At 39.5% G+C, this 72,089-nt stretch overlaps 2 protein-coding genes and 1 long non-coding RNA gene across 3 annotated transcripts; all 3 read right to left on the bottom strand.

Moving 5' to 3' along the window:
* Positions 1 to 17,741: 17,741 nt before the first annotated feature.
* LOC122006982 (heparanase-like protein 3) lies at positions 17,742 to 21,254 on the bottom strand. The gene is made up of 9 exons (XM_042562700.1): positions 20,761 to 21,254; positions 19,965 to 20,001; positions 19,668 to 19,851; positions 19,436 to 19,584; positions 19,031 to 19,264; positions 18,752 to 18,941; positions 18,538 to 18,663; positions 18,357 to 18,456; positions 17,742 to 18,275 (listed from the first exon to the last, which is right to left on the bottom strand). Exons 1-9 carry the CDS (start codon positions 21,010 to 21,012, stop codon positions 17,901 to 17,903), a joined length of 1,647 nt encoding a protein of 548 aa, XP_042418634.1. The 5' UTR covers positions 21,013 to 21,254; the 3' UTR covers positions 17,742 to 17,900.
* A 22,131-nt stretch (positions 21,255 to 43,385) lies between these two features.
* On the bottom strand, positions 43,386 to 47,681 carry LOC122006981 (probable beta-1,4-xylosyltransferase IRX14). Its single transcript, XM_042562699.1, has 4 exons — positions 46,687 to 47,681; positions 46,040 to 46,597; positions 43,742 to 43,991; positions 43,386 to 43,637 (listed from the first exon to the last, which is right to left on the bottom strand). Exons 1-3 carry the CDS (start codon positions 47,445 to 47,447, stop codon positions 43,757 to 43,759), a joined length of 1,554 nt encoding a protein of 517 aa, XP_042418633.1. The 5' UTR covers positions 47,448 to 47,681; the 3' UTR covers positions 43,386 to 43,637; positions 43,742 to 43,756.
* Positions 47,682 to 48,693: 1,012 nt separating this feature from the next.
* Positions 48,694 to 63,871, bottom strand: LOC122006980. The gene is made up of 2 exons (XR_006118814.1): positions 62,886 to 63,871; positions 48,694 to 55,125 (listed from the first exon to the last, which is right to left on the bottom strand). It is a non-coding gene; the product is annotated as an uncharacterized LOC122006980 (long non-coding RNA).
* Positions 63,872 to 72,089: the final 8,218 nt, after the last annotated feature.

Genomic DNA, 72,089 nt, shown 5'->3' with positions numbered 1-72,089 from the left:
CGTTTACCTCGAATCTCATGACTTATTCTTTAGTTCATTTACTCTTTTGAAGACGTCTTCCACTGTTATCCTTTGGAACTTCACCATCTTCCATGTTTCATTTTTATGGATTACAATTAACTCTTCTTTCATTCCATTCCTCCATTCCTCTTTTGTTACCGCTTCTTCAAAAGTTGTAGGATATGTAACAAAAAGAGAAAATTGACTTGACTCATATATTTCTCTCAAAGATCTAACCTATACTGGAGCTGCTTTATCAGAACATTCTTGTAAAGAAGATAAACTGCTATTTCTTGAATTTGATGGTGAGGAAGCTGGTGATCCTAAAGAAGATGATTCAACGCCTTCTGTTGTTGGAGTTTTCTCCATTGGGATATGAACTTGAGTCTCTTCACCTTGTGTATTTCAATTCTACCTTGTGTATTCATCAAAGTCTATATCTCTCCTTATAATTAATTTTCCAGTAAAAATATTATACAATCGATATGCTTTTGATTAATTGCAATATCTAACAAATATGCATTTTTAGTTTTTTTCTCAAGTTTATGATGAAATTGAGAGTTAATCAAAATACAATACATCCAAAAATTCTTAAGTGATTTACTGATGGTTTTCTACCTTGCCATGCTTCATATGATGTTTGATTCGAAACAACCCTTATTGGAGAAATATTCAGCAAGTAGATTGATGTGGCCACTGCTTCAGCCCATAAAAGATTTTGGAAGTCCTCTGATATTCAGCAAACTTCTAGCCATTTGTACAATTGTTCGATTTTTTCGTTCGGTAACACCATTTTGCTCCGGTGTATAAGGTGTTGTCAACTCCGTATGAATACCATGTTCTTCACAAAATTTATTAAATTCTTTAGATAAGAACTCACCTCCTTGATTTGTACAAAGAGTCTTTATTAAGGTACCCTTCTTATTTTCCATAAGCACCTTGAATTTTTAAAATTTTTTAAAAGTTTCTGACTTATCTGCTAGAAAATATACCCAACTCATTCGATTAAAATCATTAGTAAACATTAAAAATATTTACTTCCACTAAACGTGAATTAACTCAAGGCATTATGATGTTCTTTATGAGTTAGTTCATATGACCACATAGTTCTCATAGGACCACATAAATTCTCATATGACCACATAGTTCTCATAGGACCACATAGTTCTCATCGTGAATTAACTAAACAATATAGTTCTCATAGGACCACATAAATCAGGACCAAGTGATCCTATGAGACCCATATCGTTACCTTCTTCTCCTTGACTTCATCCCTACAACCTACGTTAGTTCTTAAAGCAACTTTACCGGATTTAGGGATTACCACCTTTACCTTTTTGAGCGAAGGACACCTACTCTTGTAGTGTCCCATCTTACCACACTCAAAACATTTGATATGGTCCTTTGTGCTTTTCTTAGTAGTTGAGGTGGAGAGTTGAGCTTCCAAGATCTCCTCTTCCTTGAATTGCTCTTCTTCCTCTTCACTTGAAGATGTGGATGGGGACGGTTTCACTTCTTCCTCCCTTGAAGATGTCGATGATACCTTCTCATCTTCCTTCTCCTCCTCAGATGTTGAGCACGTGTCAATATCCGATTGACCCTTCCCTTGGACTAATAAACCCTTCTCCTTGGTTTCTCCACTCCTTGGAGTTGTGTAGTATCTTCATGGAGCGCAATCACCTTGCTCCGAAGCTCATGAACACTCTTGTACCCACCTACATTCAATACCACATTAGGAGGTAATAAATTAATTAAAATTCTAGTTATCTCATTGTCCACCTCCGATTGCTCCCTTTGCTCCTCGGTCCAATACTGAGGCCGAAGGTATTTTCCCTTTTTGTCAGTTGGAGTCTTGAATGGCTCCTCCAATGCCATCTAATGGTTCCAATCCATTTGGAGTCACGTCTCCAAGCGCGACTTCCAATAGCTGAAGTCTTCGCGCTCATATGGAGGTGGGATCCGGATGTCCAAACCTGAGAGGTTCCTCCGACTCCATCTTCTTCTCTAGTAGTTGCTCCTTTGGTGATTAGTCCAACAAAGAGTGATTAAACTCTGATACCACTTATTGGGATCTTGACATCCGCTAGAGGGGGTGAATAACGTCTCATCCAAAATGTCGCTTCCTACAATTGTTAGTACGAAGTGGAATACAAAACAAACTAACAAATAGAAAGACAAATCCAATGACACATTGATTTAACGTGGTTCGGAGATAAAATTCCTACTCCATGGTTGTCTATAAGGTAGATGATCCTGATTCGTCGGTGGATTACTCCCCGGAAGACCTCCAGCTAGCTCACGTAGCTCCTTGTGGGTGGAGAAACCTCACCACAACTCACGCAAGCATGCTTGGGATGCTAAGACATTTGGAATACTACAAATAGGGGTTAACCACCGTTATTTTGTCAACCTTGCTTAAGCACCCTGAGCTCTATTAAATACAGTTTGGGAGGAAAATACCAAGCTATTTTTCAGCCACCAGTCAACTGGTAAAAACACCAGTCAACTAGTCCTAAGTGAAATTCAACCATTACAGGCTAACAGCTCGATACTAGTCGATTGATGAAAGTATCAGTCGACTGCTCCACATGGGTTGAGCGAATAGAGGCATTTTATTCGCTACTAGTCGATTACTACAGTGACTGCTATAGTAAAACCCTAAACCTAGGACTTTACCCTGAATACAATATCTCATGCACTCGTTCTTGCTCGCACAACCTAGACCTAGTCTTTTAGCCTCCTCCATCAATTTTGTGTCGTTCGGATGTCTCCCCATCCTTCACGCCTTGCCTTCTGGAGCTTCCATCGGCCTTGTCATTATTTTCAGGTCTTCCTTTCCTAAGAGGCCACGCCTCCGAGACTTCATCCATTGCTAAGTCATACTTGGACTTAAGTTGTCAAGACTATATGCTTGGACTTACACCGCCAATACTTTGTTGGGGATCGGATGGCCGGCTAGAAGGGGGGTTGAATGGACGGCGCCCCCAAATCGATAGCTTCCTACAATGTTAGCTTGCGCAGCGGAATACAAACAAAACAAACAAGTTAAAGACTAAAACTAAGAAAAGAAATGCAAACCGCTAACACGTTCGTTTAACGTCGTTCGGAGATTAGGGCTCCTACTCCACGATTGTCCGTAAGGTGGACGATCCCTATCCGTCGATGGATTAGCCCCCGGCAAACTCCGGCTATCTCAAGTCGCTCCTTGTGGGTGGAGAAACCTCACCACAACACCAACCAAAACTCTTGAGACTAGTAGACTACTAATTAGGGTTTACCACCACTAATTTAGTCAACCTTAACCAAGCTCCCAAGGCTTGGTTATATAGGCCACGAGTTGGAAACCCCACCTACTAGTCGACTGCCAAAACCATCAGTCGACTGCCCTCTTATGGAAATTCGACCGTTACATCCCAACGGCTCGATATCAGTCGACTGCTAAAACTAGCAGTCAACTGCTAAAACTAACAGTCGACTACTCCACACTGGTCGAGCGAACAGAAGCATTTTGTTCGCTCTCAGTCGACTGCCCCAGTCAATTGGTGAAACTAGTAGTCAACTGGTACCCGAGTACAATCTCTCAACACTCGGACTCTCACCCTTACGACTCATTTGATGCTTCATTAGTAGCCTCGACCTCTTGCCTTCAAGCCTACTTCCTTTGGCTCTTCTCCCTCGGATGCATTCAAATCTGCGGCTCGTCCCCAATACCATCTTTTGCGTATGCCTCGAAGTTGCTTCCCTCGACCCTTGTCCTTGTTGCCTTGTCCACGATCCCTCGGATGCTCCATCCTTCACCGGACCCGAAGCCATCAACCTGAGTCACATGTGTATCCTGCAAACCTGCACACTCACATACACATATCAAATACAAAGGTGAACCTAACTTAAACCTTTTGTCCAAACACCAAAACACATGGTCGTACGGACCATTGGGATTGCTCCAATAGACTTTCTTCCTTTGCCAATATCACACTTGGACTCTCCTTATTGTACCTGTATCTTGCACACTCACAATGCATATCAAATACAACAATAAACCTAACTTAAACCTTTGTCAAAACATCAAAAACTAGGATACCCAGATTGCTCCAACACCTTCGACTTGTATCTGCTTATTATCTCCAAGTGTTACTAGAATCTTATGTGATTCATCAATCTCTTTAAATAATGAATCATTATCAGTCATTTGATTCGAACATCCACTATCCAAAAACCAAATATCATTTTGAACTTCATTATAATGAGAATGTGATGGGATATGTCTAATATGGTGTGTGCTAAAAACACATTTTGTAAACATGCACAGCTAAAGACTTAACAATAAATAAACTAATTTATTACATCGCACACACCACACACATGTAAGATACAATTGCACAGATAAGATCATAAAATAAAATGAAATTGAATAACAATTATTCTAGGTATACCTTACAGATGCCATATAACGAGAAGGACACCAACCTTTTGTAACATTATCGAACCTCACCCCTATTCGTATCCACGCCAACCTCTTCAAGACAACTTCAAGAGAACAAGTCTCGCCTTCAAAAGGTACTAGCCACAAGCGAAGGAGAATGGATCAAGAAGAGGAAGAAGAAGCAAAAGGAAGATCTTCTTCCTTTTGGGTGGCTCACGGCAATAAGAGGAGACCCTCCTATTGTGGTCGGCGACAAGAGAGATGGAGAGGGAGAGAGGGATTGGATTTAGGTTTTTCAAAATCTAATTAAGCCAATAATTTATTAATTCTCTCTTAACCATATTAATATATAGTCCTCTTTAATAATTGGTTTAGAAAGCGCAAATCCAACTCATTATGCTAATAAAAAATTAGCCCATTAACTCTTGGTTTGGTTCACAACTAAATAAAATTGGTTCATTTCTAAACCAAATTAATTCATGACTAAACTAAATGGAGTTCAACTCTTCCATAAGAGATGTAGTGTAACAACCCAAGTTTTTTTTAAAACATATATATAATGCATAACCTGCAGCGTCACTTCTCATACTTCCATAATGGTTCCTTACTTCAAATAAAATTACATAGACGTTTCGAAAGAAAACATAACTACATGCGGAATTAATCTAGAAGGTCTTCGGGTTGTACTGCCCTTGTTCTGAGCTGGCTTACTAGTCAATGCCTCCTATCCCATTCATCTCATTGTCTGAAAAAAAAGAGATATAAATTGGGAGTCGGGAGACTCAGCATGTTCAAAACAATATTATGCACTAGTTAGCATCTATAATCTAGTGTACCAAGGGAAACGACATCAAAGGTAACTTAGGTCTTACTTACTGGCACATCATGGATATGAGCATAGACGTCTACTTGGGCATATAAGCATAAACATAAGCCTAAGCATGTACGTAAGCTAAGTATAAAATAGACACAACCGGGAGCATGTATACAAACATAGGCATAAGCATACTAGCTAGCATAAACGTACATACTAAGCATAAGCATAAGCATAAGCATGTAATTAAACTAAACATGAAATAGATATAATCATGAGCATGTATATAAACATAGATATAAACATACTAGTTGGCATAAATGTATATACTATAGATGAACGGAAACATAAGCATAAACATTTAAATAACTAAGCATGAGATAGACATACTCATGAGCATGTATATAAACATAGTGTTGGAGCAATCTAGGTCCCTAGGTTTTGATGTTTGGACAAAGGTTTAAGTTAGGTTTATTGTTGTATTTGATATGCATTGTGAGTGTGCAGGATACAGGTACAACAAGGAAAGTCCAAGTGTGATCTTGGCAAATGAGGAAAGTCTAAGAATGAGTCTTGGCGGTGTAAGTCCAAGCATGTAGTCTTGGCAACGTAAGTCCAAGTGTGACTTGGCAATGGATGAAGTCCCGGAGGTGAGGAGCCTCTTGGCAAAGGAAGACCCGACAATATAGACAAGGCCGAAGGAAGCTCTAGAAGGCAAGACGTGAAGGATGGGGAGACATCCGAGGGACGTGAGGCTGATGGAGGAGGCTAGAAGGCTAGGTCTAGGTTGGTCGGGCGAGGACGAGTGCTGAGTGATTGTACTCAGGGCAAAATTGTATGTGTTTTAGGATTTACTGTAGCAGTACTGTAGCGACACTGTAGCAGTACTGTAGTGACACTGTAGTAGTTGACTGGTACACTGTAGCAGTCGACTGATAGCCGAACGTTGGGCAATGGTCGGCTTCACTTAAAGGACCAGTCGACTGGTGCATACACCAATCGACTGGTAGCGGGAAAACAGCTTAGTGTTTTCCTCTCGAGCTCTATTTAATTGAGCTCGAGGTGCTTGGGCATGGTTGACGAATAGACTTGGTTAAAGCCTATTAGAGTCTCCCAAGCGTTCGTGTGATCGGTGTGTTTGTATTCAAGTGTTTGTGGCGAGGTTTTCCGTCGACAAGAAGCTTGTGCTAGCCGGAGGTTTTCCGGGGAATCATCCACCGACGGATCGGGATCGTCCACCTTACGGACAGCCATGGAGTATGAGCTTTATCTCCGAACCACGTTAAATTAATGTGTTAGGTTTGTTTTCTTTTGTTAGTATTTGCTTTTGCATTTCCGCTGTGAACTAACATTATAGGAAGCGATCGATTTGGGTGAGACGTTATTCAAATCAAATCTGAATAAACAAATATAGTGTAAATAATGATTAAGAAATTTTAATCATATAATATATGAATTATATATCTATATTATATATATGGATATCCATATAAAATTATATTAAATTGACGACTTAGTTTTTATATAAAAATCTATATAACCATGGATATATATAGGAAATATAAAGTATATAGTATAATTAATGGAAATAGGAAAATTATAAGATGTAGGAGATTTGATTTCCCATGTTTTTTTTTTGGAAAATGAGACAATTGTAATTTTTGAGAAAATCGTCTCATGTATTGTTTGTTAAAGAATAAACAGTGTTTTCGAATCTTTCTTTCTGTTCTCCTTCAATCGATTTTTATCGGCATCCTCGTCATCAAAGCCTTTCTCTGCTAAATCCCAAAGATCTTGAGATCTAAATAGAGTCTTCATTTTGATGCTCCAAAATTCATAGTACTCCCTTTTGAAAATGGGGATGAGGGGTTGAGAAATTCCGTTAATTGTCATTACAAGCAAATTAGGACAAGTCAAACTCAACGCTCTGATACCCTTGTTAGATAAAATGGGAGGAGGATAAGAGGACAAGATGGACAACTGGAACACAATAATTTTTAAGCTACATAATTCACAAAATACATAGTCTATTTATAAGCTACTTACATAACTTATGACAACTCACTAACTCCATAATTCACCCCACTAACCCAACTATTCTACCCTACTAACACAATTAATAAAGATACATTAAACATAGATATTTTTCCTAATCACTATTATCATTCATTACCACTTCTTCCACCCACTAACTCAATTATTATTTTTGAGTCCATTTTTATGGACAAGGTGTCTTGCGTGTTGAAGGAACACCGTTGACTCATTTGCCCAGAGGAATGGGAAGATTGACCAACCTTAATCACATGGAATGATTCGTCGTCGGCCATGGTGATTCGCCGAACAACGTGGACGACAGGTGTGACTTGGAAGAGCTGCAATCTCTGTCCAAGCTCAGATTTCTGAGCTCTGATAAGCTGGAAAGGGCAACAATGGCCGGACCCTCGGCTCTCGAGAACAAACCACTGCTCAGACATCTGTCTTTGTTATGGGCGAATCGAGAGCAGGAAAATGACGGCAAAAAAGAAGCGGCTGAGAAGACCTGTAGCGGACTGCTTCCTCCGTCGAGCCTGCAGGAACTTTGTCTCTACAACTTCCCGGGTCGACGATTTCCCAACTGGATGATGTGAGCATATAATCTGGACATGATAAGTAGTGGCTATGTGGTTTTTTTTTTTTTCCTTGCGTTAGTGGTGATAAGCTTTCCTAGTTTTAAGGGATAAATGAGTGGAATTAGTCTTCCTATTTTCATGGGATAAAATATAGGAATTAGTCTTAGGTTTATGGTGTATTTAAAGGGTCCTAGAGATGTGTAATGATTCAAATTCATTTTTCCATCTTCTAAGAAAGTATTCTATCAGTTATCTTCCTCCTCACTCTATTCCTCTTGCATATTAGTGTGTGCCATGGGTGTGCTATTTATCGATTTTAAGTCAACATTTGGTATCAGAGCCTTGGCAGTATAGAACACCCAAGAATCCACGATTCCACAAAAATGTCTGGCATCCCACAAGTTGTTGTAAAGGAAAATGGCGGAGTGTCATTTCCCTATCCGATGCTAAGCCCTCACAATTATACTGTGTGGGCAATAAAGACAGAGGCGATCCTTGATGCCCAGGGAGTCTGGGAGGCGGTGGAGCCAGTGGAAGGAGCCCAGGTGGATGCAAAGAAGGATAAAAAGGCACGTGCATACATCTTGCAGTGTGTCCCCGAAGACATACTTCTCCAGATCGCAAAAAAGAAGACGGCGAAGGAAGTCTGGGACAAGCTCAAGACGAGGTACCTTGGAAGTGATCGAGTGAAGAAGGCACGCGTACAAACGTTGAAGAGCGAGTTTGACGCCCTCCGGATGACGGAGACCGACACGATTGATGAGTTTGCTAGCAAACTCAGTGCTATGAGCAGCAAGTTCTCCGCTCTTAGTGCCATGCTTGAAGATTCATCTTTGGTAAAGAAGTTACTCGAATCTGTCCCTGATAAGTTCTTCCCTATTGTTGCCGGTATTGAGCAATTTCATGATCTTGAGACGATACTATTTGAGGAGACTATTGGGCGACTGAAGGCGTACGAGGAACGAACATTACGATTACGCGGCAACATCAACGACACTGAAGGAGAGCTCCTACTTACTCATGCCGAATGACAAATGCGACAGAAGGGGAACAACGTGGACACTTCGTCAAGAGGAAAGGGGCATGGATCCAGCTGCCCTAGTCGTGGAAAATGGCGCAGTCGTGGTCGTGGCACGCTGAGCCAAGACAGTGCAGGAGGCACTAGCGGCAACGACAGAGGCACTCGTGACAAAAGACATATAAAGTGTTTCAATTGTGAGAAAATGGGGCATTATGCGTCCGAATGCTACAACAAGCGGCGTGATGATGAGGCTCACCTCACTTGCGCCACCGATGAAGAACCAACACTGATGATGACCGTGTCCCACAAGGAGTCTGACACTAGATGTGAGCGGCAGGATACCATTCTGCTCAGTGAAGATAGGTTGCTACCGGAGATGTACCGCAGCGTTAATAAAGGAGATAAAGACGTTTGGTACATTGACAACGGTGCCAGCAACCACATGATTGGCCATCTCGAGAAGTTTCAAGAACTAGATGAAACCATCACCGGGAGGGTGAGGTTTGGCGATGGATCAACCATTGAGATCATGGGCAAGGGGACGATTGTGTTCGAATGCAAGAACGACGATCGGAAGGCTCTCCACGAGGTATACTACATTCCAAAACTTTGTAGTAATATCATAAGTCTCAGCCAATTGACAGAAACTAGGAACGAGGTGCACATGAAAAGAGATACCATGAAAGTGATTGATAGGAGCGGGAAGATCTTGATGCTGGTAAAGCGAACATAGAATCGCTTGTACAAGATAACCTTGAAGATATTCAAGCAAGTGTGTCTCCTAGCAAGACTAGAAGACCCAACCTGGCTAGGGAACATACAAAGCAGCGAACCGGCAGTGCGTGGGGCACTGTCCATGTGCAAGTCTGCAGGAGGCAGACTTGGCATACATCCGAGTCGGGCATGCGCGGAAGGCATGCCAAGCAGAGCGGCAGTGCAGGGCTGCCCAAGCCCAAGTCTTACAGGAGGAAGACTTCGCAAACCAGCAAGTGTGGAATGGGCGCAAGCCATACCAAGCAGAGGATTGGCAGTGCGTTGGGCACGTTCCAAGCCCAAGTTTGCAGGAGGCGAACTTGGCACCGAAGCGGGCGTGGCAGGTATGCAACATATGCCAAGCAGCAAAGGCGGACAGATGGACTTGTCCGTTGTGCGAGCAAATTGACTTGCTCGTGTTGCCAAAGGAGCAGATGACGGGACTTGTTTGTGGCAACGAATGTGCGAGCAGACGGACTTGCCCGTGGCGCCAAGAGAACTAACAGACGAGACTTGTTCGTGGTGCCGAAGAGATCGAGTTGTGGGCCGCACACTTGGTGTGCAAATAGACTTTGGCGCATGGCCAAAGAAGCGGAGCCATGGATAATGCAGACAGATGGACTTGTTCGTGGTGCAGACAGATGGACTGCTCGTGGTGCCAAAGGTGGACAGATTGTGGTTGAGTTCGTTAATACCGGAGAACAGCAAGCCGATGTATTAACTAAAAGCATTGCCGGGAGTGAAGCTAGCTGCCATGCGATAACTACTCGGAGTCCGTGACTTAGAACCATGTCAAGATTAGGAGGGGTAATGTGAGCATATAATCTGGACATGATAAGTAGTGGCTACGTGGTTTTATTTTTTTTTCTTGCGTTAGTGGTGATAAACTTTCCTAGTTTTAAGGGATAAATGAGTGGAATTAGTCTTCCTATTTTCATGGGATAAAATATAGGAATTAGTCTTAGGTTTGTGGTGTATTTAAAGGTCCTAGAGATGTGTAATGATTCAAATTCATTTTTTCATCTTCTAAGAAAGTATTCTATCAGTTATCTTCCTCCTCACTCTATTCCTCTTGCATATTAGTGTGTACCTTGGGTGTGCTATTTATCGATTCTAAGCCAACAGATGATAGATGTAGACGTCGGCGGAGGCTTCGTTTCCTCTCCTAAGCTCTGTGATTTCCCTTGCTTCATGGAGCTCCCGCCGCTGGGGCAACTCCCTTGGTTGAGATTCCTAGAGATCCAAGGAGCGTCGGCTGTTAGAAAGGTGGGCCTGAGTTTCTTGGCGCCGTTTCTCCTCATGCCGTGGCATTTCCGAGACTCGAGGTCCTGAAATTCATGGACATGCCGAATTGGGAAGAGTGGACGTTGCACGCTGCGTCCGAGGAGGTCGGAGAAAAACAATAAAGAAACCTCAAGCTGTTTCCAAGATTGGAAGAGTGCAGATTTATGGGCTGCCCAAAACTCAGCGAACTTCCGGAGAGCATCTACTGCGCCGCCAGACTGAAGGAACGTCGTGGTTTCTACAAGCGATCAGCTGGGTGAGGTTGAACTCAGAATGCGAGAGACTTTGGAAATGGACGATTGCCCTGATTTGATCCTACTATTGATTGGATCGTATCAATAGGGAAAGGGACGAGAAGAACACTGAGCTGCCTTTCCGAACGGTCATCACGGTGAATGCAGATGAAATCATCATTCAGCAAGATCGACAGGTAGACGCCGTTTGAGCTCTTTTGTTACTTTTTGCGGAATTAACATTTAAATTAAATGTGACTCTACTTGTAATTTAAATTAAACTTTTATTTAATACATGTAATGATATAGGAAACGTATATTATTTTTTTTTACTTGTAGCATATTATAAATAGTTTAAAATAAAAAAAAAATAGTATGTACTTTTTATGTACTTAATAAAAGATAAATTTATAATTCAATTTTATAATAAGTTAATTTATTTATGAATATTAAAAAAATCAAATTTGTTCATATTATTTTACTATTGAACGAAAATAAATGTGTTTTACTGAGACGAATAACAAAGTTATATCGATTAATTTTGTGGTAACTTTCCTATAGAACACTTAAATTCCTTTGTTGGTAGGGGTGTAAATGAATCAAGTCGCTCGTGAGCTATTCGAAGCTCGATTCGATAAAAGCTCGTTTGAGCTAGTTTAATGAGGCTCGTTAAGATAAACAAACCAAGCTCAAACTTCGCAATACTCGGCTCGTTAGCTCGTGAACACGTTCGTTAAGCTCATGAATCAACTTTTAAATTAAAAAAATAATAGTTTTGATATTAAATTTATAAATTTTACACTTTACTTATGAAAAATATAGTCAAATATATTAAATTTATTTATTAGAATAAAATTATAAATTTTAATAAGAATATTATAATTTTTTCGAAATATATAATTTAATTTTTAATGAATATTTAAATTTATAATTTATACTTATTAAACTCGTTTAGGCTCGATAAAAGCTCGTGAGCCATAAATATATTCATTAAATAAAGCTCAAGCTCGGCTCAATTATAAACGAGTCAAGCTCAAACATTCAAGAGCTCGGCTCGGCTCGGCTCGATTACATCCCTATTTGTTGGACCTTCTCTTTTTAAATTAGATAAATTGAGAAGGTGCACTTGGTCATTGAAAGAATGGTAATTTTTTCGACTTAAATTTATTCAAAATTCACAAACGTGATTAGGTTATTTTCTATTGAAAATGATTTTAAAATTTATTAGTCATTTTTTAAATTATTTTTTAATAAAAAGTATGTACTGTTATGATTATTTTTAGTCTCACATCTTAAGATTGGTAATACTATGAGTGAAAAAATTTCTATAAACACCTTGGGCCGACGACATTAGAAAATATATATTTCTCGATCTTTTGGCTAAGATAAGTATAGTATCTGTTCTTATGTTTAATATCATATATAAAAAATTAAATTAATTTTTTAAGAAAGAGAATCTATTCTACTAGGGTTCTTGTCTTTACATTGTATTATTGCATGAGCTTGGTTTACATATGTATGTATTATATTACACGCGATGGATAATTATTTATTAAATTTAAACTATAAAACAAAATACTAAATTTATTCAAAAATACCTTATTCATTTACATGCCTGGATATAATTTTTAATAACTTTTCTAGATAACAACTTTAACTTTAAATTTGAGCTAGGATGATAATGAGTCAGGTTTAGATGAGATTATATATTTTCTATCTTTATATCCATCGAGTATAAAATATTCGATGGGTATATATATATATATATATATATATATATATATATATATATATAGTTCCTCCATACTCTTCTTCATTTGGGTCAGATATCGAATCCTCCATTGAGTTTAGATGAAATTGTCATCTCTACTTTTCCAAAGACCTTTTCTCTACTTATATATTGATGGGGCGGAGATAGTCATCATTAAGTGGTATGGTCAAATCAAAAGTTAAGTGAAACAGGATGGTAAATCAAATCAAGCTCAAGTTAAGTCAAACTGAGCTCGGGTCAAGCTAAATCAAGCTCAGATAGAGTCAAACCAAGCTCGAGTCAAGTAAGCAACATCAGCATCTTGCCTTTGTCTTTGATCTTTATATCAACCTGCTTCATATCGCTAACAATCTGGTTGAATATATTCATTTGTTAGCTCATATCGGTTCGTTCTGTTATCTTCAACCCAAATAATTTTTGATTAAAATACAACTTGTTTATCAATGACTTTGACATGTACTGACTTTCCAGCTTTTGTCAAATTGCCACCGATGAATCCTCTTCCATGAAATGGTACGTTACATCATTCGTAAGATAAAGTTTGATTGTTTCCACTATCTTCGCCTGAAGTTCTTCCCAATCTGATCTCTCAATGCTTTGTTGGATATAAGTGATGTGAATGGAGAAGAGGTGAAAAGAAAAAAGACTCCATTGTGAATGAGACTTTAGTCTCACATTAGGAGTTTCATGGCATGTTGGTTGGTTTATATTGATTCACATGCATTGAGGATGTGAACAACTGCATGAGGAGAGACTCTCTCTCACGTGTGGGTGTGCAGGGGGAAGGTGTAAATTCAAGGCCCGAATTGCACTGAACCATGTTGACTCATGTGCGGGCACGACCTGTGCACACCAAATGCCGGACCGATTGGGGCAAAATTTGTCCAAGTGGAATAACCAACATTTTGCCACGTAAACCTTTTGTTGCTGTGTAACGGATGTATTAAATTCGAGATTAATGCATAATCAAAACGGTCGAGTGATAATGAGTGAAACGGTCGGCGTTTCACTGCTCGACGAGTAATGGTCATTAATCGACCATTAACGCTGTTGTTGATCAGCTCTCCACCAGTGTCTCCACCTCTGTTGTGCAACTCCTGCTCGGCGCAGTGCCCGTGATAGCAATCGGTGCCACTCAATTCGCCGTGCCCGCTAGTGCTTGGTGGAACTACTGTCAACCGTTGTATCCTGGGAAACAGACGACCCGAGTAAGCCTTGAAGCATAGTCGGAGGTGAGGCGAATCTGTTTCAAGGAAACTGTGTCAGTCGTAGGCCTCGGTTAGTTCTCCCGGTCGGTCTCTTCATCTGCCCAGTCGACGTCTCTTGTCACCCTGCCAATCTCTCTGTCCGTGATCGGCCTGTTGCTAGGCCTGTCTACTCGCACGGTCGGCTCTGATCTGTCTCTCTGATCGGATGACTACTTAATGCCCGGTCGACCTCTTTTTGCCTTTCGATCGTGCTGCTCGGTCGACCTTTCTGATCTGTTGCGCTCACTCGTGCTGCTCGGCCGATCAACTCGCTCGTTCAATATTGTGCAGACTGCCTTCATCACTTAGCAGAAACCAGCCCCTGCTGACAACCTGAGATTATCCGCTCAGGTCATCTCTATTGTAACTTGAATTTAAATTTTGTGTAATATTAAATTCAGCTAAGTCACCAAAAATCTCCGACAACAAATTGTTTTCCCAACATGCTTTCTAGTTTCTTTTCTCCTATCGCCTCCATCATGTCTTGTTGAACCAACAAGTCGTTGACCATTTTTTGTCACAATCCGAAATTTCTAGTTCCGTCAAACTTCACCATATCGAACTTCACAGAAAACGTCCTTGATATGTTGAAGAAATCCGCCAAAACATGCAGCTCTAATACTAATTGTTGTGTAAAGAGAGGGCAACACTTTTCAATCTCTAACGTGGAAAAAAAGGAAGAGAGAAAGAGATTGCGCGCAGCAACGACACAAAGACGCACAAAAAAAGCAAACACGAGAAGAGGAAGAGTTCTCGTGGTTCGGTGGCGTGTCTACTCCAAAAAATGACCAAATTTTTTTTAGAATTCTCTTTACACAAGAGACTCTTATTTAATTATTCTCATAATATAATAAGTTTACAATAATCCCTATAAATAATGTCTAAACTCCAGACAGATAAAATCTTAATAGAATTCTGTTATAAAAAATCATAACTGAATTATATTATAAAAAATCATAATAAAATTTTATTACTAAAAAAATCCTTAATAATTTTTTTTTCAAATATAAGTCATCCGTAATAGAGAAACTTTCTGATTAAGATGCTGTTGACTTTGTCATGTTTCAGTTGAGGAAGATGGTACCAGACGCAACAGATCCGGTTTGTTTCTTTGCTTTCATCTTATGTGCCTCTCAATAATTTAATTCTCAAAACATCAAAACTGAACTTTCGTCCATTTCTGACAGATTCAACGTTTGGTTTCGCCTTGGGCCACTGATCCAGATTCTCTTGGGGCCTATTCTTGCGATTTAATTGGAAAACCTGCCGATCAATATGAGAGACCCTGTGATCCTGTTGACAATCTGTACTTTGCCGGTGAAGCTGCAAGCGCTGATCACTCTAGTATGTCCATGGAGCCTACACCTCTGGAATAATGGTTGTTGAAGTATGCCGAAGGCGTCTAACGGTGCAGCATGGTGGATCAGATCTGTTACAGCTCGTGATGAGGGAGGATTGACAGAAGCCATGGTTCCTCTTCAAATTTCTAGGATGTAAAAACAAATTTCCCTTAAAACTCTGCCGCCTTTTCAGATATCTTAGCATGCAGTAAAATGCACTGGAAGCTTATGATTATTACTATGTTGTAACTGCTGTGATATGATGATGAACACAATGTCATCTATGCCATTTATCACAACTTGTGTGTTATTTAATCTCTCTTTTGTCCATTTCTTCTATTTGCCTTGTTTCCTCGCAGCTACTGAGGTGCATATTTCACACCTCCAGATCTTGCTATGTAATTTTGATCAACGAAAAAATTGCAACACGAAACTCAAATTTTTAGGCAAAATCAAAGATTGGAATCATTAAGTGTCCTTTTATATACGTACAATTTTTTATTAAAAGAGCATGAGCATCTCACCTCATAGGTCCATAAAATTGTTGATATAATTGGGGGATAAATTGTCTGAAATAATAATTATACCCTTTCTTAAAACTTTCTGACTTTTGATTAAAAAATATTTGTTAAAAAAATAGAAATAAATTACATAAAATGAAACGAGGCTACCGAATTTACTTGGTTGGTTTGTAACTTTGGAGGTTGCTAATCTAAGACACTGAAGCACACTATCAAAACTCTTTCTACAAGCAAATTCTCGGAGGCGGAGAAGTCCCGTACAACTATTAATAGCACAGAAAATAAAAACAGGGATTAGAGACTCGAATACAAGTGTTGCCGAGTGTTGTGGTGAATGAAGATGATTGGAGCTCTATTTATAATCCATTGGTCGAAAATAGTCATTTGCTGATGTGACATCTCTGGGCACCTGAACCCTCTCCGGGCGCTCCCAGCTGTGCACCTTATCTACTCGCAGCGACTATTCGATGGTACAATGATAAAACTTTATCATAGTCCAAGCGCTTGGATCGGTCTGGGTGCCCGGAGTACTGTTGATGTGAACCAGAAAGTGATATACAGCAATGGCTTTATGACGAGGCGCCTATTCAGTACCAAGGCGGTCTGGGCACCCAGACCCTCTCTAGGCGACCAAAGTCTGGGCGTCTGGACATGGTCCAGGCACCTGGACAAGTCAACATTGTGTTGACTTGTCTGGTCTTCCACTCTGGTCGCTTGGGTGATTCTCCGGCCATCCTGAATTGAGCTCACTTGAATCAAACTCCGGCCTTGTCCTCGAGCAATTTTCCGCCCCAACTTCTCATCCCTCGAAAATGTTGTGCGCATCCTTCTCGCTCCATCGGCGTACTGTTCCATAGCTTCTCGTACCTCGGATGCACTGAGTCTGTCGATTCGCTCCTCGTGCCATTCTTTCCATTTACTGCATCTTTCGCTTGACTTTTCGTGTTCTTAAGTTTCTGCACACTTAAACACATTGACTTTAAACTTCTATATGTCCCGGGGCTATGATACAACAGAAAGATATCAAGTTAGACTTCTGAACTGTCCATTATGAGCACTTCCTCATATAGCATGAAAATAAATAGGACCGTCCCCTCGGGGAGGTGCGATGGTTAAGGCATGGGGATACATGATAATAAATAGGACCTAACTCTTCATCTAACATTCAATATTATTTTTTGGTTACTCATTTTTCTCCCTCCTTTGTTTTTCAGTCTCTATAAGTAAAAGGGCCCTAGTAATGTGATATTGAAAAGGCTTCAGTCCAATACAAAAGAAATAGGGAGATTGAGTTGATTATCTTATCGAATCTTATTTACTTATTGATTGATTGAGTTACTCTCTTTTAACAATCCCCTCGTGCTTCCGAAATCTCCTAACACTTGCCATTGCCTTCTCTGTTCTCCATCCTCCCGGTGACAAGAATAATCAGAAACCCGTGAGGAAAGCAAATTCAACATTTGCGCACTGCCGACAAGTCCTCGACGCATCCTGTTATTATCATTATTATTATTTTTTAATAATCTATATCCAACTCTTTCAACCGACTAATAACAAATGAGATAGCTACATAACAACCATTTTGGACTCATGAAGGAAAAGTGGTTTTTGCAATTAATTTCTGGTGGTCCATTGAGATAGGAACCTAACAACCATTTTGGACAGATGAAGTAAAAATAGTTTTTGCTATAAATTTCTGCCAGATGATTGCCGACAGAGCTTCAATAATTTAAACCAACGGCTCATTCTTCCACCGTTAATTATTCAATCAAAGTTAGAGAAGAAAATAATTGCAATACTTGTCGGCATTACTGCCATAAGAATGGACTACTTAGCAATCCACTCTGAATGCATCAACGAACGCCCTACACTTCTTAAGACTAACTACCACCTACAAGCTTGAGCCTGAATGTAAGCAATGTGGACAAAGACAATGGAAAATGGTTCAACTCTAATTGGCTCTGTTGCATCAACTTTAACAGGTTCAAGCTCCGGAATATTTCCATTCGAGTCCACGGACAAGATATTGCCATTCAGCAGCATTGTCTGGCTGTGAATATCCCCGCCCTTCGATGTTAAGTGGTACTCTTCCCTGGTGAATTCCGAAGTCTTCCCTAGCCTTGGCAAGTGGTAGATTCTTGTTCTGTGCCTTTTATGACGACGAAGTTTTATAGGTGTTGAGTAAGATGTCTGGCTGGTGATGAACACTTGTGTTGTAGAGTTGCCGCTGAGATTGATGAAAACTAGTGTGATTCCTTGCTGCCAATGAAAAGATAGATAGATGTTTATTAAGTAAGAGAACCAATGAAAAAGGGTTTTTGATAAATACAGTAAGCTTACCGTATCTCTAGCACAGTGTGCATATGCCCTTATCATGTTTGTCCCAGTGAATTTTGTTGATAAAACTCGTCTACCCATCAACCGATGCCACAACAGTGCGCTGCGTCAAATGAGCAAAAGTAAAATGAGGCTCTCTTCATAGACGAGGATTAAGAAATGGATTGTCTAGTGGAAAATGAACCTGTAGTAATCGGGATTTGGGTGGTAGGTGGTGGTGTTAAGTAGGCCATAGTTTCCTCCTATCAATGATTGCCTGCAGTAAGTCTTGGTGTCGTATTTAGCTGACATGCCCAGTTGATCCAAGTACCTAGCACTCCAAAAGGCTAAAATAATTTGTCCTGAAAGAGATTTTTGTAAAGGTTATGTCTAGTAAAGAAATGATATCATTGGCTCACCAGAAGCTGAAAACAAAAGAATCAGTCACTAGATGGTGACCACTGTTGTAAGCGCCTCCAGCTTCACCGACCCAAGCAGTAGTGGAAGTCCCTCCACCACCGAGGATCCTTTGCAGATCGCTAAATGTGCTGGCTTCGCCATCCAGGTAAGAGGGGTCGAGAATTTTCTCAACCAAATGCTGGTCCACTCCTGATTCAATAACACAGCTTGTTCAAAGTTAGTGCACTGGAGAGAGGAATGCCAAGTATGCATCTAATGCTGGTAGATTAATTAGTCACCTGGACCAAGATTATAGATGTGGTGAGTGATTACATCCAGAAAGTCAGGTTTTGTCTTGCTGATGATTTCACCGAACCAATTGAAATCAAAGAAGCCCCCTGGTGCCAGTACCAATGGTTTGCTTTGGTAGCCATGGTAGATGTCATTAATGATGGATTTGAGGTTGATGACATCTTCAGCATACTGGTCCGCTCCAATTCTCGTTCCAACTCCAGATCCACTTATTTCGTTTCCTATAGTGCAAGAGATTAATGAAATGACATATTGAGAAAACCAATTAATTTTATAGTTTCAGTTCAGTATTTTTCAATGTCAAAGTCTTATATCCAAAAATAGTGAAAAAACAATGTTAGACTCTACAAATTCATTATATAAGTCTTGATTGCAGTAGATCAAATAATTACCAAGCTCCCATCCATGGATGGCATAACCCTTGTCGACAGTATAATGAATAAAAGAAGCAGCATTGCTGTAGTTCCATGGTCCAACTAGAGAACCATCACTCTGAGGTATTCTTCCGTTAAGAGCATTCAAACCAAAGATGATGACAGCCCTGAAGCCAAACGTAGAATTCTTAAACAAAAAGGGCAACCGGAACACAAGTTACTGGAATTCAACTTTACAAGAGATTACTACCCAGCCTTGTTGAAGAACTCATTGAGTTCATCCCATCTAGGCAGCGGTAAGCAACCTTGAGTAAAACCAAACATCTCAGAAGTGTTCTTGCTGAATGGAGTGCAAGGTTGTTTTGGATCTCCTGAGTCATATATGACCTTATCTTGCAAGGAGCCTCCTAGACGAAGTTTCAGTGGAGAGAATGCTGAAGAAAGAAATACACAACACAAGAAGAAAAATATTGATGGAAAGAAAAGGTATCAATTTTGACTATTAAAGATAACAAAATATGCTGTGACTTAATTACTGCTTTCCCACCTTTGACAGCATTCAGCAAGACAGGGTTGGAAAGATTCTGCATCAGAGTACAATTCCATACACAAGTGTCAATCATGGCCCTTAAATCAATGTTTTTTCTACAAACAAGTTATCATTTAAAAAGAGACTGCATGTAGAAAATGAAACACAAAGACTTTTTAATGTTTAGGGAAATGCAGTTCAGAATTTGAGAAGATTACTTGCATGGGAGATTCATCATGTTAAATTGACTACAAACTAGACTATGGATAAGCTAATGTTATGTTTGGTTAACAAAATGAAATTGGCAAAGGGCAACATAGTTTTTCTTAAGCAATAGGATGGAGAAGGAAGAAATTAGAATGCATTCCTGTATACGTCTCATGGAATAACAATTCCAATATATGGTTTGATGTAAAGGAATAGTAAGAAGGGTTAAGAGTGAATTCACAAAATTCACATTCCAACGAAATGTATGAATAACAACTCCATCAGAAATAATGAGGATAAGATAATATTCCTGAGAACCAGAATGCCTTAAATGCCTTTAGACACAATGGTCCAGCAAACAATTTCTTTTGTGCGTTTGAAATTTTAGAACAAAGAAAGCATGCATAGTTAAGCATGACGCTTTCTTTTCAGGGATCATAGTCCTCGCTAAAGCCTATCAATGAAGGAGGCAAGGTTTTTCCCAGTCCATCGTAGCAGAGCAGCAGGAGCATTTGAATGTTGAATGGCAGGTTGGAAATATAAACTTCAACACCTAAAAAAAGCCACATTTGAAGGTCGTGATGCAGAAAGGCGCAGATTAACTGACCAGGTTAAGGAGGGAAGCGAAGCCCCAACTACATGTCCCATAATCGCACTTGTCAGGCGGCCACCAATCCAGAGTAGCGCACACAAAATCCTTGTCGGTCACCGCAATGACGGCAGTGGTGTCCACCGCCACGGAGGCGTAGTCGGAACCGAGAGTTCCTGGTCCGCCGGAGAAAACGGCGACCGGTCCTGCAAGCCATAAAAATCCCCAGAAACAGAACCCGAGCAGCTGAGAGAGAAGACCGCCGCCCATACGCCCGCCGCGTGGCGTCAGAAAGAGTGCGGCAGTCTATGGAAATAGCATGGCCTCGTATCACGAGGAAGGGGAATACGAGCGGCGGTGGGTTTCCATTGCTTTAAATGCCATGGAGAAGGCAAAGAATGGAATTTTGCTCTTCTCTTTCTTTCCTTTGCTTTTGGTGGAGGGAGGCTGAGGCGTAAGGAGAAGGCCAGCTGCAGTGCTCGGTCAAGGGGACTCCTAGGAGTCAAGGTCTCTTGGTTACTTTTTGTGATATGAGATTGTCATTCGTATTTGTGATCGAATCGTGATCGTGATTTTGGAGGATACCCTCGCTCGGTATCCAATAACCTGATCACTTATCTACTATCGGAGGCCTTCGGACGGTCTCCGTCCGTCCATTCCGAATAAAAATTATAACCTGATAGAGATAGTGAATCCAAAAAAGGATCACAATAATTTACGATCGGAGCATGATCATGATCCGATTATAAATACGAATGACATATCTCCTGAATCACATAAAAAATGATCTAGAGACCTGGGCTCATTTCCTAGCCCTCTAGTCCAACTCTGGTGGACCAGGCCTTGAAAGGATATGGCTTGAATTATGAATGGCCAACTTCATTCCCTTCGATTTAAGGGAGCTGGAAGAGGGGGGACAACGGGAGGTGGGCGGCATGTGAGGAGAATCGGTGGATGGATTCTTTAGCCGCGCATCTGGATGGCAGACAGCCACAACAAACATAGCAGCTCCATGTAGATACGGCCCGCAATATCTGGCGACCGCTTCACCCTAGCCGCTGCACAGTGCTGGTACTATGCAGACACTGGAGAATAAAGGTTCGACTCATTCGAAAGAGAGAGAATCAAAAACAAATTCAGCGAAGAGTTCCGGTGAGGCAAGATTCGATGGTTTGAGCATTTTGAAAGGGTGTGCGTGTAAATCGATGTAAGAAAACGTTCAAATAGCTATTTTATTACAACCAAGCTAATCTCCACTAGAGAAGATAAACTATGGCAAAATTGGCGTCCTGTGGTGTCCAACGAGGCAAGATCCTCACTCAGAGGCGCTACAAATCACAATCAAGACTACTAGTAAACAACCCATTGAATGCCACATCTCTGTCGCCATTGCCTTGCGGTGGGTGGCCGATGCCATCATGGTGACATTGTGCTTCTAGGGAAGTGGACGTGTTTGGTCGACACTATCATACGTGACTATTAATGCAATCCAAGTAGATTGTGATGCATTCTATCTTTAGGAAGTTTGATTTATTGGGGATGATTGTTGATATAGTCATCCTTGAGTTTGATTATTTTTTTTATGTGATTGGTAAAATCATTAACGTATATATTGATTTTGTTTGAAATCTTAGTCAAACAAAGGAAGACTGAGATGTTACTAGCGTTAACGGAGAGGCGACTTGGACAACCTGTGTATGTACTTGGGAAAACGGACCCCCCCTCCCCCGTGCGTGCGGGGGATTGACGGGTAGTGGTGACTAAGCCGATGGTACTTAGACTCCGCGCACAATCAGACAAGTACACAGAATGTTAGAGACCCGAAACTAGGGAAAAAGTCCCCGCGCAGGTCTTCCGACGCTCAAGTCAAGTACTTTTTCCTCAGAAGAACAGTGTACGAAGGAAAAAAAATTGTAAAAGACAAGTACAAATGTGCGCATACCTGGCTAAGGAAGAGAGTCTCCCTTTTTATATGACGTTGCGTACCTTCAGAGCTTGCATGTTGTCAAACAATATTGGGTGTCAGGGCCTGTCGGATGAGAGAGAAGGTATGGTGACCTCCTATTGGTAGAAGGAATGTTCCATTCGCAGATGATAGCCGATCATTGGAATATTCTCTGATGAATGACAATTATTCCTTGACAGAACGTTACGATTCTCTGTTATTGTTGTTGGTTAGTGATTTCTGTCCCGTCCGGGTTTAGATACGGCCAGCTCGGGATGATCGTTCGGGTGTATCACCTGACTCGAGTCTTGATGAGGGGTACGAGCTATAGTGAGGGCCTCATCTTTCAAGTTTGGATCGATAAAGGGTCGACCGGGAGTTATCTTACTGAAAATACTCGGCTTGGTTATGCGAATCGGGCTGAGAATACCCAACCAGTCGGGGTAGGTTAGGCATTACTCCATACTACATCTTATGTGTCAGTCCTAGGATCCTGATCTGTTTGTACCTGACCGAGAAGTATGTCGCTGATAACGTCAGCCGGTTTAACTCCTTCTTTCCCCTCCTATTACTGACTGTCACGTTCCTTTGACTTCTGACCGTCATGCCCTCTTGACTTTAGATTGTCCTTGACTATCATATTCTCTTGACGTCTGACTGTATGACCTTATCAAATCTCACCCTTATGCACCATATCATATATTATTTAAGTTTGATAAAAATTGATTTGATCCATATTTTTACTTATGTCAATTGTCTAAATGTGGGATCCTGGTAGTGATAGTGCCTATAGTTGTAGTTTTGATAAGCTTGAAAGATAATGTGTAAGAGTTGAGGTCTTAGCAAATATGCAGTCTCAAAGGATGTGCTTCCTGAAAGTAAAGTCTAAGATTATGAAATATCTAATAAGAAGTTTGAAGGGTGAATATTTAATGTATCAGTTAACTAATCAAAAATTGAATAAATTATTATTTTTTAATTAACAAAACTTATCAAAATTTTCGATAAAACTAAATAAATTGAATAGATAAAATATTGATTAATTTGGTAAAAATTGAATTAATCGATTTTTTTTTACTAATGATGTATTTAATAAAAACTAAAATTATTATTATTTTTTAACTATGTTTGAATAATGAGAAATTTTTTAGTTTGATTTTATGTATTTCGATTTATTCAGTTTATCTGAATAAGAAAATTTAAAACCGAAAAAAATCGATATATTTTTTTAAAAAAAAAAGAATTATCAAAATAATCGAATCAAATTTTTAAATTCAAAAGATCAGTTCAATCAATTTATTCAATTTAATTGAATTTTTGCTCACCTTTACTTGTAGCAATTAAAATCATTGTTGGTCAAGAAAGATCAAATGTCTACTAGAAGTCATAAAGAGTAAACTCTTATATGTTAAGTTCGAATAGAATTCTTAATATGAATTCCTAGAGAGTGAGTTCCTAGCAAGTTAAAGTCTTGATATGTCAAATTTGAAGACAAGATCTTTAACCAAGAAGCCCCGAAGAGTGAGCTCCTACCAAATCCTAACACGACAAGGAAGACATAATACTTGACAAAAGTCTCAGAGGTGGATCTCAGAGCAAATGGAAATCCTAGGGATGAATTAGATACTTAATATGAATTTTTAGAGAGTAAGCTCTTAATAAATTAAAATTTTGATAGGTTAAGAAAGATTAGATGTTTGACAAATAGTCTTAAACCACCATCCATTGAATGCCACAATTCTATCGCCATTGCCTTGGTGGCAGGTGGCAAATGTCATCATGTTGACATCATGTGATAAAAAGGTGATTCGTTCGTCTCAGCGCCCCTGCCAATCCGTCCATAGGTCAACACGGAGGAGGTAAATCACGGGTTGCTATTAGCCATTAGTGTAAATGGTCAAGACATGGAGGAGGTTATGCTCGGTCACGCCGAATTTCGACCCCAAGACCTCATGTGATAACACCCTATGTCTTAACCATCGCACCGTCCCGAGAGGACCCATCACGTTGACATCATGCTTCTAGGGAAGTGGACATTTTTGCAAGATCATATGTGACTATTAATGCATTCAAGGGAGATTATGATGCAATCTATCTTTTGGAAGTTTGATTTATAGGGGAAGATTTATTAATGCAATCATCCTTGAGTTTGACTATTTTTGACGTGGTTGGAAAAACCATTAACATATTATTTAAGTTAGGTAAAAATTGATTTGATTAATATGATATTTTTACTTATGTCAATTGTGTAGATGTGGGATCTTGATAAGCTTGAAAGGTGAATGTGCGAGCCCTGGGGTCTTATCAAATATGTAGTCTCGAAGAATGTACTTCTGGCTAGTAAAATCCTTACAAGTTAAGATGGTCAAATATCTAATACGAAGTCCCAAAGAGTGGGCCTCTAGCAATTAAAGTCACACACGGTCAGGGAGGATAGAATGTTTACAATAAGTCATTAAGAGTGAACTAGATCGTGCAGGTAAAGTCCCAACATATCAAGGAGAATGAATCAAATACTTGATATGAATTCCTAGAGAGTGAGCTCCTAGCAAGTTAAAGTCCTGATAGATCAAAAAGGATAAGTTATATAGCAAGAAGTCCTAAAGAGTGAGCTCCTAGCAAGTGAAATTCTAACATGACAAGGAAGATATAACACTTGACAAAAGTCTTGAATGTGGATCTCTAAGCAAATGAAAATCGCAGAGGATGAATCAAATACTTAATATGAATTCCTAGAGAGTGAGCTCTTCTTGATAGGTCAAATAGGACAAGATATTTGACAAAAAGTCTCGAAGAGCGAGCTCCTAGTAGCTGAAATTCTGACACAACAAGGAGGACATAATACTTGATAAAAGTCTAGGAGGTGGATCTATGGACAAATAGAAATCCTAAATTTAGTGTTGGATCGAATGGTACATGAGAGGGGGTGGAGGGGGGAGGGGGATCACATGATTTTGAAAATTCATCTTTTCGGTTTTAAAATCAAAGTATACATAACAGAAATTAAGTACGAAAGAGAATACAAGAAAACACAGTCGGTTTACTTGGTTCGGGTGATTCCTACTCCAATACCCAAGTCCTGCAGATTTATCAATGGACAATCCACTAAAATATATCTTCCGGTACCTCCGGAAGAGAGAATCGAGTACAAAGAATTTAGACGAAGTGTAACAAGCTACATTTCTCTTTTTCAGTAATTAAATATAAATTTTTTTGTTACCAACACGTAGGGATCGATGTGAGAGCGCTCTTGTGTCGGTGTCAGTTTGCCAGCCGCGATTGGAAGTTCTCACCAGGATTTTTTAACTGTTTGACTTCACTCACCAAGACTTTCCGCACTAAGTATCTAGTTAATATTGATCAACTTAGATTTTCTTCTTCTGTCAACCTTCCCGTTAGTCTTACTCTACCTAACCTCTAGTTAGAACTTTCCAGTCAAGTAGTCGGTCAACCTTGACTTATTTGAGTCTTATTCACATCAAACTGGTCAAATCTTGACCAGAGGAGAATTGCACCATCAATCTCCCCAAATGGACAATTGCACCTGCAATCTCCATATATTATCAAACATTAAAATTCAAACATCAAGACTCAATCTTGAGTCAACTCAAGTTTAGTCAAACTGATCAAACTTGACCTAAGAAAACTGTACCAACATATTTTAGATCTAGGATTAGGGGAATCTCCCCGGAATCACTCCAACAACTCTCCATTAACCCTAGCCACCATCTCTGCCTCCCTTCTATTTGTGTTAAGAGAACAACATATAACCTAGAGTTTTGATATATAACTAAGATTAAAGTTAGGTTAGTTGTGATCTAATAATTTGTGTCAAGTGCGTCGGTGCAGGTTACTTGACATATGATGAAGTCCTAGTTGGGTGCCAGACAATAACTAAGTCCTAGTGGAGCTAGACAACTGAAAACCTGATTGAAAGTTAGGTATAAGCTAAGTCTTGGTTAGAACCAAGAAAGAAAGTCCTAGCCGAATGCTAGGTGAATCAAGCCCAAGTGGAGTAAGCTGAAAACTGAAGACTTTGCAGACAAAGTTCAAGTGGAGTAAGTTGGGTGCTGAAACTTGGTGGATAAGTTCAAGTGGAGTAAGTTGCGAGCTGAAGCTTAGTGGACAAGTCTAAGTGGAGTAAGCTAAGAAATGAAGTTTGGCAAACAAGTTCATGTGAAATCAGTTGGGAGCTGTAGTTTGGCAACTTAGTGTACATGAGTTAGTTGGGGCCTTAATATCTAGACCCAACATGAATGCAAGTAATTTTATGTTTTCTATCCTACTCATTACATGTAACCACTATAGAGAAGCAAGGTTCGAAGATTCTAGGCAATTGGAGGGACTTCGTGGTGACTCTTTCGATCAGGAAATTCGCAGGATCCAGGCAACCATATTAGGTCGGGGTGTTCGGAGGATATGGGAGACTAGAGCGGCTTCTAGGCGACTAGGAGATGGCGTTATAAACAACCCCAGAGAGTTTGAAAATGGATAACAGTTGCAACCATGTCAGCACCTACCTAGGTGACTGAGAAGGTTACAATCGACGAGGAGAAGGTAATATAAAGGGTTTCGAACTAGAATTTGAAAATCACTCAATCACCTATTTACACAAAATTCGCTCATGTTCTCATGCTCTAAGTGCTCTCTAGTCTTTTGTGCTATGACTTGCGCTTCATTTCAGATTGGCTACACTCGAGTAATATTTTCATTTCTTTTTTATGTTGTCATATTTATTGTATTTATGCTTAATTTTTAAATTCTTTTTATGTAAGGTTTTTTCATCTCTAGAAGCTTTCTAGAAATGGTAATTAGAAATAAGAACTATATTTTTATAATTGTTGCATGTGTCTACTTTTCTGATTTAATTAATCAACTGCTTGTATGCTTAATTGTTAGCTAAATCTCTTACATGCTTACATTGCTTTGTCTTACTTGATTGGATCAGTATAAGTAATTTTTATTTCTATTGTGCTACTCTGATTCAATTGTTTTTTAAAGTTATTATATGCTTATAAAATTTATAACGTTATTCACCTCCTCTAGTGTCGAGTTCATTGCTATACCTTCCTCCGGATTAGGAGGAAGGGAGTCCATCTCCACCTCTCCTACTCAGATTAGAGAGGAGAGTTTGCTTCGCACCCGAGGAACCTTCGGCGATCTGTATCCACTGTTTCTCGAATTAGAGGAAAAGAGTCCATTTCCACCTCTCCTGCTTGGATTAGAAGAAAAGAGTCCATCTCCACCTCTTCTGCTTGGATTAGAGAGGAAGACGATCCATCCCATCTTAGATGTTATTCCCCCAATCTAAAAAAGATTAGGGAGAGCTAAGATTTTCCACCGCGTTTTAGGATTATGAGTAGGTTTCATTCATGGCCACCACTCAGCTAGCACCATCTCTTCATCGAATTAGAAGAGAGGTGCTTCCCCCATCATCGTCGGAATCCACATTCACCATCGAAGGGAGAGATCTCCACCTATATGAGTCTTAGCTTAGCTTAGTTTTTATGCATGCTATAAGTTTGTTGTTATGCCCCTTACAGGTGACCGGAGGGAGTCTAGTCGACCGGGAAAGTTCGTAAATGTTATCTAATGGATAACAGTTGCAGCCACATTAGCACCTACCCAAGTGACTGAGAAGGTTACAGTCGACAAGGAGAAGGATATATAAAGGGATTCGAGGCAGAGTTTGAAAATCACTCAATCACTTATCTACACAGAATTCACTCTTGTTCTCGTGCTCTAAGTGTTCTCTCGTCTTTTGTGCTCAAAAGACGAGAGAGCAAGATTAGGGAGAGCTAAGATTTTCCACCGCATTTTAGGATTACAAGTGTGCTTCATTCATGGCCACCACTCAGCTAGCACCATCTCTTCATCGGATTAGAAGAGAGGTGCTTCCCCCATCATCGTCGAAATCCACATTTACCATTGGGGGGAGAGATCTCCACTTACAATTGTCTTAGCTTAGCTTAGTTTTTATGCATACTATAATGCTATGAGTTTGTTGTTACGCCCCTTACATTACTTTTATTTCTATTAATGCATTTTAATTCATTTAATTCTTGCTTTGTCTTGTTTCGTTTAATGCTTTAAGTTCTTGTCATTTATTTGGATGCAAGTAGGTTCGATTAGGTTAGATTTCCTTCCATGCTTGTGTTCCCTTTAATTCTCTTGCAATTGCAGTTTAAGTTAGATTCTATTTTAATTGCTCACATTGCTTTTGATGTTCCTTAGTCTTAGAAACTCAAAATCCAACCCCCCCCCCATTACAACATTAAAAACCCAAACAATACAATATAAAACATAAAAATATACTTCGTATCTGGCCTACCACTAGGTTTGTTTGGTATTTAATTTACTTGTGTAGTACCCAAAACCAATAATCGTGAATATTAATTGAAATTATTATATTAGTTACTTGATTAATATTTTGAAATAGAAGTACACCATATTTAATTAATATAATTAATTAGTTATAAATATTATTAGCAATAATATTTCTAATATATTTCGGTGATCACAAAAGAAAAGAAAATTGACATATGATATAATGTTGGACCCCGTGGTTGTTTTGATGTGATCAACCAAGTTAGTTAGGTCTTGTTTGTATTTGATCCCTATGTTTAAGTGTGCAGGAACTTAGGAGCGCAGGAAGTCGAGCGAAAGATACAGCTAGCGAGAAGGACGACACGGGAAGGGAGCCGACGGGCTCGGTGCGTTCGAAGGACGAGAGAGCTGCGGAAGAGTACACCGGTGGGTGAGAAGAATGCGCGCGACGTTCGAGGGACGTAAAGCCGGGACGGAAGACTGCTAGAGGAGAAGGCCGGGAATTGGGCTCGGGTGAGCCCTATTCCGGTTGGCCGCAATCACCCAAGCGAGCAGAACAAGATCAAGTCAACCGGGAAGTTGACTTGACAAGTGTTTGGTCGACCGGAAGCCATGATCGGTAGACCGAACCCTTATCATCAGAAGCCAGCCGTTGGTGACACATCAGCAGCCACATCAGCAACCAACCATTAGCTGATCGGTCGACCGAATCTTCTGATTGGTCGATCGAACCGGAGATAAACCAGAGACTTAGTCGAGCATGCTGATCGGGCCAGCTCAGGGAGAGATCGTTGGCTGATCGGTCGATCGAACAATGAGATCGGTCGACCGAACGCAAGCTCGATCCACACAGGCTGCATCTGGACGGAAGGCTGGGCAAGTACGCAGGTTCGGTCGACCGAACCTGGGGATCGGTCGACCGATCCCTCTCGAGTCAAATCCTGATCCCGAAGATCAGGTGAAATGGATAAGTCTTGGAACCCCTATATAAAGGGGTCTCGAATAGCTATTCGGCATGAACGAAAATCAACTTTGTATTTCATTTCCAAGTAATGTGTAAGTGTTTTCAAAGTGTAAAAGGCTTCTCCACCTTCAGAGAATGAGACTCAGTTAGTGCACCTGTTCAACCGCCTTGGATTAACAACCGTCTTGATTGTAACCAAGTCAATTCGCTGAACCCCTTTTTCTTTTCTGTCATTGTTACTTTACTTTATTGTTGCTTTTATTTTGAGTTGAAAGTTTTGAGGAGGGTCCTTTTATTTGCAGATAATTCACCCCCTCTCTTGCTGGCTCTGCTACACCAACAAGTGGTATCAAAGCTCGACAGCCTCAGAAGGACTAACCACCGACTGAAGCACAAAGATCAAGACAATGGCCGACACGAACATTCATCCCCCAAAGTTCGACGGAGACTTCGCTATATGGAAGCGAAAAATGGAGGTATTTTTTAAAACTGAATTTGATATACTTTTAATAATGAAATATGGATATGCAGCACCAAAAGACAAAGAAGAGTGCAACTGGACGAAGAAGGCGCAAGCCGATTTCGTGGCCAACGGAAAGGCGAAATTCTACCTGCTCACCGTCCTGCCACCCCAGGAGGTAAGTCGGATCGGAAGCTATGACTCCTCCAAAGACCTATGGGAAAAATTCCTGGAGCTCCACGAAGGCACCTCAGAAGCAAAGCTAGCAAGGTGCCACATCCTCCCGACACAACTAACAAACCTCCGGATGAACAACGGCGAGAAGGTAGCGCAACTCCAAGCGAGAATCAAGGAGCTGATAACATGACTGACAAATCTCGATGAATCGGTAACAAACCGAGATTCCATTCGATACGCGCTCAACGCCTTCCCCAGAACTCCTAAATGAGCGTCCTTAGTAGATGCATACTACATCTCTAAGGACTTTGAGGTAAGTAGTTTAGAAAGTTTATTCTCTACCTTCGAACTTCACGAGTCTCGACTTGCAGAGCCTAAACAAGTAGAGAAGTCGAACCTCAACATTGCCCTACAAGCCGAAAAGGATGATCCCGACTTCGAAGCATCGATCGACGAAACTGAAGCGACTCTTCTGGTAAGAAAATTAAATAAGTTCGTTAAAACTAATAAGTTTAAATCACAGTCGAGGAAACAACAACGCAACAGAAGGATGGTCCGATGCTACAACTGCAACGAGGAAGGACACATTTAGGATGATTGTCGCAAACTGAAGAAAAAGCACAAGGAGAAGCCTCAAAAATCGACGTTCTCAATACACAAGAGTCTGAAGGCTACATGGGATGATTTTTCATTCTCCGAGTCAGAAGTTGAAGCCTTCTCAGGAGTAGCACTGATGGCCAATCATCTCTTTGAAAATGACTCGGACTCAGAGATGAGCATAGATGAAGAGGGAGGATCATCAGAAGAAGAAGAAAGCTGTGATGAAGGGGGAGCATCACCAAGTGAGGTAAGTAAGGTACGTGATCTCACCCATACTCAGTCTTTTCAGTTCATCAAAGTGCTGACAAAAGATCTTGCAAAATTAGAAAAAGAAAATGCTGAATTGAAATTGAACCTAGCAAAAGCATGCCCACTAGAAATGTATGATAATATAAAATTAGAAAATAAAAAATTAAAAGTTGAAATTGATAAATTGAAAAATAATGATGCACACGTTAATAAATTCCCAAAATCTAAACTATGAATTTATGGAAAATTAAATTGGCATATTAGAAAACATCAGAAATAACTTAGGAAAGTTCCTAGAAACTATGTACCCCCTAAGTTTTTGAATAACCCAGTAGGAAGGAATTTATACTGGATTCCAAAATCTTTGCTAGATTAAAATTTTTATAAGTTAAGGACTTTCAGCGAGAAAATTAAACATTAAGATTTCTTTATGAGGCTTTGACTAGAAAGTGGTTGTTCTCCAATAACCAAGAAGACCTAGTGTCTCGCCACTGCCTGGAAGCCGAATATAGAAATGAAATGTTTAAATTTCTGATAAAGCATTAAAATTAAAAATAGATAATGCTTTGAAAATTTTTTAAACATCTTCCTGAAAATTCTTCAAAAATATTTTTATATCTAGAAAAATGTTTCTTGCTTGAAATTTTTACTTAGAAAAATTATCAATTTTTTTTTCTTTTCTAAAAGTAGATTTTTTAAAAAATTATCTAAGCTAAGTTTTTCTGAAAATAATATTAAATTTTCACTTAGCAAATTTTTCAAATGACTTAGAAAATTTTTTGGGACTTTGGAAATGACTTAGTATACTAAAAGTTTTTGCTGTGATCAAAGGGGGAGAGTAGTAACAAGATTAGGGGGAGTAACAAGTTTAGAGGGAGTTAGGAAAATTAAAATTACTATGTTGCAAATTTTTAACTTATGTTGCAAATTTTATTGTAATTTTTGTGCTTAAAATGTTAGTTTAGTAATTTTCTTAAAATTACTATTTGTTTTTACCCTAACTTGAACTTGGGTTGACGCACATCAAAAAGGGGGAGATTGTTGGGCCCCGTGGTTATTTTAGTGTGATCAACCAAGTTAGTTAAGTCCTGTTTGTATTTGATCCCGTGTCTAAGTGTGCAAGAGCTTAGGAGCGCAGGAAATCGAGCGGAAGATGCAGCTAGCGAGAAGGACGACACGGAAAGGGAGTCGACGGGCTCGGTGCGTCTGAAGGACGAGAGAACTGTGGAAGAGTATACCGGTAGGCGAGAAGAACGTGCGCAACGTTCGAGGGACATAAAGTCAGGACGGAAGACTGCTCGAGGAGAAGGCCGGGAATTGGGCTCGGGTGAGCCCTATTCCGGTTGGCCGCAATCACCCAAGCGAGCAGAACAAGAGCAAGTCAATCGGGAAGTTGACTTGACAAGTGTTCGGTCGATCGGAAGCCATAATCAGTCGACCGAACCCCTATCATCAGAAGCCATCCGTTGGTGGCACGTCAGCAACCAACCGTTGGCTGATCGGTCGACCGAATCTTCTGATCGGTCGACCAAACCGTAGATAAACTAGAGACTTAGTCGGGCATGCTGATCGGGCCAGCTTAGGGAGAGACTGTTGGCTGATCGATCGACCGAACAATGAGATCGGTCGACTGAACGCAGACTCGATCCACATAGACTGCATCTGGACGGAAGGCTGGACAAGTACGCAGATTCGGTCGACCGAACTTGGGGGTCGGTCGATCGATCCCTCTCGAGTCAAATCCTGATCCCAAAGATTAGATGAAATGGATAAGTCTTGGAACCCTTATATAAAGGGGTCTCGAACAGTTATTCGGCATGAACGAAAATCAACTCTGTATTCATTTCCAAGTAACGTGTAAGAGTTTTCAAAGTGTAAAAGGCTTCTCCGCCTTCAGAGAAGGAGACTCTGTTAGTGCACCTGTTCAACCGCCTTGGATTAACAACCGTCTCGATTGTAACCAAGTCAATTCGCTGCACCAACATATAATTCCATAAATACGTATAAATTTTTAAGGACTATTCATCTAATCAATATAGAAATAAAATATAAGATTAATATATTTATATAAGCATAACGTAACTTGTATATATATATCATAACTAAAACTATAAATGTGAATTATATATTATTTTGTATATGTCATGGATATATATTGGGAATTTGATCCATATAAATAATATAGTAAATATACAATCTATAGCATAAATAATGGAAATAGTAAAATTATAAGATATATATATATATAGAGAAGATTTGATTCAATATCAAATTAATGACTAATATAAATAATATATTATATATATAACATAAATTTTATGAAACATGTATATTTAGAAAACTATAATATGTTAATTATTATGTATACATGATATACATATGGAAATATATAATTTGATTCAAGATACTTAGTATTAAGAAAATATAATATGAATTAAATATATTACCATGTATATGTGATATATACATGGATATATATAAATATGAAATTAGTATATGGATATAAATATGTGTGAAATTAAATGTAATTAATGACTTAGCATATATAAAAAGGAAGACAAATTCCTAAGCTCTCTCTTCTATTTAAACCTTACCCTCAAAAACGTCACCTTGGATGTTGTCGTTGGTCCTAAGAAGGTTTCCCGCCCCCTTTGTGTTTCTCCACCGGTACTAGAGTTTCAAGGGAAGACAAGGAGTTATGAGCTAAATACTTAAGGCATGTTCCCTAATCTTGTAATGCTCTAGTTAGTTTCTTTGGTTTGTGGATTTCGGGTGCCATAGATCAATGTGTGATGCACTAGCTAGTTTAAGTTCTCTTCTTAAGTTTTTAAAGGTTTGTATAGATGAAATCGTTTTTAAAGGTTTGTATAGATGAGGATTTCGAATTCATGAGGGGTAGTCCCTTCACTAATTTGTTAAGGATTGTTCGTTATGGTTTTCTTTACAAATTGTGCATGTTCTTCTCATCACATGAATTTATTAGTTCCTATATACTATGTATGTTTAGATACCATGGTAGATTAGATGATGATTTCGAAATTGGGTTTAGTTATGTTTATGTTTGTAGATTTTGAATTTGATATAGTTATGATTCCTCTCTCTTCTCTTCTCTTCTCTTCTCTTCAACGGTTGCGTTGCTTTAGAATACATAAATACATTTAAAATAGTAAGAGAATAAAAGCTTTACAAGAGAAAAGAGAATAGTAGTTTAGAAAGTAGAGACAGAATATTAGTAGGCATAATTGCATGAAGATGTGATAGATAGTATAGTACGAGAGATTATGTGTAATTAAATGCTATTTGTTACATGCATATAAAATATAAGTGTAATGTATGAGTAAGATTGCAATAATTGAGAAGAGGAAATAATAGGTAATGCCGTTGTGCCGAAAGGTTCAAATGTGTAGATAAAATGAATATCACACACACTAAAAGAAAAAGTCTTTGTTGTAGTTTAAAAGAAAAGACCACAAATTTTTTTGGGGGGTTTAAAATCATCTTTTGGCATTACTATCATGTTAGGTTCTTCTACTTGTTTCCCATTTAGAAGTTAACAATTTTCTTGATGTTTAGAATGGTTGTGTTCATTCTTGCTTCACATTATGGTAATTTAGTAGGTTATTTGCATGATTACGGAAATTTAGTTTGGTATGTTTGTGTTATTCTTGCTTCACATCATGGTAGTTTAGTAGCCGAATTATATGGGTTCGGGAATTTTAGTTTAGTATGTTTATAACCTTATGAGCTCTAGGAGATTTACATATTTCTAGTTTAGGTAAGCTTATGTTTTCTTTTTGCTTGTTATCATGGTAACTTTACATGCTACATGTATTTACGGATTTCTAGTTTAGGTAAGCTATTGTTTTCTTCTCGCTTGTCATCATGGAAACTTTACATGCTACAACTATTTTCGGATTTCTAGTTTAGGTAGGCTTATGTTTCCTTCTTGCTACTCATCACGATAACATCACGAACTCTATATAGATTTTGGATTCTAGACGGGGTAAGTTTTAGATTGAGTTTAGTGGTGCTCATGTTCTTATGTTTCTTAGCATGATAACCACATTTGTTAAATGTGAGATTTTGGAATTTGTTTAGTTCCTCATGTTCAAGTATGTTTAGGTACCCTAAAAGAGTTTCGGTTTTGATTTGTATGTATGTGTTGAGGAAATAATACCATGTTAGCTTCTTTAGATGTGTAAGGTTCGGATTTTATAGATTCCTATACTCTTTTGTTATTTGGAAGTAAATACCATTCTAGCTCCTAGAACTTGTAACCTTCAGAATTTAGTATGAATGTTTGAGTTACTCTTGCTCTTCACATCATGGAAATTTAGTGGACTTTAATGACTACATCTAGATTTTGGATATCTAGGTTAGATAAGTTCATGTTGTTATTCTTTGCTTCTCATTTTGATAATCTTGAATGCTCATGAAATAAACCCACTTATGGCGATGCACTTGCTAATCATTACATTTCATACTTATATAGTAATCGTGCTTATATATATATGTTTGAGTGCATGCCTATGTAAGAGTTATGTTTAGGTTTATGCACATGCTTATATTCATGCCTATGTAGTGATCGTGATTTTGATTGTGCTTATGCTTATGTCTATGTTTATGAAATTAAGTGGTTGGTTGTAACCGGATTCCTAAACCCGGGAAGCATACCAAATATTATTATGGGTTAAGTTATGAACCGGGGACCTAAGTCTGAGGAGCTTGCCAAATCTTATTATGAGCTAAGTTATGAACTAGGGACCTAAGCCTGAGGAGCTTGCCAAATCTTATTACCGGCTAAGTTATGAACTGGGGACCTAAGCTTGGGGAGCTTACCAAATCTTATTACGGGCTAAGTTATGAACTGGGGAACTAAGCTTGGGGAGCTTGTCAAATCTTATTATGGGCTAAGTTATGAACTGGGGGCCTAAGCTTGGGGAGCTTGCCAAAGAACCCTCATGAATTGGGACGGTGGGATGAACCGGGGACCTAAGCCCAGGGAGCGCGCCAAAATCATGTATGGGTAGGGGATTTGTTCCAAGGAGTGGTCTCCGCCAACCTAACTAGGGTAGTTGTCTGATCAACAACTTATGTTATGGTACTACTATGTACAACCAAGCCACCATCACGATACGTTTATAAGTACGCATGCAGATATATTCAAGCTATGTTTATGTTTACGTCAATGTTTATATTTATGTTTATGTTTATGTACATGCTCATGATCAAAGTCTATCATTATGCCTAGATCCATTTCCATGCTTATATTTATGCTCTCATGCTTAAATTGGTGCCTATGCTCACATATTTTCTATTAGTACGTTAGTAGGAAAGTCCCAAGTTATCTCGAAGGGAATTTCCCTTAGTGCACTAGATTATAAGTACTAACTATCGCATAACAGGATTTTGAATATGTTGAGTCTCTCGACTCACATACTTTAACCTTTTTTTTGTTAGATAATGAGACAAACGAGACAGGAGGCATTGACCAGTGAGCCAGCTCGGGACCACGACAGCACAACCTGAAGACCTTCTAGTTCAGTTTTGACATTAAGTTATGTTTTAAGAATCATCTATGTAATTTCGTTGAATTGAGAACTCACTATGGAAGTATGAACAAGTGACACCCACAGTTTCATTTATATGATTTGTAAAAAAAAACTAGAAGGGGTGTTACAACTTGACCTACCAGGACTTTTTACTACCTAGAGTTTACTCCTCTAGGACATTCATAGTACCCAAAGTTTACTCCTTTAGAACTTTTCCGTTTGCCAAACATCTAATATCTTTTGACCTATTTGGATTTTACTTCTACATAGAGTTCACTTTTCTAGGGCTTTCACTCTGATGTAACATCCAATCTCATATGACTATCTAAGACTTTCACTAACAGCTTAGCAGATCACCTTTGACCTACTTAGGACAATTCTTGGTCAACCTTGACCAGAGGTTAATTGTACTTATAATCTTCCTCTTATACTTGTAGGACCGATCGTATGTTAGAGGGGAGGGTGATTCACTAACTGCTAAGTATATCACCTTTTATCTACTTAGGCCAACTTTGGCCAGAGGTTGATAGTACCTACAATCTTCCTCTCATTCTATCCGAGGGTATATTGGGAGGGGGTAAATAATATATCTTTTTCGCGTTTATGTTGTTCTTTTCTTATCTACAAGTTAGTGCACAACGGAAATAATAAAACTAAATAAAAACAAAAGGAAAATACATACTAGTGTTTACTTGATTAACAACCCCAAGGGTTGCTACATTCAAGCCTATGCATAGAACACCTCCTATGTCTTGGAACTTGGTCAAACCTAATTCTTGGAACCCCCCCCTCTCTCATTCGGATCCGATGTCATCTAGAGATTTCGATCTCTTTAACATTTTTGTTGCTAGAACCATTTTTAGGTCACTAAAAAGAAAATTTAGGTCTATAGAAAAATATTTTTATGTCACCCAAAAAAACTTTTTAGGTCTATCAAAAAACCTTTTTAGGTCTACCAGAAAACTTTTCCAGTCACCCAAAAACCTATTTTTCTTGCATCATAAATATTAGTCCAAATACAACATAGAATATAGAAATATGCCTAGTTCTAGTCTACTTAACCTTTTGGACCTTTTCATTTATTTGGAGTTCACTTCTCCAAGACTTCCTTTTGTTTGAAATTTCACTCCTATAAGACTTCACTCTACCTAAGGTTCACTTCTTTAGAATTTTTTTTCCTTTGCCAAATATTCAATCCTTTGATTTGTTTGGACTTTTACCTTACCAGATATCCAATCACTCGTGACCTATCTAAACTTCCCCTTGCCTAAGTTACCCTTGACCTGTCATAACTTCTCACTTGTCTATGTCAACCTTGACTTATCAGAACTTCTACTCAACTGTCAAATATCCAGCCTCTCTTGATTTTCTTGAGCATTTTCATAAACTTGCAAGCAACTGGTAAATCTTGATCTACTTGGATAAACCCTTGAAAATCGATTGTACCAATAATCTTCTCACAAAATATATCTACTTGGTCAATCTTAACTAAGCTACTTGGTCAACGTTGACCCAACTCCTTATTAAATATATTGATCAAATAAACATCAAAATCCTGAAGCCCCAATTGCACCAACAATACTAACACAATTAAACATAAGATCAAACATTAAAATTTTAAACTATAGGTCGATTACACCAACACATTAAATCCTCTGGTTAGCCATGGTTGATGTCGTAGTCAAGCGACTTGTTTCTTGAGAATAAAAAGGGTTTATGTCTGATATGAGTTGGTTGTATGATAGAATAGTCAACTAGAGTTGCTTGAGTAGAGTTTTGATTTGATTGATATGTTTGAATTAAACCCAAAATGGTATTTGACTTTATTTTGTCGGATAAGTTTGTAGAAGTGGAAATGAGATGACTTGAATTAGATCAACAGTGAACAAGTCAAAGTAGATCGGTATATCAATGTGCTAGTGTAGGAAACTTAACATGCATTGCAAGTGTGCTAGTTTAAGTTAGGAGATTGTTATCCTGGGTGGTAAAAGGTGAATAAGTTCGCTCCTAGTGCCCCCGTCAATCTATCCCAGGGTCAATACGGAGGAGGTAAATAATATATCTTTTTCGCGTTTATGTTGTTCTTTTCTTATCTACAAGTTAGTGCACAACGGAAATAATAAAACTAAATAAAAACAAAAGGAAAATACATACTAGTGTTTACTTGATTAACAACCCCAAGGGTTGCTACATTCAAGCCTATGCATAGAACACCTCCTATGTCTTGGAACTTGGTCAAACCTAATTCTTGGAACCCCCCCCTCTCTCATTCGGATCCGATGTCATCTAGAGATTTCGATCTCTTTAACATTTTTGTTGCTAGAACCATTTTTAGGTCACTAAAAAGAAAATTTAGGTCTATAGAAAAATATTTTTATGTCACCCAAAAAAACTTTTTAGGTCTATCAAAAAACCTTTTTAGGTCTACCAGAAAACTTTTCCAGTCACCCAAAAACCTATTTTTCTTGCATCATAAATATTAGTCCAAATACAACATAGAATATAGAAATATGCCTAGTTCTAGTCTACTTAACCTTTTGGACCTTTTCATTTATTTGGAGTTCACTTCTCCAAGACTTCCTTTTGTTTGAAATTTCACTCCTATAAGACTTCACTCTACCTAAGGTTCACTTCTTTAGAATTTTTTTTCCTTTGCCAAATATTCAATCCTTTGATTTGTTTGGACTTTTACCTTACCAGATATCCAATCACTCGTGACCTATCTAAACTTCCCCTTGCCTAAGTTACCCTTGACCTGTCATAACTTCTCACTTGTCTATGTCAACCTTGACTTATCAGAACTTCTACTCAACTGTCAAATATCCAGCCTCTCTTGATTTTCTTGAGCATTTTCATAAACTTGCAAGCAACTGGTAAATCTTGATCTACTTGGATAAACCCTTGAAAATCGATTGTACCAATAATCTTCTCACAAAATATATCTACTTGGTCAATCTTAACTAAGCTACTTGGTCAACGTTGACCCAACTCCTTATTAAATATATTGATCAAATAAACATCAAAATCCTGAAGCCCCAATTGCACCAACAATACTAACACAATTAAACATAAGATCAAACATTAAAATTTTAAACTATAGGTCGATTACACCAACACATTAAATCCTCTGGTTAGCCATGGTTGATGTCGTAGTCAAGCGACTTGTTTCTTGAGAATAAAAAGGGTTTATGTCTGATATGAGTTGGTTGTATGATAGAATAGTCAACTAGAGTTGCTTGAGTAGAGTTTTGATTTGATTGATATGTTTGAATTAAACCCAAAATGGTATTTGACTTTATTTTGTCGGATAAGTTTGTAGAAGTGGAAATGAGATGACTTGAATTAGATCAACAGTGAACAAGTCAAAGTAGATCGGTATATCAATGTGCTAGTGTAGGAAACTTAACATGCATTGCAAGTGTGCTAGTTTAAGTTAGGAGATTGTTATCCTGGGTGGTAAAAGGTGAATAAGTTCGCTCCTAGTGCCCCCGTCAATCTATCCCAGGGTCAATACGGAGGAGGTAAATAATATATCTTTTTCGCGTTTATGTTGTTCTTTTCTTATCTACAAGTTAGTGCACAACGGAAATAATAAAACTAAATAAAAACAAAAGGAAAATACATACTAGTGTTTACTTGATTAACAACCCCAAGGGTTGCTACATTCAAGCCTATGCATAGAACACCTCCTATGTCTTGGAACTTGGTCAAACCTAATTCTTGGAACCCCCCCCTCTCTCATTCGGATCCGATGTCATCTAGAGATTTCGATCTCTTTAACATTTTTGTTGCTAGAACCATTTTTAGGTCACTAAAAAGAAAATTTAGGTCTATAGAAAAATATTTTTATGTCACCCAAAAAAACTTTTTAGGTCTATCAAAAAACCTTTTTAGGTCTACCAGAAAACTTTTCCAGTCACCCAAAAACCTATTTTTCTTGCATCATAAATATTAGTCCAAATACAACATAGAATATAGAAATATGCCTAGTTCTAGTCTACTTAACCTTTTGGACCTTTTCATTTATTTGGAGTTCACTTCTCCAAGACTTCCTTTTGTTTGAAATTTCACTCCTATAAGACTTCACTCTACCTAAGGTTCACTTCTTTAGAATTTTTTTTCCTTTGCCAAATATTCAATCCTTTGATTTGTTTGGACTTTTACCTTACCAGATATCCAATCACTCGTGACCTATCTAAACTTCCCCTTGCCTAAGTTACCCTTGACCTGTCATAACTTCTCACTTGTCTATGTCAACCTTGACTTATCAGAACTTCTACTCAACTGTCAAATATCCAGCCTCTCTTGATTTTCTTGAGCATTTTCATAAACTTGCAAGCAACTGGTAAATCTTGATCTACTTGGATAAACCCTTGAAAATCGATTGTACCAATAATCTTCTCACAAAATATATCTACTTGGTCAATCTTAACTAAGCTACTTGGTCAACGTTGACCCAACTCCTTATTAAATATATTGATCAAATAAACATCAAAATCCTGAAGCCCCAATTGCACCAACAATACTAACACAATTAAACATAAGATCAAACATTAAAATTTTAAACTATAGGTCGATTACACCAACACATTAAATCCTCTGGTTAGCCATGGTTGATGTCGTAGTCAAGCGACTTGTTTCTTGAGAATAAAAAGGGTTTATGTCTGATATGAGTTGGTTGTATGATAGAATAGTCAACTAGAGTTGCTTGAGTAGAGTTTTGATTTGATTGATATGTTTGAATTAAACCCAAAATGGTATTTGACTTTATTTTGTCGGATAAGTTTGTAGAAGTGGAAATGAGATGACTTGAATTAGATCAACAGTGAACAAGTCAAAGTAGATCGGTATATCAATGTGCTAGTGTAGGAAACTTAACATGCATTGCAAGTGTGCTAGTTTAAGTTAGGAGATTGTTATCCTGGGTGGTAAAAGGTGAATAAGTTCGCTCCTAGTGCCCCCGTCAATCTATCCCAGGGTCAATACGGAGGAGGTAAATTACGGACGACTATTAGCCTTTGAAATAATGACTAGCACATAAGTAAGAGATTGCTATCTTGCATGCATATCAAGTGTGCAAATGTAGGAAATTTAACATGTATTGCAGTTGTAAAAATGAAAGACCAAGTAGTGAAATTCAAATACCTATATAAGAAAGTCCAAGAAATTAGGGACAAAAAAACCTTGGCATGGGGAGGTTCAAGAAAATTGGGGGTTAAATTCTTGATAATATGAAGTCCTAGCAGATTAAAGAGATTAGATATTCGAAAACAATAGTAAAACTTCAAAGGCAAGGAATCTCTAGGTATAGAAAGACCTAGAAGCTAGGAACCTTCTCAGCACCATAAAGTCCTAAAGTCATAGAAAACCTCTTAGGAAACTTCCGTGTGAGGAGACATGGAGAGTCGAATGCATTTGTATTTAGAGTATAGGTGGAACTAGACTCACAAGCAGACTCAACCTTAAAAATGGTCAGAATTAAGAAAAAAAGTCAGCTAATACATGAGTCAATATTAGTTAGTCAACTCAGGTAGAATAGAAACGAACATTTAGTTTCTATTGGGATATTAGTCGACTAGATATTTAATTGTTACATTGATGAATCGGCTGTGTATGCTTCATATCAGTTGACTCATCTAAACTCTAAACCCCCAAAGGTCCAAACCATGAACAAAATGAGATATTAAGGATGATAGTCAACTAGGCACTTGATTGATGAATTAAATCAATCGACTCAAGGTCGATCAGATTGAATGATCCGAGCAATTGATTTGATAATAAGGTCAGATTTCTACTAGCTATTGTTTAAGAAGTCAAGTAATTTGTCAAACCAGTCGACTAAAGTATTTGTTGCAATCCAGGAGTTGACAAATTTAAGTTGTCATGTTGATTGATAAAATATTTGAGTCGAGATCAGAACCTTAAAAAATTGAGGCCTTGAGGAGCTTTGGGGCTTCAAAATTGTTTACGAAACTACTCTCATTTGTGATCTAAAGTTCATTGCTCCTCCAAATACTTTCATCCTCTTTCTTCTTCTTCTCCTTCTTCTTCTTATTTAATTTATGTCCTTATAAGTAGAAATGTAAATGAACTAGTTGAGTAGATCTTTCCCTTTTTCTTTAAATAAAAAAAGAAATAAATTAATAAAAACACTGACCCACCTTAATATAAGTTTGCATACAGAAGGATTTTACAACGTATACAGATTCAAGTGTCATATTAAACAATGAAATGGACATTTGTGAAATAACACAGGAACCAAAAAGATTATTCAAGAGTATGTGAGAGTTGAAGAACAGGAATTAGTAGAGATTAAGGGCTTTTCCAAGGTGCACTTTTGCTCAACATCTAACGCTGGAGGAGTCTGAATGCATCTTGAATCAAATTAATATATTATAAAAAACTTAATATATGTGAACAAAAGCATTCTTCATTCCACATCACCGCCACATGAACCCTGCGGAAACTTAAATGCAAATCTTGTTCTAACATTAGCTTTGCATGAAAGAATGCACATCCTAAGAATTTGCTCTTCAATTTGTTACCACCACAGAGATTTCAAAGATCTCGCGTGCTTGGCACAAGTTGCAGCATTTCCTCTTGAAGCTATTTCCATGGAAACTGCAGCAATGTTGGAGAATACGAGCTTGTTAAATCTGAAATCTTACCATGTGATGGATCACATGAATTCAACACATTGTTATAGAGAAAGGTTTGAACAATACCTCTTTGCTGGAACCTCATTTCACGTCCGCAATGGACAAATCTGAAACTTGTGTATTTACATTAGCCTCGCGCTTCTTTTTCTTTCTATAGCTATTCTTAGACCTAGAAGACTTACTTTTCTTTGAAACATGCTCTCTGGTGTGCTCTTCATCATCTGCCATCTGTTGAAACACGAGGTCGGGAGGTGCCTCAGGCCAAGGAGTTCGTTTTGCAGGAACAATTATCTCCAAACGAGGATCTATCACCCATCTACATTAAACCAAAAGCCAATAAGCAATATATTTAGAATAGTGCCAGACAACATCTTTGAAATGCTTATTATATGAGTTTGTCGAAAAATCCATGCAATAACTCAAGTTCCATTGACACATGATGCAAGAGCTCTATATACGTAAAATTTATGTCAAACCCGCATTTATATTGTTGTCAAGACTAAAACTCCTTGACCAGAAAACTATGTTTCTAGTTCTGGGATAAGAACTGATATACACATTGTCATTAGAACAGTCTTTTCAAAGAAACGAGCAATGAGCAACGAAAAACAATGAACTTATAGTGCCATCTGATGGCTTACTAACTTTACCAGATCCATTATAAATTCAAAATCTTATTCAAACTAACGTCAGTGTATATTATGAAAATTTAAAACTTTGGCTATGACAACATGAAAAATTATGAGATTGAAATATGAATATGACTGATCTCCTCCTCTTCCTGGATAAGGAAAGAAAGCATATCAGTAAAACATGGCAATTTTCAGAACTTATTTTCTCAAATTTGAACAAACAAGAAACATGAGAAGTTTAATCACTTTTAGTAAGTTGTTGATATATTTAATAACTTTAGAACTATACATTTCCTCTTCATCATAACACTCATGCAGATCCATATCTTAAAAGAGAAAAAGGTCAGAGTGGCTGCACTTGCCATGTGACTGGATTCCCTCTAGATGTAAATGTGCATAAAAGCATGCATTTAGTGTGGACCTACCTCATGGTAAATACGAGACCAACTGGAGAGATACAAGATATCCTATTCAATCATAAAGAAGGTTATCAATTCATCTCATCTTGGAAAAACAGGCATGAAAATCTCAATTATTTGGGTCAGATATAATGATTTATCCATCAAATCACTTTTTAATATGTTAAATAAGATTTTCTTTGGTCTTTCTTAATCACTGACACCTTAACTTTAAGTGAATTGTATGTATTGGAGAATATATATATACACCACGTATGATCCATCATTAAGTTTTACAGCGTACTGAATTCTTCTCCATTCTCCCTACCGTTTAGCAATTGTCTAGTATAAATTTAGTCAGAATCGAATGATCAAATTGAAAAGGGAGGAGAGTGTAGATTTAACTTCCATGAAAATGAGGTGGAGAGCAATAGAGAAAGGTTTGAAGAAAAGAACATATAGGGAAAATAGCTACCTGAACCAATCCTCTAAGTCATAACTCAGCATGTGGATCCAACCATGATGCTAATGATTTTTGAAAGTGGGGAAATGGTATTCTGACTTCAAAAGCAAACTAGTAAACTTGCAGAAGTATGACCTTCGTTGAACTATTTTTGCAGAAGTATAACTAAAGAAGCAACTTTGCAGAATTACCACTGTAATAACGCATTTATCCCTAAGATTTTCATTCTCACAACTCTGCTTTATTGTAAAAAATGATGTCCTGAGGAGATGTTGTACCATCACGGATAGCAAGACAAGTGCCCACCTTTACCCCTTGTCACACCCCAATTTAGCTCCATAATGCAAATCATAGACTAATTGGAAAGCTTTATAAGTCCTAAATGAGTCGAGTATCATGGCCATGAAAGTTAACTCCAAATTTTCTAAGTAGGCTGGATCATGGCATTATCATCCACAGGCAGTCATTCTAGGTTTCATTATTTATATGTTCTTGAAGCAAAAGTGGTAACTATTTGATTTAGTCCTACATTAGATACATTATTTTTAAATAAATCTGTTGAAATATTAAGTTCTATGATAACAATATAAAGAGATACCAATGAAGCAAACTCTTTGGAAGTATTTTTCATATCAAGACTAGGAATTTTGCTAAATAATTCCTGGAGGAAAAGATAGAACTTTTAAACCAAAGGGAATGAGCAGTTTACTGAGATAGTAAGATTGCCAAATTTTTATCTGGGCTTTGGATTTGAAAATTCCAAGTGCATTTAGTTATCTAAAACCCAAAGAACCAATTAGCTCGGGAATATGTGCTGGTAAAGAGGAACAGAGAAAAACAAAACACAAGATTGTCAATTAGCAAAACTAACCTAGTAGGGAACTTGCTATCATAACGTGCTTCAGCTCGGAGCCACCATAGCATAACCTTCTTCCCGCAGTTACCTAGTGGCTCAACTAACGTCGCATCCTTCAGCAAATCAAGTGGGCTCTCGATCTCCTCCCCGTTTATCCCAACATCATCAAGATCTCGAACCCAATTGGGCTTCCCCTCCGCCTCCTTCCATAATAATCTCGAGTTAATCACAAAACCAGACCATTCGAGCTTCGAAGGCAACACAATCACTCCTTCGCCCACGAAGATGGCAGCTTTTTTCGCATACGGTAAGGTGTTGAAGGTGTGCCAGCCGATCAAGTGGCCCGAGGAGTTGCAGGCCGGACCTTGGATCGGCAAATGCGAGTTTTCCTTGTCTCCCTCCCGCTGCTGCTTCCGCGATGGAGTCTCGGGAGCCGCTGAATGCGCTAGAATTCCGACCGATACCGCGCCCATCCACTCCACCTTCTGGATCTCGTCGAAGAGCTCCATGGTGTGGACGTTGCTGTCATCTGCGAACAGGACGATCCCGTCCAATCTTCGCTCCCGGATAACTCTGATTTCGAAGAAACAAAGGACGCAATGAAGAATAATAATTATTATTTTAAAAAAAACACTATCTTGGAAAAAGAAGAGGAGACACACCTGAGGGCGTAGAGGCGCATCCGGGCTTCGAGGCGGTGTCTGTCGCTCCAGACAACTGGCATCTGCTCGCGAAAGGGGAGTTGAAGGACGGGAACGAGGGAGCTGGAGAGGATCGCGGAAGTCTCGTTGGAGAGACCGCCGGCCTCAACGACGAGCCAGGTGAGGGGGTGCGGGACAAGCATGAGAGAGTGGAGGAGTCCGGTGAGATGGAGGGCTTGGAAGGTGCGGGCATAGGTCGGCGTGACGACGAGAATGGGGCGGGGATCCTTCACTCCATATTGTAGGCGCTGCTCCTGCTGTACTCGGGCGAGGATCTCATGGGCGCGCGCGACCTCGGCAGGGTCTGGATGCGGCCAGGGCCGCACTCGGATTCCGTGGCGACCGACAACGACGCGGCTAGAAGCGAGGGATTTGGAGTTGGGCGGGGGCGGCGGAGGCAGGACTGCGGGCGGTGGCAGCAAGGAGGGAAGGGCGGTGGCGGGTTGCTGGCGGACAAGGGGGAGGCGAAGGTGCTGGCGGGGGAAGGAGGAGGAGGAGGAGGGAGCGAGAGGAGAAAAGAGGAGGAGGAAAAGGAGGCGGGAGAATCGGAATCCGGCGGCGGCGGAGACAAGGCAGCAGAGAACGTGGAAGGCAGGCCAGAAGATGACTCCAGGAGACTTGAAAACGGACCCGTCAGCTGGCGCGGCAACGCCCCCGCCGTCCCCGGCGGAGGATCGAGGGTACGCACGGCGGTTGCTCTGCTGAACCGCCGACTGCTTCATGGCCAAATAATCTCCCCGCTACTCGACCTCTCCGATTTGCTCCGCCGGATCTCACGAACCAAAAGGTCGGATTTTGAAACGGAGAAGGTGGGATGGACAGGGTTTGGTGGAGACGAGCGGTGGATCGAGGCCAGCGTGGGGCCGCGACAGAGGGAGAGGAGAGGTGGTGGTTTGGAGTTTGGACAGGGAAGGATTTGGAGGCTTCCTTGCCTTGCTTTCCTTTGCTGGCGTGCGTGCCCATCACTAACCATGGCTAGAGTGCGAGTTTCATTAATCCGCCATTTTGCCTTTCTTTTAATTCCTTTTATTATTATTATTATTTTAGAATCTACAGTTGAGTTAATAACTTAATAAACCCTTGATTAAGCATGAAAGCACATGACTGGCCGCGCCGATTAAAAAAAATAATTACGAGGAATAAAATAGTTAAATTTAGGGGGAATATTTGGTGCATAATTTTGTCGATAACAAATATTTATCCGCGCATCAAGTTGACTTTTGTAATGCGGGTTTCGACTTTGTCATTTCGAAGCAAGTATTTGGCTTTGTCCATGTGTTTCAGCCTTTGAAAGCTGCACTTTAACGAATCCAGATTTTTTTAAATTAAGCAAGAAGGATTCCAACCCATACAATACGCCCTTGCTCGGTCAAAATTATGAATGTACAACTTGAATTGCCAATTCTACTTGATATTTACCTCTCTTTTTTATTTCTTTGACACTTGAGTATTTAAATCTATCAATGATAATTAATAAATAAATATCATATTATTTTAAGTGTAAATCGATCGCTTTATGGTATTATATCATGAGTAATTCCTAACTCATTAATCGTTTATAAAAGGAGCATATTTTATATTTACACGACAGTAGTAGGAATAGAAAGTTTATCTAACAGAAAATTTACAAAGATTTTTTAACCGCATAATTTATTTTCTCTTTTTATGAAACCAAGGCTACGTAGGTCGTGTCTTTAAAATAAAATAGGGAATATATGAAATTTGTTTGATCGTTATCTGGAAAAATCTTTTGAAACTCCGAACTCGAGGGTGAATAGCTATATGAATTTGGAAGTAATTAAAAACTTTAAAACAAAAATAAAGTAATGCATCGGAAAGAAAAACTAACTCAGCAAAATTTTGATCAGGTAAAGCAAGTTTACATGTAGGGCAATGTAGGCATGTAAAAACATAGTTTGATATTGAGCATGTAGGACTTAGTTTCAACCAAACAGCGCATGGAAGACGTAGTCAGAAATTGAATCAAATAGAGCTTGCAAGACTTAGTTAGCAATCCAAACAGAGCAGAAATAATTTTAAAAAAAACTTATTTCTAATTTCTCCTTTTTTAGAAAACTTCTAAGATGGAGAAATCTTACAGAAAAAAAATATAAAAATAAGTAAAAAAAACTATACAACAACAGAAATAATAAGAAATATGCTTTAGAGTTGCCTATTGTAGTTGTTGTAGCATGTTGTCATTGCAGCACAGAAAGCATAAAGCATGAGAGCACAGTACTAGCACCAAGATGAAAATGTTAATTTTAAAGTTTTGCTTCGAGACTCCTTTTATAACACTCCTTTGGATGCTAACATGGTAAAATCTGGTCGACTAGAACCTCCTCGGTCACTTAGAAGTCATTAACATGGCTGCCACTAGTATTCAATAGATAATGTCGTCCATGGTCTCCAGTCGACTAGAAGTCCTTCAGTAGTTTGGAGCATAGTCAAATCTTATCATGATTGTCTCGCCTCGATCATTGTATCTCGTCTTCTACCAGTTGCCTGGGAGCACCTCCGGTTACCCCGACTTGCCTCTAATTGCATGGAACATCCCAACTCCATGATGTAAGATCAATCCAACATAACTCTTTAAACTTCAAACGGCCGGTCATAACTTTTGAATCGGAACTCGAAATCAAACTCTGTCGATGGCCACGCATGCATAATTTAAAAATATACATTTGTTATGGGTACCCGTAACCGTCAATTTTTTGACCCAAATTCCACCATTTTTGTTTTCATCTGAGTCTCCGAAGATTTTATTATTATTTTATAATATTTAGGATATTTTTGATATTCTTGGTAATTATGTGCCACAATTAGTCTATGACCGTGTCCTATTTTATTAATTTTAATTTCTGTCAAAAGATTTCTTTTCCTAGAAAGATCTCTTTTCTTTCTCTACAAGATTAGAATTGAGGTCCATGAATTAGGATTTCTTTCATTTCTTTGTCTTAGAGTTTAGAAACTATATAACACATGTATAGTTATATGAAAATTCATCCCTCTTTTATTAACAAAGTTTCCTTTTCTAGTAAATCTGACGAGTTTCCCTTATTTTTTGGCGTTCTCTCTTCTTGAGTTCTCCTCTATTCTCCCCTCTCATTAGCCCATAGGATGCATACAAGTTATCCTAGCTGAATAAAGATAGTAAGATAATAGTAGACCGACAATATCTCGTATCTTTTTCAATTGGTAAATATTTTGATAGTGCTTAGTATGATGTGGAGGCTATGGACACATGCCATGTGTTATTTGGGCGGCCTTGGCAGTATGTTCGCGCGCTGTCCATGATGGGCGGAAGAATACATATATCCTTCAAGTCAAAGGAAAAAAAATTGTGTTGGTGACACGGTGAGAAGAAACCACTCCCATTCTTACTAATCTACTTTCTATAGGTTTTTAGATGAGATAGAGCATGGAGGTGTTGTCTATGATTTGCTACCATGCCAGAACAAAGTCGTATCCATGGACGTTGAGTTACCAGTTGAAGTACAATAATTGCTAGTATATTATGATGAGATGAGAGGATCTTCCTTCTGGGCTATACCACCCATACTAGATATTCAGCATCAAATTAACCTTATTTCAGGGTCGAGTCTACCTAACTGACCAACATATTGCTTCAGTCCCAAAGAGGATGAAGAATTGTAGTGATAGGTCTTGGAATTACCAGAGAAGGGCTATATACGTGAGAGCATGAGCTCATGTGCAGTTCTAGCTCTACTTATGCTAAAGAAAGATAGTTCGTGGAGTATGTGCGTTGACAACCAAGTCATCAACAAGATCACTGTGAAGTATAGATTCCCAATTCCTTGCTTGGATGACATGTTGGATCAACTATCCAGTTCTAAGGTCTTCTAAAAAATTGACCTTAAAAACGGATATTACCATATCATAATAAGACCCGGAGATAAATGGAAAACTACATTCAAGATGCAATATATGAATGGATGGTCATGCCTTTTGGGTTGTCTAATGCGTTCAACACCTTTTTATGGTTTATGCATCAGATTTTGTGACCTTTCATGAGAAAGTTTGTGGTGGTCTACTTTAATGACATTCTCATCTACAATTTGACATGGACATCCAACTTTCATCACCTCCGTATTGTTTTTGAAATGTTGAAGAGAGTGTTTATTTATCAACATGAAGACATATTTTTTTATTACATCGGTGATTTTTCTTAACCTTCAATCAAAGTTAGAGAATCATGAATCCCTATTGATACGTACACTATTTTTATTTAGGTTACAGATAATATTATTTCACCTGTACAAGGATTGGGTAACCATGCCAACAGGTACATTGGTAGTTATTTTCACAAGATTTTTTTTAGTTTTATTAACAATTTTTGGTGATGTAGTAGTGTACATATTTTTTAAGTTGTAGATAAATCTATTTTACAGGTGTAATAACTTGAAAGAAATAAAGATATTGACAAACACATAAACCACCATTTCTTATTACGAGATGAAGAGGTTTGTTTAACTTGGGGTTATTTGTGTTGTATATATATATAATTGCAAGAAAGAGGATTATGTGTTGGATGATGAAATTTCTTATTAGAAAGTTCTATTTATTGATTTTTCTGAATAGTATATATTATAAATCATCTTTACCTCTAATTAGAGTTTTTTTTTTTTAATGTTGAGGATTCTGATGAAGAGAAATTATAAAAGTTATCTCCAGATCATGGAGTTGTTTTTAGGCTTTCTTGTGTAGCTTTCATGGGAATAGTAGTTTTTTTCTTATCAAATTAATGATTGATATGTAGTTATTTCTATTATTGGATGAATGTTGGATGCACTTCAATTAATGATTGTAGAATTTTATATTATGTATATCACTTTTAATTTATAAATAAAGTTTTCCTTTTGTTTTGAAATGGTAATTCAATAAATCTGATCTAAATTAATTTGTATAGTAAATGTTCTTTTAAGATTAATAATTTTCGTCATAAATATTGTATCTAACAAGTTAAAATATTAGGAACAGTAGTTTACTATCTTCACTTTTATTTGAGACACCACATTACCATCTTAATTTAGTGTTCTAGTTTTTTCATAGGATAAGATATAATATTTGAGATAAAAAAATAACTATCTTAAATACTTTTTAAACAATTGAACAACTGTCTCATCACAGTCTTAAATAGCATTTGATATGGTACAATTGTCTCAATATTTTTTTGAGATGCTTATATTGGGGACGACTACATTACCGTCTCAAAAATATTTTGAGACACTAAATTTATAATTTAAGATATATTTTGTTATGTCTCAAAAGCCTAGTTTTCTAGTAGTGCTTTTTGTCTGGTTCCCAACCAGGACTTATCCACTTGTCAAATTTCCTGCACTTGCATACTTGACAACATCCATCTGTACACAAATATATTAACTTTAAACTTAGTCATACATCAAAACATCGGTTCAATGTTATGCTCTAAATACCAATAATCTTTCTTTTTTTTTATCGTATGAAAACTTAATTTAAAGTTAGCTAAATCAACAATATTAAAAATGAGGGTTATACATTATATATGATAAAGAAGAATATATTTGCAATTATACATTAATGTTCTTAAATGAAAATGGAAAACTCTCCCCCTTAATATAAAACTCCCTCTTAATGTAAACTCTTTAATATTGAGGAAATTTATACTAAGAGTAAACAAACTTCAAATTAAACTTTTCTAAATTAATGTGCTTAAGTGAAAATTGTAAACTCTCCCCCTTAATATAAAACTCCCCTTTCATATAAACTCTTTAATATTGAGGAAATTTATACTAAACTTTAAACTAAATTTTTCTCTCCTCCTTTTACCTACATCAAAAATAAGAAAGAAGTTTGAGTTTAAATATAGTTTAAAAAGAAGCATAGCATTAAAACTCAAATTTGTTAATTTAAACAAGTTCAGCATGTAATGTAAGCATGAAGGTAAATCTTTATAAAATGAGCAATTATACATGTGATTGAACATAGAGGTGTAAAGTAAATCAAGTAAAGCAAGTTTAAAGACTTTAAAATGACTAAGCAATTCTTCAAGTAAGCACATTAACTCCGAGTAAGTTCAAAAAAGATGATGTAAGATATGCTTGAGCCTACTCCAAGTTAACATAAGTCATTACAAATCAAACAAAACTAGAACAAAGTCAAACTGGACATGAAACTCTAGTTGGTTATTCATTGCATAATCCAAATAGGCATTAAGTATGCAAGTAGATTTGCAAATAGAGTAGTCAACATAAAAGTTAAACAAGTCAAACACAGAACAAGCCAAGTCAAACTAAGTCAACAGGTTAAAGTTAACTCTAACGTTTACAAAGTAAGCTTAAAGAGGTGCTTCAAGAATTTTAATTCAAGTAAGATATGACCTAAGTTTGTAGTAAGCTAAGCTTGTAGTAAGCTTGAAATAGAATAAGCTTAAGTCAAAAATAGTAAGCATGATGCATTAGACATGTAAGAAACTAAACAAGTAAATTTAAGATCAAAAGATTTACTACATGGTCAACATAAATCAACATAAGCACTTAATAGAACAAGTAAGCATTAACTGGAATGAGTACGTGAATCTACTTAAATGAATAAGTATTTGAATAAAGCAAGTGGACATTAGTATAAGTGTTGACATGTGAGTGTTAAATAAAATGACTTTGAATAAGTGAATAATTAAGTAAATTTTTAAGTGAGTAATTTAAATCTTTTAAATAAATTCTTATATATGTAAGCAATGAGATTAAGTAAAATCAAGTAGGTAAGTAGTTTTGAAGTCAAGTCAAAATGTAGGATTGCAAACAAGACAAGCCGAGTCAATTTTGTAAGCTTATTTGATAAGGTAACTAAGCCAAAAACGAGCCTAAAATGAACTAAGCTTTAGAAATAATTGTTCAAGTTTGGCTTGATTTATTTTGTATGAACTTGAACTTAGTTCGAACTTGGCTTAAACTTTGTTCATTTAGATATTATCAAGTTCTCAATTCAAGCTTATTTAATTGTTTGAAACTTTTACATTTCAAACTTATTTAGTTGGTTATTGAGCTTGATGATACAGATTTGTTTGTTCATTTTGAAACTTTATTTGTTTATTTAGCATGTTGATAATAGTTTTATTGATGAACATGATTCACAAATATTTTTCACGAATGTTGTTCATGAACGTTGTTCACGAATATTTTCACGAATGTTGTTCACGAACATTAATGAGTTAAACACGTGTGTTCAAACTTATTTGTTTAGTTTGATGAGTTGTTTGAGCTTGTTCATTTAATTGATTTGTGTGCATTGAACGAACGTAAACAAGCTCTTCCTAAGTTGAATACCAAGCTTATTTATGAACGTTCGATTCATTTATAACCCTATCAAAATGAGTAATATAATATGTAATCATGAATATGGGCAAATAAACTAAGTATCAACATCTGAAGTTAAGCTGAACTTTAGAGAATTTACTACATAATCAAAATAAGTTAAACTAGCTAAACCTAATAAGACCTCAATCCTAGTCTATGTAGAACTAAGAGTTAGCTGCCCCTAAATTCAAGATTTATTTCTTTTCATCCAAAAGTTTCTATCTTTTCCTAGGTTTGAGCTAAAGTTAACATGAGTTGAATCCAGATAATGAACATGATATTTATGGATCCAATACTGATTATATCCTAAATGGTTATGACTTGATCTCTTAGTTTGTCCAAAAAATATCCTCTTGTTGTGTCGTAGGACGCTTGTGTGAGGAATAAGTTAGGTTAAGTGTGTATATGTCATTTTTCTTAACTCCTAATAAGGTCAAGTTTGGTTCTTCAATATACTTAGTTATAGGACGTTTTACTTTATAACTAGTATCACACAACTTATTCATGCTAAGTAAATTAGACAAGGGATTTTCAACATAAAAAGTTTTCTTAATAAATAACTTTGAATTAAAAAAAATATTACCTCACTCAATTACCTTTAACTTGCTTTGATCTGATTCTAACTCGGGTTCTAATTTTGATTCGAGTTCAGATTTTGACTCAAGTTGAGCTTCATTGGTTGAGTCCTTGGAATTTGATTGAGCAACAAGAATGGTTCAACAGACTTATTTTGATTCAACTTCTTTATTTTTGGCACAAAGCTTCTCCCAAAGCTCCTTCACATCTTTAAATGGTCCAACTTTCTCAAGTTGAACTTGAGTCAGACCACAAAGAATTACTATAGTTGTTTTTTTGCATTTGATTGGGCTGCTTGTCCATGATTCAAACCCGCATAGCACACCTTTTGAGTCTTTGGCAGGTCAACTCCATCTTGAATGATTTTCCAGCAATTAGAATCATTTATAAGGATGCACTCCATCTTTCTCTTCCAATTGGCAAAGTTGTTGCCGTCCAAGAGGGGAGGATGTGTTATGTTGAATCCTTCCTATAAAGACATTTTCTCCAAGATTATTGCAATCTTGGGTTAGTAGCACAATTATAAAAATAGCACACAAGTTGTTTAAATTGTGTTTAAGGTCTAGCTCAGGGTTATGGTTTAGATTAGGTTTAGACTAGGCTCGAATTGAGTTAATTAATTTTAATTGGTTTGATCTAACTCAAAGTATAAAATTCTGACATAGGTTAGATTTAGGTTTTGCTTTGGGTTGATTAAGCAAGAGATTCTAAATTAGTTTCTGGTAGTGGCAAGGTACATGAGCCTTCTTGATCGAAATAATGATTATTTCATAAGACAAAGCTAATTTAAGAATATAACGCTAAATTAACTTTAATATAATGTCTTGGTTTAACTAGTTTAGAATAAGGTGAGATAACTTCAGCTAATTCCACTTGACTAGATGCATCAAGTAGGGTACTCCTTACCTAACCTAGACATACACCTAACCAAATTTTCCTAGTTTACTATTAACTCAATCCGCTCTAATATCAATTTTTAAAATCTAACTCGATGTTAGAGGAGGGTGAATAATATTATGAATTTTATGATCTAATTAATCGAAAGTAACTAGAAACTTTAAAACAAAAATAGAATAGCATAACAGAAAAGAAAACTTAGTACAAATTTGATCAAGTAAAGAAAGTTTACATGTAGGACAATGTAGGCATGCAAAAACTTAGTTAGATATTAAGCATGCAAAACTTGGTTTCAACCAAATAGAGGATGCAAGACTTAGTCAGAAATTGAATTAAACAGAGCATGCAAGACTTCGTCAACAATTCAAAGAGAGCAAAAATTGACGCGCATAACAATAAAAAAACGTTTCTTATGTCTAATTTCTCCTTTTCCAGAAAGCCTCTAGAGGTAGAAAAATTTTACCAAAAAAATATAAAAATAAGCAAAAAAACACAAAATATACGACAATAGAAAGATTTAGATATACGTTATAGAGTTGTTGATCATAGTTATAGCACAAGGTTGCAGTGTGGCATCGTCACAGCGCAGAAAGCACGAGATCACAAAGAACACGAGTAGAGTAGCACCAAGATGAAAATGTTGATTTGAAAGATTTACCTCGAGAGGCTCTTTTTATAGCACTCCTTCAGATATTGGCATGGCAAAATTTGATCGACTAGAACCTCCCCAGTCACTTGGAAGCTATTAACGTGACTACAACTGTTATTTGATAGATAACATCATCTATAGTCTTTGGTTGACTGAAAGCTCTCTGGTCACCTAGATCACAGGAAATTTTGATCCTAATCACCTTTCTTGGATCACTAGATCTCGTCTTCTATCGGTCGCTAGGAGCACCTCTAGTCACCCGTAAGATGCGGTTTCCCTAACCCGTCTTCGATTGCCCGTAAGATGCGGTCACCCAGATCGATCTTCGGCCGCCTAGAATATCCCAACTCCATCAGTCGAGAGTTATCTTCAGCTAGTCGCCTGGACTCCTTCCGATCGCCTACAACCATCAAAATTTGCTTCCCTACATTTTTGACACGTAATAAGTATGATATAACAGTTACTCTCATTTACCCTAATTAGATGTTCAACTCTCAGCTGGCCCATCTAGTGTGAGTTGTTAAGTTTACTCCACTTGGATATGTTTGTTAAGACTTCAGCTTCCAGTTGACTCTACTTAAACTTGATCCACCTAGTTCCCTTAACTAGGACTTTTCTTGTTTGGTTTTCAACAAAAACTTAGCTCCTGTCTAATTCCCAATCAGGACTTCAATTGCCTAGTTCCACTAGGACTTAGCCAGTGTTTGATTCTCAACTAAGACTTCCACCGACTAGTTCCCAACTAAGACTTGCACCACCTAGCCTCGCTATGACGTAACCTTTGCCTAGTTCCCAACCAAAACTTGTCCACTTGTCAAGTTTTCTACACCTGCACACTTGACAACATTCATCAATATACACACAACTAACTTTAAACTTAGTCATATAACAAAACATAGGTTTAATGTTGTGCTCCCAACACCAACACACACTCTTCTTCCCCTAAAATGTTTTCAGCCTATCCACTCGTAGCCATCCCAAGCTCTTAATGCAATAGCGTCCTAAATAGTTGTGTTTGAATGTTTTGAAATGAAATCATGCAAAGACCTAACAGAATGTACAAGGAGCTCGCAAACCTTGATTTGTCATGACCTCTTTCCAAAGCCAAATTTAGTACTCTTAAACAAGAGCTTGGTATGTGTTTTATGATCTAGAGTATGTATTTTAGCTCTGCATGATCGCTGATCCCGTCCAGAAGTTGAGTCAGACGGACCGTCGGGTGAGGTGGATGGAATGTTGACTGTATCGCGACGTCCCGGAGGGGGGTGTACTGAGATGGCTCCCGTGTTGACCAAGTCTTCAGAAGTCCTCTGGTCAACGCTACCTGCAGCCAGCGACCGGGTTGACCCGGCCCCCGGTACCCCGATGCTCGAGGCAGATCCAACGAATATATGAGTAACCGGCTAATGATATAATAATGAAATAAATAAGGAGTGAGTACGGAAAATGCACCCTGGCCCAGGGGGGCGCCCTCGAATGGGACGCGGCTCGAGTTGTCGCGACCCGGAAGAGCAGATGACTCTGATCAGGTTGGAGAGCTAGATCTAACGACGCAGAGCCGAACGCGGCGCGGAACCAGAAGATGAGCTGCAGGTCTGGCTAAAACACCGATACGCAGGCCGGAAAACAAGACCGGCACGTAGACCGGGACACTGGGTCGGCACGCAGGCCGGGAAATAAGATCGGCACACAGGCCGGGACGCTACACCGACACACAAGACGAGAAACTAAATCGGCACATAGGCCGGGAAATGGACTTCGGCACGCAGGCCGAGATATAAAATAACACAAAGGCCGAGATACAACCGTGGCACACAGATCGGTACTCTATTGCGGCTCGAATGTCGACACATAATAGCGATACGAAGAGCGAGACATAGTGACTCGATGGCCTACACATAGCAACGGTCGAATCGGCACCGGAAGCGGCGACAATGACAGTGGAGAGGCCGGAGTCGGCTGTATCGATGTCGAAAGGTAGCTGAATGAGCATCGGAGGAGATGGATAGTGGTGAGGGGAAGAGGGCAGCTGTGGTGTGACAAGAGGGAGAAGAGGGCGGCTGCTGGTACCGGCTGATGGGCTCAGGTGGGTAGGAGGGCGGTGCCGAGTTCGTCTGATGGTGGCACCGTAAGGAAGCACTAAGCTTCTCCTCTTCCCGGTTGCGGCGGATGCGGCGGATGCGGCGGATGCGGCGAGAGGAGCAGGAGAGGAACTGAGGTGGCGGTCGGCGTCGGAGTGAGCGCCGGCAAGGAGCGCGAGAGGGAGAGGAAGGAGGATGCTTAGTTCCTATGGGCGGCGTCGTGCACACACGAGCCAACCTCCCTCTCAGCTTGACGTGGTCTGTTCGCGAGAGAAGAAATAGAGAGAGGGAGAGGAGGCATCATCCGGAAGGAGAAGAAGAGAAGAGGACAGCCGGAGGCTGGTGTCTCACCGGCGAGTAGCATCCGAGGAAGAAGATGATGCCTTCTCCTCCCTTTTTTCTTGGTGGCGGACAGAAAGCATGGAGAAGAGAGGAAGAAGAAGGCTAGGGCTGGCGTCGCGAGGAGAAGAGGGAGAAAGAGATAGAGGAAAAGGTGGTGGCCGGAAACCAGCGCCGGCGAGGCGCGCATGAGAAGGAGGTAGAAGGAGAAGTTGGCGGCGGAAAAAACCCATCCCCGAAGCCACCCTCTCAAAATCGCTTTCTCCCTTTTTCTTAATACCCTAGCAGTAAAAGGACCCATTTGCCCCTCTCCTTCCTTCAATCTCCTCTTCTGCCCCTCAGCCCAAACCGTATCACAAGCCTCCCCCTCAAGTCTAGTCGAAGGAGGCGCAAGTCCGACTGACTAGACCCATCCAACTAAAACAAAGAATCACCACTAAATGTAGAGTCATATCGCGGGTCTGTCATATGACGTCAAATGAGTAGCTGTGGTGATGCTGAGCTGATCAGGGGATGGGGAAAGCCGAGCAGGCAACCGAGCGGGTGCCGACTGAGCAAGTATCGACTGAGCGGGTGCCGACTGAGCGAGTATCGACTGAGCGGGTGCCGACCGAGCAAGTGCCGACCGAGCGAGTGTCGACTGAGCGAGTGTCGACTGAGCAGGTGCCGACCGAGCGAGTGTCGACTGAGCGAGTGCCGACCGAGCAAGTTAATAATGGGCGAGCGAGGGCGAGCGAAGTCAAGTGCATGACCGAGGAAGCCCTTAAGTGATAGGTCGATCAACGTAAACCGAGTAGCCGAGCGATACCAGTGAGTAGTCGAGCCAACGACCAAACAACAGTGATGAGCTAGACGTGAATGAAAAGTGCCGAGCAGAGCGACGAGTGAATCACGTGGGATGGGTGTCGGGCAGAACGGCGAGTGAGCGGTGAGTGCTGACCGAGCTACAGCGGTAAGCGAAGCGTTAAGGATGAGTCCTGAGCAGAGCGGCGAAGTGTGCATGATGAGTGCCGAGCAGGGCGGCGAAGTGTGCATGATGAGTGCCAAGCAGGGCGGCGAAGTGTGTACAATGAGTGCCGAGCAGAGCGATGAAGCGTGCATGATGAGTGCCGAGCAGGGCGGCGAAGTGTGCATGATGAGTGCCAAGCAGGGCGGTGAAGTGTGTACAATGAGTGCCGAGCAGAGCAATGAGTGAAGTGATGAATGCCGACTGAGCAACAGCGATGAGCGGAACGTGGGAGCCGAGTGTCGTGCAGAGCAGCGAGCAGAGTGAGTATAATGGGTGCCGGGCAGAGCGGCAAGTGAGCAGAGCGAGTGTGGTGAGTGTAAGGCAGAGCTGCGAGCAGAGCGATGAGTGCCGACCGAAAGGTCGTTGGGCGTGAAAGCAAAACTCACTTATAACTCGCACTGGGGCGAGAGTCTGGAGGCGTGAGAGCATAGTTCACTTATAAATCGCACCGGGGCGAGAGTCAGGGACCCCGACCGGGAGGTGCTCTGGAGGCCTGACCAGTACTCGATCTGGAGACTTGACCCAGAAACAATCTGAAGGCCTGACAAAGAAGCAGTTTGGAGGCCTGACCAGAAATTGATCTAAAGGTCTGACCAGGACTTGGTCTAGAAGCCCGACCGGGAATTTGTCTGATAGCCCGATCGGGAATTTGTCTGAAAGCCTGACCGGGAATTTGTCTGAAAGCCCGACCGGAAATTTGTCTGGAAGACTGACTGGGAATTGGTCTGACCGCCTGACCGAGAGATCGTTAATGATACTCTGATCCGAGACCGGTGGTAATACTCTAGTCCGAGACTGGTGGTAATAGCTCAACCCCGAACGGGTGAGGATAAGCCTTGAAGCCCATAGAAACGAAACCTGTAGCAATATAAGGGGACATAACCTTTATCATACCTGATCACAAAGTGATGTCAACCGACTGAGGATCCGTCTCGGTCCCTCAACTCCCAAATACCTGGGGAGCAAAGGGAGAAGAGAATAATCTGAGCCATGACCGTCCGAAGTCTGGAACTACCGACCTGAAAGGTCGTTGGGCGTGAGAACAGAGCTCACTTTTAATTCTCGTATGGGAGCCGACCTAAAAGGTCGTTGGGCGTGAGAGCAAAGCTCAATTATAATTCGCACTGAGGCGAGAGTCTAGGACTACCGACTTGAAAGGTCGTTGGGCGTGAGAACAGAGCTCACTTTTGATTCTCGCATGGGAGCCGACCTGAAAGGTCGTTGGGCGTAAGAGCATAGCTCACTTATAACTCGCACTGAGGCGAGAGTCTGGGACAACCGACCTGAAAGGTCATTAGGCGTGGGCGCAGGGCTCACTTTTGATTCTCGCATGGGAGCCGACCTGAAAAGTCGTTGGGCGTGAGAGCAGAGCTCACTTATAACTCGCACTGAGGCGAGAGTCTGGAACAACCGATCTAAAAGGTTGTTGGGCGTGGGCACAGGGCTCACTTTTGATTCTCGCATGGGAGCCGACCTGAAAGGTCGTTAGGCGTGAGAACAGAGCTCACTTATAACTCGCACTGAGGCGAGAGTCTGGGACAACCGACCTGAAAGGTCGTTGGGCGTGGGCGCAGGGCTCACTTTTGATTCTCACATGGGAGCCGACCTGAAAAGTCATTGGACGTGAGAGCAGAGCTCACTTATACCTCGCACTGAGGCGAGAGTCTGGGGCTACCGACCTGAAAGGTCGTTGGACGTGAGAACAGAGCTCACTTTTAATTCTCGCATGGGAGCCGACCTGAAAGGTCGTTGGGCGTGAGAACAGAGCTCACTTATAACTCGCACTGAGGCGAGAGTCTGGGACAACCGACCTAAAAGGTCGTTGGGCGTGGGCACAGGGCTCACTTTTGATTCTCGCATGGGAGCCGACCTGAAAGGTCGTTGGGCGTGAGAACAGAGCTCACTTATAACTCGCACTTAGGTGAGAGTCTGGGACAACCGACCTAAAAGGTCGTTGGGCGTGGGCACAGGGCTCACTTTTAATTATCACATGGGAGCCGACCTGAAAGGTCGTTGGGCGTGAGAACAGAGCTCACTTATAACTCGCACTGAGGTGAGAGTCTGGGACAACCGACCTAAAAGGTCGTTGGGTGTGGGCACAGGGCTCACTTTTAATTCTCGCATGGGAGCTGACCTGAAAGGTCGTTGGGCGTGAGAACAGAGCTCACTTATAACTCACACTGAGGCGAGAGTCTGGGACAACCGACCTAAAAGGTCGTTGGGCGTGGGCACAGGGCTCACTTTTACTTCTCGCATGGGAGCCGACCTGAAAGGTCATTGGGCGTGAGAACAGAGCTCACTTATAACTCGCACTGAGGCGAGAGTCTGGGACAACCGACCTAAAAGGTCGTTGGTCGTGGGCACAGAGCTCACTTTTGATTCTCGCATGGGAGCCGACCTGAAAGGTCGTTGGGCGTGAGAACAGAGCTCACTTATAACTCACACTGAGGCGAGCGTCTGGGACAACCGACCTAAAAGGTTGTTGGGCGTGGGCACAGGGCTCACTTTTGATTCTCGGATGGGAGCCGACCTGAAAGGTCGTTGGGCGTGAGAACAGAGCTCACTTATAACTCGCACTGAGGCGAGCGTCTGGGACAACCGACCTAAAAGGTCGTTGGGCGTGGGCACAGGGCTCACTTTTGATTCTCGCATGGGAGCCGACCTGAAAGGTCGTTGGGCGTGAGAACAGAGCTCACTTATAACTCGCACTGAGGTGAGAGTCTGGGACAACCGACCTAAAAGGTCGTTGGGCGTGGGCACAGGGCTCACTTTTGATTCTCGCATGGGAGCCGACCTAAAAGGTCATTGGGCGTGAGAATAGAGCTCACTTATAACTCGCACTGAGGCGAGAGTCTGGGATACTCCGGTCCGAGACTGGTGGCGATGGCGCTGGTCCAAGACCAGTAATGATACTCCGGTCCGAGACCGGTGGCGATGGCGCTGGTCCGAGACCAGTAATGATACTCCGGTCCTAGACCGGTGGCGATGGTGCTGGTCCGAGACCGGTGGCGATGGCGCTGGTCCGAGACCAGTAATGATACTCCGGTCCGAGACCGGTGGCGATGGCGCTGGTCCGAGACCAGTAATGATACTCCGGTCCGAGACCGGTGGCGATGGCGCTGGTCCGAGACCAGTAATGATACTCCGGTCAGAGACCGGTGGCAATATCTCGACCCCGAACGGGGGAGGATAAGCCTTGAAGCCCCTAGAAGCGAAGCCTGTAGCAACATAAGGGAGTAAAGCCTTTATCATACCTGATCGCGAAGTGGTATCAACCGACTGAGGATCTGTCTCGGTCCCTCAACTCCCAAATACCCGTGGAGCGAGGGGAGAAGATAAAGAGTGTGAAGCCGATATAAAAGAGCAAAGCCTATAGCCGTAGAAGGAAGCAGAGCACCGTAGGTGAAGAGAACAACACCTATAGATGTAAGAGGCTGCACAACAAGTGAAGGATGTAGAGCATATAATAATAGTAGAGTGAAGTGCATATAGCAATAAGAGAATGCTGAGCCCATGGTGAAAGATGCAGAGCTTGTAGTAATAAGAGGATGCAGAGCCTCATGGTGAAGGGTGCAGAGCCTGTTGCACACATGATGGAGGAACTGGGCCCCTAGTCCCTGATCGGAGAGTAAGGTCCCTAGCCTGTAATCAAAGAACGAGGCCCCTAGATCCTGATCGGGAAGTGGTACTGCAAGTCTATGATCGGGGAGCTATGTCCCAAGTGTATGAGTGGGGAGATGTGCCCCAAGAGTATGAGCGGGGAGCTGTGTCCCAAGTGTATGAGCGGGGAGCTGGGCCCCTAGTGTCCGATCAGAAATTGAAGGCTCTAGTCTTTAATCAAGGAACTAGGCTCTTACTCTTTTATCAGGAAAATATAACAGTTCCTATAATCGTAAAAAGAGAGCAGAGCTCGTAGCGTACCTGATCGGGAAGTCGTGCCAACCAACTAAGGTCTGTCTTGGTCCCTTAACTCCCAAATACCCGTGGAGTCAGGGAAAAAACATAATGGAAAAACTAACCTATCAGCCAGCTGAAGCTCCACTCGATCCCTTGACTCCCAAATACCGGTGAAGTGAGGATAGAATATAATATATGCGTCAAGATCCTCCGGGATTGTGATAATGGCAGAGAACCTCCCGACGTCGTCCATCTTCACGTTCTAGAACAGGTTGTTATGTTCCCACAGACGGCGCCAAATTGATCCCGTCCGGAAGCTGAGTCAGACGGACCGCCGGGTGAGGTGGATGGAATGTTGACTGTATCGCGACGTCCCGGAGGGGGTGTGCTGAGATGGCTCCCGTGTTGACCAAGTCTTCAGAAGTCCTCTGGTCAATGCTACCTGCAGCCAGCGACCGGGTTGACCCAGCCCTCGGTACCCCGATGCTCGAGGCAGATCCAACTAATATATGAGTAACCGGCTAATTATATAATAATGAAATAAATAAGGAGTGAGTACGGAAAACGCACCCTGGCCCAGGGGGCGCCCTCGGATGGGACGCGGCTCGAGTTGTCGCGACCCGGAAGAGCAGATGACTCTTATCAGGCTGGAGAGCTGGATCTAACGACGCAGAGCCGAACGCGGCACCGAACCAGAAGATGAGCTGCAGGTCTGGCTAAAACACCGATACGCAGGCCGGAAAACAAGACCGGCACGCAGACCGGGACACTGGGTCGGCACGCAGGCCAGGAAATAAGATCGGCATACAGGTCGGGACGCTACACCGACACACAAGCCGGGAAACTAAATCGGCACATAGGCCGGGAAATGGACTTCGGCACGCAGGCCGAGATATAAAATAACACAAAGGCCGAGATACAATCGTGGCACACAGATCGGTACTCTATTGCGGCTCGAATGTCGACACATAATAGCGATACAAAGAGCGAGACATAGTGGCTCGATGGCCTACACATAGCAACGGTCGAATCGGCACCGGAAGATGCGACAATGACAGTGGAGAGGCCGGAGTCGCCTGTATCGACGTCGAAAGGTAGCTGAATGAGCATCGGAGGAGATGGATAGTGGTGAGGGGAAGAGGGCAGCTGTGGTGTGACAAGAGGGAGAAGAGGGCGGCTGCTGGTGCCGGCTGATGGGCTCAGGTGGGTAGGAGGGCGGTGCCGAGTTCGTCTGATGGTGGCACCGTAAGGAAGCACTAAGCTTCTCCTCTTCCCGGTTGCGGCGGATGCGGCGAGAGGAGCAGGAGAGGAACTGAGGTGGCGGCCGGCGTCGGAGTGAGCGCCGACAAGGAGCGCGAGAGGGAGAGGAAGGAGGATGCTTAGTTCCTATGGGCGGCGCCGTGCACACACGAGCCAACCTCCCTCTCAGCTTGACGTGGTCTGTTCGCGAGAGAAGAAATAGAGAGAGGGAGAGGAGGCATCGTCCGGAAGGAGAAGAAGAGAAGAGGACAGCTGGAGGCTGGCGTCGCGCCGGCGAGTAGCGTCCGAGGAAGAAGATGATGCCTTCTCCTCCCTTTTTTCTTGGTGGCGGACAGAAAGCACGGAGAAGAGAGGAAGAAGAAGGCTAGGGCTGGCGTCGCGAGGAGAAGAGGGAGAAAGAGATAGAGGAAAAGGTGGTGGCCGGAAACCAGCGCCGGCGAGGCGCGCATGAGAAGGAGGTAGAAGGAGAAGTTGGCGGCGGAAAAAACCCATCCCCGAAGCCACCCCCTCAAAATCGCTTTCTCCCTTTTTCTTAATACCCTAGCAGTAAAAGGACCCATTTGCCCCTCTCCTTCCTTCAATCTCCTCTTCTGCCCCTCAGCCCAAACCGTATCAATCGCCTAGGTTGGATTATACCTCCATCTCACAAAGAACCTATGCCAACATGATTTGTGACCCAAAAATCATGAATTGTTGATGCAAATTTAAAAGAGAAAATGTTTTTAAAGGGAGTGTATATTAAGATAACAAGAAATCTTATATGATTTGGTAAAAATTTGATATCAATTTATTTGATAAAAACTTATATGATTTAGTGAAACATTTGATAGGTTTTGAGGTTTGTTACTATTATTATTTTTATATTAAAATACGTTGTTAGATTTTTTTTATTAATTTCTTTATTGATAAGGCATTCTAATATGCCTATATACAGAGAGATTGTGTAATCTTTAAAAAAAAATTTCTCTAATAATTTTAACACGGTATTAGAGCTGAAAGGTTCCAATACTAACAATGCAAAAAATGTCAAAAGAATCCTCCATTTTGCGTTACTCCTTCAGCGAAACTATAACTAAGAAAATCTTAGGCAATATCACTTATCTTTCCGAAATAACATTTCTTCTCTCTAAAACACTATTATTAGGTCTTATTTTATGACCCAATCTAGTTTATTTTTTCGACCCTCAATTCTCATTCTATTGACTCCAGAATTGTTAATTATGAGGCCTCTAATCAAATGAGAGGACATCCTAGCTTATTTTACACTTACACTCCTTGTTCTAATCACACTAGTATTAAAATTGCTAATGGGTTCATTACTTCAATTGTTGGTATTGGTAATATTCGTCTATCTTAGGATATTATCCTAAAATTAGTCTTCTATGTTCTTTCCCTAACATGCAATCAAATTTTTGTTAGTAAAGTCACACATGATAATCATTGCGTTGCTTACTTTCATTCATTATCGTGCCAATTCGAGAACCTATTATTAGAGAAGACGATTGGCAAGATTCACAATGGATTTTACTACCTTGAGATTCCTCCATTAAAAGATCATCAAACTCAAGCCTTTAATGTTGCTTCTACTCCTATTTCTAGTACTGAGATAATGGTATGACATCATAGACTTGGTCAAGTTTTCATACTTGAAACGTTTCTTTTTGTATCTATTCAATAATAAAAACCTTCTTTGTATGACTATGAGTTTGTTTTAGTCTCTATTCAATAATAAAAGCCTTCCTTGTATGACTATGAAATTTGTCATTTAGTGAAGCACACTCATTATTTTCTCTCCAAAATCATAACACCATCCACCCCATTATTTCCCCTAATTCATAGTGATATTTGGCCCTCACCAATCACTACGTCCTAGAGCAAAAAGTGGTTTGTAACCTTTATTGAAGATCAAACTAAATGATTTCTTCATAACAAATCTGGCATGGGCTAAAATCTTCAAAGATTTTCACAAAATGATTCAAACTAAATTTCACACCCATATTCAAAATTATAAAACTGGCAATGAGAAAGAATACCTCAAAACCATTCTAGGTGACTATTTATTGAAAAATGCGATTATCCAATAAAGTTCAAGATACCCCTCGATAAAATAGAGCATTAGAAAGGAAGAATCATCATTTGTTGGAAGTAGCCAGTGTTTTAATATTCATTATGAATATTCTAATTATAGTAAAAGATAATTACGCTCACCCCAAACGTCTTTCATAGCTCATTCCAAGGCTTTGTAAATGGAGGTAAATTACGAGGTCAACTTATAATCGACTGTCAAATGACTAGGGGTGAAAGAAATTTTTTCCAAGAATATACACTCATCAAAAATTAATTCCTTACCTCCATTATAACAAATCTATCATCCTCTATCATCATAAATGCCCTAAACACATATGAGGGATGCCATTCTCACTACTTATCTCATCAATCACTTACCAAGTCAACCCCTCAACTTTAAAACACCTTTATCACTTCTTATTAAAAAAAAATATCCACATGTGTCTGCATTCGATAATCTTCCCTTTAAAACCTTTGGATGTACGACCTTTGTCCATGTTCATGACCACCATCAAAGTAAGCTTGATCCTTGAGCCATCAAAATTATTTTTGTTGGATATTCTCCTACTCGAAAGGATTAGCATTGTTAGTGTGCTCAAACCATAAAAATATATGTTCATCACAAAGTCACCCTTTTAAAGATATTTCTTACTTTTTCCCAATTAACTTCGCTTCACGAGTAGACCCCAAATAAAGCTTGTTTGTACCCCACCTTTTCCCACAGCTATTTGTTGGGACACTCCACCTCTTCCCATGGCTGATCCAATCCAAGTAAGCCCTCAAATACCTAGAACAAACCCTTCGAAACATATCCTAATATTGGAAGCAGGGAAAGAATTAATACCTGCACAATAGGAGTTACAAGTCTACTTAAGACAAGAAAAACCTCATACAACTAAAGGCACTGTGAATCCTAACCATAGTCAAGAGAATGAAGTGATACTAGATCCTCATCCAGGTACTACTCTTGATCTCAATATACAAATAACAATTAGAAAGGATGTGAGATTTTGTACATAACATCATATTTCTAACTTTATCTTTTATCCTAATTTATCTTCATCATTTTGAACCTTTACCTTGAAATTATCTAGTGTGGTAATTCCTAGGTCTATTCAAGTGACACTCATTATTCCCGAATAAAAAAAGTTTATTCTTGAGGAAATGCAGGTTAGTACAATCGACCTCGGGTCAAAGTTGATCAAGCTCAAGTTGACTCGAATTGAGTTTCAATATTTGATCAATATGCTAGTGGGTTTAGTAAAATGTCAAGTAAGTTAAAGTTTATCGGATACTTGATAATCGATAAATATGTTTATTGACTAGAGCAAAAAGTTAAGTAGGTCAAAGTTAACTAGATACTCGATGATGGAGAAGTTCAAGTGAAGTATGGTTGACCATACACTTGGGGTTCGAAAGTCCAACAGGGAGTTAAAAATGTGAGAAGTCCAAGTGGATCACAGTTGATTGAATATTTAGTAGTCGAAAGTCCAACAATGAGTTGACAAAGGTGAAGTCCTAGTGGATCATAGAAAATCGAACACTTGGTAATGAGGAAAGTCCTAATAGATCATGGTTGAACGGATGTTAGACATAAGATAAGAAGTCTAAATAGGCCAAGGAAGACAGGATATTTGACAATGACAAAGTTTCGATAGGGTAAGGTGATAGTTCTTATAAAAAAAACCTAAGCCGCATGGATTCTAAGAACCGTATAAGAATTCGTGTATAGGAAGTACAAGAACATATGAGCATGGATCTTCTTTTCATCAAGAACATGACATAAAAAAAAAGTAAATACATAAATATTGTAATTACGAAGAACCTAAATGCAGCGGAATTATCATTGTTCTTCGTGTAGAGCTCGTCGATCCGACAATCTTGCAGAAGAAGAAGGAGAAGAAGGCTGGTCTTCCGGAGGAGTTAGGGTTGACGGTGTCGAATCCTCTTCGTCAATGGGGAATGAAGAGATGTCTCAAAAAGATACCCTAATCCTCTGAGGACCAACCCATTATATAGTGCACATACATTATCAACCCATAGATGATAATGGATACGGGTAATGGGTTCTACACATAAAATAATCTAAAAACTCAATAACTTTAAGTTAGATCACTTAAACGAGTTCGAATCGTATTCACATGTGCAACTTACAAATAAGCCCACCTAATAGTGATAATTATATCCAACAATTTCCCATTTAGGCTATATGTTAGTTGTATGTGAAATACAAGTAAAATTGTAGTTGATATCAAACTTTATTGGTACAAAATACCCCTATAAATAACCTGGTCCATTAACTTCATTGGTATGAGACTAAAGTGGTAATAGCTACTGTATATGATCGTAACAAGCCCCAACAGTAATCACAATACCAATGTCATTAATGACATAGGTCAAGATATGGATGTGTAGAGTGGAAATTACATGAAATATGATCAATACATATCAATTTCCAACTAGTCATAAGATAACCTCAAAAGAGGTCAAATCATATTTACAAAATATTTTATGCTAAACTGCAATAGCAAATCATGATCAGAACTATATGATTCCAAAAGGAATCTGTATCATATTTACAAACACCAAATGTTGAACAACAACAGTAAATGATGATATCAAGTGTCAAACAAATATATAAATTTCTATTAATATTTTGAAATTTAAGTACGTACAATGATCAAAACAAAATATTTATATTTATTATCAAATATAGAGCAATAAGATAAATACAGACTCCCACTAAATGAGTTCTTCCTCCATAAGAAGGACTCTCATATCCACAACATGCGCATGAAACACCTTAGGCACCAAACCTTTGATAAGTGGATCGACCAACATGGAATTTGTGCTGATATGTTCTATAATAATCTGACTACTCTGAACTCTTTCTTTAACTGCTAGAAACTTGATGTCAATGTATTTAGATTTCGACGAACTGCAATTATTCTTGGCATAAAGTTCTGCGACTTTATTATCACAATAGATCCTCAATGGTCTGTCAATGCCATCAACAATTTGTAATGCTGTGATGAAGTTCTCCAGCCAAATCCTGTGATTGGATGCCTCATAGTATGCTACCAACTCTACCTCCATAGTAGAAGTGGCTACTAGCATTTGCTTGACACTCTTCCAAGATATAGTCCCTCTAGCAAGCATAAAAATATAGCCTGAAGTATATCTCTTACTATCCAAGTATCCAGTAAAATTGAAGTCTGAATATTCAATCACCTCCAGATAATCTGATCTCTGATACGTGAGCATATATCCTTTAGTTTTTTGCAAATACCGCATTACTCTTTTTACCACTTTCCAGTGCGATAGTCCTAGATTACTTATATATCTACCTAACATCTCTACTATAAATGCTATATCTGGTCGAGTACAAACTTGTGCATACATGAGACTTCTCACTGCTAACGCATATGGGAATTATTCCATCCCTTTATTTCAAGTTGAAGTCATGAACATTGTTGCAAGCTAAACTTGTTACCTCTTAACACAGGTGTGTCACCAGGTGTATAATTCTGCATACCTTATCTTATAAGCACCTTTTTGATATAGGCTTGTTGTGAAAGTCCAAGAATATCTCTTGAACGATTATGATATATCTATATGTCTAAAGCAAAGGATGTTTCACCAAGATCTTTCATTTCAAAATTAACTAATAGAAATGACTTGGTTTAATGCAGCATGCCCTTATTATTGCTCGCAAGTAATATATCATCCACATACAAAACAAGTATAACAAACTTGCTCCCACTGAACTTGACATATATGCATTGATCAACGGGATTCTCTTTAAATCCAAATGAGATAACCACTTGATCAAATTTCTGATACCACTGACGGGATGCTTGTTTTAAATTATAAATGGACTTCTTTAATCTACATACTAGGTGCTTTGAGTTTTTAGACTCAAAGTTCTCTAGTTGCACCATATATATAGACTCCTCTATATCTCCATTGAGGAATGCAGTCTTTAAATCCATTTGATGTAACTCCAAATCATAATAAGCTACAAGTGTCATGATTACCCTAAGAAAGTTTTCATCGACACAAGTGAGAAAGTCTCCTTGTAATCACTGTTTTCTTTTTGAGTAAACCCCTTGATAATAAGATGAGTCTTATACTTTTTGACATTACCCCTTGAATTCCAATTAGTTTTAAATATCCATTTACAACCAACGGGGTTCTTTCCTTCAGGCAATTTGATAAGTTCTCAAACGTCATTGTCTGTCATAGACTTCAACTCTTCTTGCATGGCGTTAATCCACCTTTCAGGGTTAGAGTATTATTTGACTTCTTGGAAATATGTAAGATCACTTTTCAACCCCATGTCAAAATAATGCTCTTGGAGATAAACATAATCATGAGAATTCGTGGTTCTCCGTCCCCTTGTGGATCGCCTTAACGACACTTATATTTGAGGTGGTTGAAGTACTTTCTCATCAAAATGAGGCAATACTTCAATTTCAATGGCAAGTTCTTCTAATTATATTGAAGATGTCATGGGAATATCTTGGTTCACTACACTCACTAGATGTGTGATACTCACAATGTGCAGTATGGTAACTATACCGCTACTGATTGCACTAGTAGTGACCACAGGAGGATCGTCAATGCTTTCCTCAAAAGATACTTCCCTGATTTTATTACTCCCATTATCCTCAATAAACTTGGCATTTCCCGTTTCGAAGAAGGATCTATTATAGGGATCATAAATTTATACCCTTTTGACTTTTCAGAATAACCTACAAAATTACAGCTAACTATTCTTGAGTCCAGTTTTTTTTCATTAGGCATGTAAGGCCTAGCTTTAGCTAGACAACCTCAAACGTGTAAATGTCTAATGCTAGGTTTTCTACCCGTCCACATCTTGAATAGAGTTTTAGTTATTGCCTTATTAGGTACTCTATTGAGTAGGTAAACTACAATTTTGAGTGTTTCACCCTACAAAGACTCTGGTATAGAAGGAAAAACCATCATACTTTTTACCATATCTTTTATGGTTCGATTGCGACGTTCAGCTACACTATTCTGGTTGGGAGTACTAGGTATGACATACTGAGGCACAATTCCACACTCAGCAAGGTAATTCGCAAAAGGTCTTAGATATTGTTCACCTGATCCATCATATCGACCGTAATATTCACCTCCACGATCAGATCAGACGGCTTTAATTTTCTTACCTGGTTAAAGTTCAACTTTGGCTTTGAAAATTTTGACCATGT

The sequence above is a fragment of the Zingiber officinale genome, chromosome 7B (assembly GCF_018446385.1).
Source record: "Zingiber officinale cultivar Zhangliang chromosome 7B, Zo_v1.1, whole genome shotgun sequence".
Lineage (NCBI taxonomy): Eukaryota > Viridiplantae > Streptophyta > Magnoliopsida > Zingiberales > Zingiberaceae > Zingiber > Zingiber officinale.
The sequence above is the reverse complement of the archived record's forward strand: the minus strand, read 5'-3'. Positions and strand labels throughout refer to the sequence as shown.

Bases quoted from the DNA above. Each gene is read 5' to 3' on its own strand.
- LOC122006981 (XM_042562699.1), bottom strand. From the start codon at position 47,447: ATGAAGCAGTCGGCGGTTCAGCAGAGCAACCGCCGTGCGTACCCTCGA. The intron at 46,598-46,686 runs GTGTGTCTCCTC...CTTCGAAATCAG, and splicing joins ATGCGCCTCTACGCCCTCAG to AGTTATCCGGGAGCGAAGAT. The intron at 43,992-46,039 runs GTTAGTTTTGCT...GGTTTAATGTAG, and splicing joins GATAGCAAGTTCCCTACTAG to ATGGGTGATAGATCCTCGTT.
- LOC122006982 (XM_042562700.1), bottom strand. From the start codon at position 21,012: ATGGGCGGCGGTCTTCTCTCTCAGCTGCTCGGGTTCTGTTTCTGGGGA. The intron at 19,265-19,435 runs GTAATTATTTGA...CTTGCACTATAG, and splicing joins CATCCATGGATGGGAGCTTG to GAAACGAAATAAGTGGATCT. The intron at 18,276-18,356 runs GTAAGCTTACTG...TTTCATTGGCAG, and splicing joins CACACTGTGCTAGAGATACG to CAAGGAATCACACTAGTTTT.